Source organism: Rhipicephalus sanguineus, unplaced genomic scaffold (genome assembly GCF_013339695.2).
Source record: "Rhipicephalus sanguineus isolate Rsan-2018 unplaced genomic scaffold, BIME_Rsan_1.4 Seq753, whole genome shotgun sequence".
Taxonomy (NCBI): Eukaryota; Metazoa; Arthropoda; class Arachnida; order Ixodida; family Ixodidae; genus Rhipicephalus; species Rhipicephalus sanguineus.
Genome location: NW_023615911.1, coordinates 1,926 through 74,014, shown reverse-complemented (window position 1 = coordinate 74,014; position 72,089 = coordinate 1,926). Strand labels below are relative to the sequence as shown.

Below are 72,089 nucleotides of genomic sequence, written 5' to 3'. Positions count from 1 at the left end.
CGCACTCTAACGTGGCCGTGCCGTGCACTCATTCGCTGGAAGGTGGAGAAACCGAGATGGTCAAAATGATTCGTAGCCTCCCGCAATAGGTTCTCTTATAGTGATCGAAATTGCACGTAAATTTGGTTTTCTGATTTATTACGTGGAAGCCGTTTTCATTGCGCAGCCCAGTACGCAAATTGAGAGGTGAACGATCAGGAGAAATATGAAGCTTATGCCTTTTGTGTTCGCGGTTCAATTAAAATACTTTTTACAATGGAGCTATCTTCAAGCTATGGAGCTATCTTCAAGCTGTGCGCAGCACTGAGTTGACATATCGTGTGTGCTTATTTCAGGACTTAAATGAAGTGTTGGGAGCTGGCCAGAACAACACAGAGCAAGAAAGCGCTACCACCGACACTGCTGAGGATGGGGGAGCCTCCATCAAACCAGACGTCGAAGTGTTGTCCCCTGCTGGTCTCGAACCTTCGGCAGGCACTGCACCATACGCAGGGATAAAGTTTGCCGACAAGGCTATTGAAGTGCTGGTGCCGACAAGCAACAAATCTGTGCAAGCAAGCTTGAAAACAAGTGCCACATCGCGCTCTGTGCAAACTCGACCACGTTGCACTGCTGTTGGTATGTTCCGTATACAGTGTACTGGTATAGCTCTCAACATTTTACATATGCATGCACACATCTACGTCACACGTAGGCATGCAAATGCATGTGTAAGTGTGCAATATTCTCATGCAAGATGTATGGGCACAAAACGAATGATCTATTGCGCTGTTGTAATTCGTATGTTTGAAATCATGGCAAAATTTTACGTGTCTTATTACTTTAAGTTACACTCCATTCCTTGAGTGTCTTATCAATTTATCACATGTACGGACAACTTCTTTCAGGGGTACAAGTATGTACCATCACAAAAGATGTGGCCACACAAGTGAATATGGCATCGCCAGTGCAGTGTAAGTGTGTCACCGACAGGGTGTCGGATCGGAACGAAAACCGAAAACGAAAAACGAAAAACGAAAAAAACGATATTTTCGACCGGAACGAAAACGTAACCGAAACTTTATATAATATTTCGTTCCGGAGTGAAACCGAAATTTTTTCAATCGTTTTTCGGTTCACGAGAAAACTTCCCAATCCGGAGCAACTGAGCTCATGCATTCTGAGCATATCTCAGGGTACAGTATTAGCGCGTACCTCAGGCAGGAATTCCAAAGCAAAGATATGTTGAAATTGTGCAAAAAACAAAAACAGTGGCAACCAGAGATGTTTATATTAACGCAAGTGGACTTCTGCGTGCCTGTCACGCAGGCCATCATAGAGAGGGCATTGTCGGCGCTGAAGTTTGTTACAGCAAAAGCTGTTATGAGATCACAACAGCTGATTTTGGCGCCATAGTTGTCCGCCGCCGCCGGTGTCCGTGACCGCTATCGCTGATATAAGAAAAAATTACAGATTTTTTGTATAAGAAGAATTGCAGGATTGCAATTGAACTGCCCGGCCGTTCCCAGAGTGCGAATGGGCTATGTTTTTTCATTCCGAGGAATTGAAAGGAATGGAATTGCGGCAAGTTCTAATTCCCCGCAATAGAATTGAAATGGAATGTAGGCGCCCATTCCGCAACGCTGCTTCCCACCCACTGCAAAGTGCTCAGCCATAATTCTTCATCGTCGTCAGCCACAGCACAAAGTTCACATAATGCCTTACATATGTGTAGCGTGTACCACGAGACTTCGAAGAATGACGGAAAATGGCATAGTGGGAACTTCTCCACTTCAGAAAAATTGGGATGATTTATGGCATAGTAGGTACTTTGCATGTGTACTTGTATTATTACCCCAAGAGACCAGGGCCGTAGCCAGAAATTTTTTTCGGGGGGTTCAACCATACTTTATGTTTGTTCGTGCGTGCGTTTGTATGCGTGCGTGTATATATACGCAAGCAAAATTGAAAAATTTCGGGGGGGGGGTTTGAACCCCCCACCCCCACCCCCCCCCTGGCTACGCCCCTGCAAGAGACTCTCCTACGAGCTCTACAAAGTCCGCTCTTCCAGCTTTTGTTGTGACTGTGCGGCGTGTTCCGCGCAGGCCTGGCGATCTTTTTATCAGAACACCGGTCTCGCACATCAGAGAGTACACTCAATGACGTGCTGCTTCTGAGATCGTGCTCACTCCCTTGACACAAAGCAATGAGCCTACTAAAAAATTCGTGTTTGTCTATTGAGAAAATAAATACTATGACTTTGAAATTAATACTGGTTTGTGCTAGTTGGTAGGAATTCGTGGTACAGTTACTTCCGTTCCTCCGAAGAGCGTGTTTTATACCCTTGTCCCACTTTTTTAAGAGGAGGGCAAGTAACTACATGACAAATCCAATGTTCTTTGTGATTACCTCAACTTCAAATTTTTGAATAAAAAGAACGTTACGAACCGTTACGGAACATTTTTTTTTTTCGTTCCGGAACAGAAACGGAACGGAACTTTTTGCGGTGGAACGAAACTAAAACCGAAACGAAAAATATTTCGTTCCGACACTCTGGTCACCGATGAATTGATTGACGAACCTCCACTGATACCAGACAGCGATGATGACTACAGCCTTACTGATGACCAGCATGATGAGTACGTTAACACGTTCACTCTGTTCTCCTGTAATGATTACAAGTGTTACGCATGGTTCTTCACATTTATTAACATTTACACTATCGTGGATTGTGAAAAGTGAGGGTATTTTTGCTTAGTCGGCTTCCACTTCAAGCTGCTTTCATTGTTCTGTGGTTTTTGCAGGAGCACGGATGCTCGAGAACAAACGGCTAGCACTGACCAGCATCAAGGCAATCGAGTGTTTTTCGTGCAAGAGGAAAACTTAAGAAGGCTTCTGACAGTCTGCCACACATGCCTGGCCCCTTGCAAGCAAGTGGATATTGAGTGCAGCGGAACAGTTGTGCACGCTCATACAGAATGTTTTGCTGGGCACCATTTCCTTTGGCAGAACCAGGATATACGTCGGCAGCAACCGGTGTTGAACTTAAAGCTGCGCGCTGCAGTGTTGTTTTCAGGCAATAACCCGACTTCCTGTCTGAGAATGCTGGCCTCCATCGGTGTGCAGGTGGTCAGTGAAAGAACTTTTTTCGCCCTTCAGAGAAGCTATTTATGGCCAGCCATTGACACCGTAAGTAGTCTGTGCAACAACAATCGAGCGATTTTCTTGAACGATAAATACACAGTATTTTGTGCTCAATAGGTTTGGACGGCTCAGCAGCAACACCTGCTCCAGGAAGCTCGTGGACGGCCACTTACTCTGGCTGGAGATGGTCGAGCGGACTCCCCAGGGTACAGTGCCAAGTTTGGCACGTACACACTGCTGGACGTGGAAACAAAAAAGATAACTCATTTTGAACTTGTGCAGGTTTGTTGACATGACAAAGAAAATAGCGGAGAGAGAAATCTTTGTTGTTTTATTGTCGAACTCAGCTTTTAGGAGCTGCTGCATAAAGCTTGAAGGCGTAAAACAGGCTCTTGTTTTTCTGGGAAGTCAGAAAGTCATATTGGCATTAGTGCTGAAGTATTGGATTATTATTATTACTTGACATTAATACAATTGCAAAGTAAGTATACAAAACGAGGTCCCAAATCGACAAATATCGGGGAGACCCTCTACTGTACATGTATGTAAATGCAGAAGAAATGAGTAACGAAGGTAAAAAACGGTGAGAGCATAACAGTCAATACATTAGAAGTAATTATGCAAAATTTGCTTTGCTTTTCATTGCATAAAGAAATTAAGTGCACGTATCATGTACAAATAAATAACTTTATATGTTAAGCACTGAGCCCAGTAAACTGTACATGCTAAGTATTTGTTGCCACAGGCAACAGCTACATGGCATGTTATGTGCTAAACAATATGGTATTTATTGGAAGCATTAAGACATACACGCAGGTGATAACGCTTTTGTCAACGGAAGTTGTTTTTGAGTGTCAGAAACAAATCGTGTCTTAATTGATAGATACAACAGTTGCATTCAAGTTTGTTGGCATGCACGATTTGGTTTCCAGTCAAATTAAGTTGGAGGAAGCTGCCGAATGGAGCTGGAAGGTTTAAAAAAAGCCATAGCTTTCCTTGAAAGCCAGGACGTGACCATTGCCACTGTCGTGACGGATCGGCACACCCAAATCAAGTGCTACTTCAAAAAAGAGAGGCCTGGCATCTCACATGAATATGATTGCTGGCACATGGTGAAAGGTACTTTTAACTGAGCTTTGATGATATCTTCGATGCACATAAAATGTGGAATGTTATGTGACCAGCATTTTCTGAAATATATTTCAGGCGTATCCAAGAAACTCGTGGCTGCGTCAAAGCAGTCTGGCTGCAGCGATCTTGGTCCGTGGGCTAAATCCATCGAAAATCATGTGTACTGCCTGCGGCATCAAGTGCGGGCCATAAACATCTCATTGTGCCAAAGTGGCTCTCCATGCTGAATCATATCAGAAACATTCACGTCCATGAAAGCGACCTGTTTCCTGCGTGCCTTCATGGAGACATTGAACCAAAAGCATGGCTGGATGGAGGCAAGTCTTAGTCTTAACAGGAAGCATCTTCTGTTTTGAATACTGCAACATCTTGCGCATACATTCCTAGCAAAACTTTGAGTGTTGTATCAACCATCACCTACATATCCAGGAAGCATATGAGCATTTTATGCTATTTTTCTGTTTGACTAAATGTAGCCGCAAAATTATTGCACATCACTTCTGCAGAAGCCAGCAACGTTCATGGAAGGGGTGGATTTTCATCCACCCATTTGCAGCATAAGTTCCAAAAAGTCTACATGAATTTCTGTGAAAGCTTTCGAACGCAGAAAGCATGTTTTGCTGACTGGAAGCGTTCATCGGGACATAGTAGGCATTTTGTTATGTCATGAGCCTCTGGATAGGTGCAAAGTGAATAGCAAGCTCACAAGGGTTAATCCTGCATGTCAGTGTTATCACATAAGCACTTTCTTTGCAAGCTAGTGACCACGGTTATCACAGTGTGCACAAAAAAAGTACACAATAGAGAAGGGTGCAGACTATCAGCTGTATTATTGTTGCAAGCAGAAATAAAAGAGTTGGTAGACTGCGCTCTTTCCTTCTGTTTCCTTTTTGTGCACTTCATGGTGATTTTGTCACGCTGTGCATTTAGAAATGTCGGTACAGATAACTTAATTTATAAAGAATTATTTTGTTTACAGACTCGAAGTCCTTCACGAAACTCTGTGATATAGCTAGGGCAAAGCCACTGCTTGCTGACATGCCCCAGCTTTCGACATCATTTCAAACATATGGTGTCGAGGTTTTCCACAGCCTTCTGATACACTTTGCTCCAAAGTTCTGCCAGTATTCCTATGAAGGAATGAAGGCGAGGTAAATGTTTTACTAATGCCCTTTATTCTGTGAGTACTAGTAAGGAGCCCAAAGGTGGCCCTTACATTACAGTTTTTCATTTCAGCAAAAACTAAACTTTGCAACAAAGATGCACTATTGATTTTGATTCACCCTGCATAAAATGTCTTACTTTTTTTTGCATGTACCAACAGAAACTGTGTACTGGACAGCAAGACGGGCAGTACATGTAAAATATTTCGGCTGAAGCTTATCAGAAGCTAAAAGCACACACATACACAATCAAGGCAGGTGTGCAGACTGCACCATGCGTGACACATTCCTTTGTCATTATGGAAAGCATACAATAGAAAGAAAGCTAATCATGGCATTGTTTTTAAAAGGATTTGTTCGCCATGTGATGATACCTCATTTTTTTCTAATGTGAAAAGCTTCTAATTGCTCATGTGCGAGCACATCTCCACTGTTAAACCAAGTTTGAATGCTAGAAAGTGAAGTCTCATAGACAGAGGTCTGACAGCGCACTTATAAATGCAACATGGCATAATGCTTGATACACAGCTCATGTTACAACACTCGATCACTGATGCAAAAGCATCTCTGTTTGATGTAGGCCTTACCACATATAAGTATAATTTTGTGTGTGTGCACTCTGTTTGCACTTGTTCAACTTGATCAACCTTAATTTCTAGTTAGAATGTGTCCTGTCTGTACTTATTAACCCTTAATTTTGATTGTTTGTCTGCTTTGATCATCTACTGAAAATAACTGTGAGGCATTGCTTTTCAGGACTCAGCTTGCTGCACTTCATTATAATGAAAATAGTGAACGCCGGCAGGCTTGCACGAAGGAAGGTGCTTTCCGGTGGAATGTGAGGTACCCGAAAGCTAGGCGAGGTGAACCAGTTGTGTGCCGTGTGAAAGAAGAGGCCACGCATGGTAGGTTAACCAAGTTTATGTGCAAGAAAGTCGTTTAATCTTCCTACATTTTCACGTAGGGTATGTGCAAGCCCTACTGGAGTGTGTTATGGCAGCAGTCATGAAGCCAGGGTGCAAGAGGATGGGTGAAAACGTTACTCCACCACCTTTGAGCAGCTGTTTTCCCCAGGCTTCGAAAGATGACCTTGTCCAGAGAAGAATGACTAGATTTAATATGTAGGCCTAGTGTGTAGCACGTGCAGGACACTACTTGCTTATTAAAAGGGCCCTGCGACACTTTTGCAACTAACTTTTTTTAGGAATGAAATACGGGTAGTAATGAAAGCCGAGACGAAAGCAAAAAGAATGATGCAGATGGGTGCACTAAGAGAGCAGTTATTAGTCTTCAAAGTTGAAAACTCGAGCAGACAACGACGAGAAACGTTCCCTCTCGCATTTCACTCTCCCGCTGATGTCGGTGTTTGTTTCCAATCACCGCGCGCCTCTTACAGAGGCACACCGGAAGATGCCTCGCGTTGGCTGTCGTGCAGCGCTTAATTTTTGTCGCAGGGCCCCTTTAAGTGTTAATACCCATTTCTTGAGCACAAGGAATTGTCGCTGCATAGACAGACTGGCCTGTGCCAGCAGCTGCTGCATGATTTTAAGGAAATGTGGCATAGGGGCTGAGTTTAGATCTGCCTTAAAGGGACACTAAAGAGCAAAACGATTTTTCTCGCATTAATAAAGCAGTCTTCCAAGATACCAAAAACGCCACGCTTGCTGTAAAAAGCGAGAAAACGCTCAAAAAGAAAATGAGTTTGGCGACACCACATTGAAATTCCCGTACCATTTGCCATGACGTCACCTATTTTTGAAGGCGCCTACTAGGGCCTACGTAGTTCCTAATCGGTTAAAATGAAGTACATTATCCTCTGAGGAAGCCAGAGACTTGACATAACGTGTTTGAGGAAATTTTGTCAAACCAGTGGCGCCAAAATACGATAGATGCTCTTGGAAATCTTTTACGTCACATATTACAAAGTACGGCGCGAAATTTAAAAATGAAACTTTGAACTTGATTTTCTCCTCTAATAATAAACCTATGGTGGTGAATTAAACGATACAAGAGTTCTCCGAGCACTCTTTATCAATCTAAACCAATTCATTGTTTCTCTTTGGTGTCCCTTTAAAATATGTGAATGAGGGACTGAGTTTATGTGTGCCCTATGATGTGTGGGTCAGCTATCAAAAGACTTGGGGACCGTTCAGGCCAATGGCAGGGGAGAGCAATCTTTTATGTTTGTATTTTTATTCTTGCTGCATGAGACATACGCTAACAAGTGCCCAATACATAGAAGTAAACTGAGGGAGATGATAGCTGCGTAACGATAGGTTTATGTGTTTTCTATCCCTCTTTTATTCTGGTTTCTCAATGTGTAAAGTTCAGTGTGTATGCCTGTACACACCTGTATGTATTCTAGTCAGAACAGTGTTTTCATTGCACTTTTCGGTACGATTAATCATTCTAGTCTAAAATTTGAAGCCAGTTACACCAATTGCTCCATGTTTCGACTTTGCTTAGTTTGTGCTTGTGGGTGAATGAAATTCAAATGCATGGTAGAGGAGTCTCTTGCACCTCGATATGTACAGTAGGGCGCGATTGGAAGGTGATCGCGCGAGCGTCAACTGACCAAGCGTTTCAGGGTCCTAGCGGCACGTTTAGGAAGGATAAAAATTAAGATTTCGCATTCCTCACTCCCTCGTTGGCTGGTGCATGCTGCGACAATAACCCCCACGACGAACTCACCACCCTTTCTCTCTGTTTTAAGCTTATTGTTTGCCTCGGCAGCAGCGACGCATTGCAGCTGCCAGACGCAGCTTCAGGACGTCTAATTCCTGACAATACCGAAGGATACGATGAGCGAAAAACCATCTCCACCTTCTCTAGAAGCCAGTCAAAAAAATGAAAAATAAATAAAAAGGCACTTTTCTCGGACTGCAGTGACCACGGCTTAAAGAACAGCAAAAAGAGTGAGGGAGGCTTGCCTCCTACCTTCCTCGCCTCAAGAATGAATTCTGGGCCGTGGCGCTGTTCTCGCTCTTGGTCGACACTCGCGCGATTACCTTCATATCGCGCCCGACTATCTTGCCCGTCTGTGTGAGTGTTAGAATGTAAAAAGCTTGTGTATTTCAAGAAAACAAATTTTATCACTTTGGAACAATGAAGCACATTATGCTGTTTTTATTCTTGTAATAAAACATTCAATCAAAGGAACTTTATTTTTCATGAACAGAATAATAAAAATACAATGATTATTTGGACCGATAGCCTGACGTGGTGGCCGGTCCAATACAATGTAACAAGGAATTTACAGGACAGCTTTGAGGGAAGAAACAAAGCGACCATGTAATACAGCGAATACACGTATACATTTTCTCTGGTAAACATGCATACGTATTAACTTGTAGCTAGCTTGCTATACATTGGCACCTATTTAAAGGGGCCCTGCAACACCTTTCTTTGTTATATTGGAATAGTCCCATTATTGATGTATGACTCTTCACGAGCCATATGCCGCAAAAATTTTTCGAATCCGTCAAGTCTAAGTGGTGTTACCAAATTATAGAGATCACGTTCCGCAGCTTTCTCTCTCAACTCAACGCAGCGAGCGCGCGGAAAGCTGCGCGCGGCGTGAGGGGAGGGAAGGAGGGCGGAGGTGCGAGGAGGCGACGTCAGCGCCGGCGGCATTTTTTCATTTTTTTCTCTCTGGCGTCTCGGCACAACCACGTGGTCTGTGCCGCCACTTCCGGTCGGCTTGCGTCGTTCTCGTCGAGCGGAGTCGATCGCGCTGTGTATCGCGCGTGCTTGAAAACTGCGCGTCGGTTTGGTAATGTTGGGTGTGCACCTCGAACGCCGTAGTGTTTTCATCGCTCTGCCAACCATGGAAGCAAACGTGCGCGCACGTTTGGAACGAATGACAGCTGAGATCGGTTTCGGCCCATACTCCGATACACCGCCTCGTAAGACGGCACTGGCAGACGACCCCGAAGCGCCGCCAATACCGGACGCCAGCATTGTTATCGGAGACACGCTGCGCCCGTGCCTCGGTCGGTCGTGAGAACGTGCCGACGATGCAGTTCTCAGCTGACGAGGCAACACTCGAACGGCTGCCACTCTCAACGGCAACCAGCGATGGTCAAATGCACAGAAATATTAACGTTTCGGCACTGCGCATGGCGAAGAAAACGGAACCATGCAACTACGAGCAGACGAGCTGTCGGTGAGACCGGAAGTGCTAATATTAATGTTTGTTCGGTGTTTTTAAAGCGATAACATAATATAAACATACATATTATCTACTTATTGAACTCAAAATTAACAACGAAAATAATAATGAGGGTGTTATCGTGATTATAACATCAGCCAATGGTGGAACTGCCGACAATCGCGTCATATTTTGCGGACTAATACATCATTTGTCGAGAGAAGAGGGAGCGATTTTCAGCTGACTTTGAGAATTTATTGTAAATTCCAGGCCGTGCGCATCGCTATAATATTTGGCTCGCGTGTTCTCGGGAGCCTCGACTACCGATCGGCAGCGCTTTTTGAGCAAGCTCGAAAAGTGTTGCAGGGCCCCTTTAAAAGAAAATTAACACAGTAAAAATCAAATCAAGAAAACAGACACATGTGTGTTCAGGCGTATATATTTGTGTTTCTGTAATAAAGGCACATTTGAAAGTCGCACTTGTCTTCGTTGTCTCTCTGTCTGGTGTGCCTTTTTTGCACTTATGTGCAACTTGCACGAAAGCCGGGTGGGGAAGTGAGGGTTCTTTGGCACTTAGTGGAGCTCGGCAGGGTTCCCTGGGACCAACATGCTTGAGAACCCCTGCTCTACAGCATTACATTAAAAGGCATTTGTGGCTGAGCTGAGCATCACAGTAGGGTGCATGATGCCACTTTTGGCAACCGTAATGGAACACACGTTATGTACTTCATCTATGTAGGGGTGTAGGCAGAAATTTTTTTGGGGGGTGGTGGGTGGAACCACCTTGATCTGGGGGGTGCGAGGCAGGAAAATGTGGTCGAGTGTCATGTTGCGCTCTATATCTCATGGGAGAAAAAAATTTCGACGGTGGGGTGCATGGGCCTGGTGCACCACCCCCTGCATACGCCCCTGACTTCATCGTTTGGGCCATAAAGGTTCTGCTTTCTTCATTGCAGAGCAGCATTCATTTGTAAACCTTAAAAGAGAAATAGGTGACAGTCACTTTCACTTTTTCAAAAAAATATATGTATTGCCTAGATGTACCAAACACATTACCAACAGACACAAAAGTTGAATTTATCAATTACATAACAAAAGTGAGTTGCAGTACACCACAAGCATTTGTAACTGCAATGTTTACAGAATATTCACGGATACCAAAGAAAATATCTTCGGTATCGGTGAATGTCATGAATGTTTTACGTGCTGCTGACTTATTGCATTGTTAATTTTGTTTGTGCCATATTTTGTTGTTATTATTAACCTGCATTGTATACTTGTTCTTTATAAGTTTACTTCCGATTTCACTGTAACCGCCTTTACTCAAAGCCTTCGGGCATGTAAGGTATTTTTCAATAAATAAATAAATAAATACTTACTTTTACAATGGCTTACAGGTGCCGAAAACCTGTGTAAGTTCCATCTTCTGAGGGGTAGCTTTTTCGAATGGCACTCACAACACAGCTCGGTAGTATGCGCCGGTTGTTTTTACCAGCCGCTTCCATATCCAGTACGCAAACTGTCTGTACGCTGCGTACCTCTGACTCCTGAAATAATTACCTTGCATTAGTGACTCTGTGCATGCAGCTAATTGTCCCCTCACCTGTTCTTGGAGTACTGTTACCTGATTTAGGTGCATGACGTTGGGCAAGTGCCACCTGCAGTACCGTTCTGTTCAGGCACACCTGCTTGAATTTCTTCGTTGTGGCTATACACGTTGGCAGCTTCTGCTTGCGCACCACTTCATTTATTTCCTGACAGCAGCAGCAATCTTCTTCCACTGGCATGGTGATGCACTGCATGCATGAACACCTATGTTCCGAAAAAAAAAGCGTCATTTCCCAGTAACTCGCGAGTATCCGAACGAAGTGATGGAATGAAGATTGCATGCCATGTCACGAGGATATTGGCAACGTGTCGTTGCTGTGCTTACTCAGCCAGTTCTCGCGCGCCCGACGTTCTAATAGCACAAAAGTTAATTTTCGGCAAAGGCAGCATAAAAATGAGACAACGGTGCACTAGCCCCCATACTTTCCCTCAAACGTTCGATCTAGCGCAAATAGCATTCCAGTGCCTTAGCACGGCGCAGGGAACTAACAGAACGATACTACACGTACACGCTACTCTACACACGATGCCAAAATACAGCTAGGCTTGACGCATGATGCATTCGTCGCCAAGCGCGCGCACATGTCGTGACGGAACAGCTGACGCGGCGAGATTCAGTTGTGTAGCCAGCGGATGACACACCGGGCACGCGCCTCGACACCCAGAATTTCGGTTCTCTATAGTGTGCGTATCCCAACGAGGCAAGGCAATACATCCCTGCCTGCAGCCCTCACTGCATGCCGAGGTCGAAGGGTGCAATGCGGGTACATATTCTTGGCTACGCTAATGATGCGATCGATTTTCATGATCGAAAAGACCCCTCAATAATCAAGGCAGCATGCGCGCTTGTTCCTTATCGAAAATGTCGCAGCGTACGAATGCATACGTACCAGTTCAAGTTTCCAACACGTGTAAATGTCGACACCTCGCCGTTTGTGGAGCCCGAGTCCTGGCTTTCGCCACAGTGTGCGGTATCTTGTCTTGCTTCAGAGGCCGCCGGTTCAAATAAATACGGAGACGATCCAAATCCTTCAGCTGGATTAGAATTTGCCATAATGACGAAATTCGAGATGGGGCGAGCGCAGTGTGGACGGTCGTCTTGCGTGTTTGCAATGGAGCTGCCGTTGCAGACGACAGGGGATCACCGACAATGACGTCACAGAGAAACCGACGAATCGCGTTCGCTTGGCGCCTCGAGAAAGATGCCATCCGGCCGCGGCCGCTGTTTTTTGGCAAAAAACGATATTTACGTTCACTTTAGGGAACTATCACATCGATTTTCGGATTCGGCAGGTAGCAAAGTGTGATTATACACTCCAATGTCATTTTTTTCAAAAAGTGCTTCAGCTTCCCTTTAACACCGCTAAGAATTTGCAACACATGCTTCTTAGCGAAACAAACACGTAGCGCCTTTACAGCACGGGCGCGGGGTATAAGCGATTATTAGAAACAAGGGAAACTAACGTCTAGCGGCCATACCCAAAGCAGGTAAATGCTGCCGCAAGCACCTACGGCGCAGGTAGCGCCACCTGGTGTGACCGCCATCTTTCATTGGGAATTCGTAGAGCCCTCCGCTCTCGCCCGTCACACTTCCCCCTCTAGCCACCATAGCTTCACTGCGGCCCAGTGGTTAGTATAGGCGGCCTCCACTCCAGCAAGTTTTATTGAAACCTCCTTGGCTGTGACCACCCAGTGAATGACGAACAGAGGCTTGGCTTGCCCACTGTGTTATTTTAAGTTTATAGGCCTTTCACGAAGATTCTGGGACCTTGCATGGGCCTTGCATGCGTGCGGTGCTCAAGGCTCTTAAGATCAGGGGTCTCAAACACGCGGACCGGTCGCTGGAGGCACCAGGCTTCAGAAGGAACGAAGTTTCGTGACTTTGCTAAATGGTGCTATTATTTTTTCGCCTATTGCAATTAATAACGCTTTGTTCCGGCAAGCTGCAGAGATGGGACTGGTCTCGAGCACTTTTTTTTCGGGAGGCACCCCATGCGGTCACCATGAGTTCAAACCACGGTGTAAGAATAAGTTAGGTGCTGACACTCGCCGCTCCGCTTGAGGAGTGGGCGCAGATTGTGTTCGCCGATGACCTTGAGCCACGAGTAGTTTTCGCGACACGCGTTGAGATGGCGCTACAGAATGGGGTCTCAAGGGTCTCAAGGGCTCGCGCGGCGCTCATTCTGGAATTCGCGCGAAAAGAAAGATCTTCCTGAAAGCTTTGTGTGCATGGCATTCTGTGATTTATAAACGCGTTGCCTTGTGCCTAAGAGCCCCCTCAGTGCATTTGTTTTGCCGATTCGTGTATTGTGATTGAGTGCACGTATACCTCGACGCCGTGTATGATGCCGAGTGCTTTTTAGTGGTCTTGTCGTTGGCTGCGCCTCGAAATGGGCAAAAAATGTTTTATCCCGAATTGCAGGTCGGGGTATAGGACTTGTACGGAGCGCGTGTCGCTTTTAAAGGCACCGCGTGAACTAGAGCGCTTAGATAAGTGGCGACGGGAGATTCCGAGAGCAGACAGAGTTTTGGAGCCACTGACCATGTGTGCGCGAAGCATTTCCCGGAAGAACCGATCTCTGCGACATATCATGCAGAGTACAAGGGAAACGTTCTGTTGCACGCCCGAAAGAAACCGACGCTCTCTTCGGATACTGTGCCTATCATATTCCACGGCTTCCCAAGACACCTGACCGTGCAGCAAAGAACCAGGAAACCTCCGCGAAAACGGCAGGCTCTAGTGTCGACTTCTCGAAGCGACGGGGGCCAAAAGGTTCAGCTGCTTCGGAAGTGCCTTCGCGGACCGCTGAATGTACGCCAAATTTATTGCACGTAGACAGAGCGACTCATGGCATGGCGATGCTGAATCAGCGGGCACGCAACGCAAGAGGCCGCGCTTGACTTCTGCAGCGACGAGCCTCCTCCACGTGACGAACAGGAGGCTTCTGAACACAACACTGATAGTGTGAGTGGCCTGTGTGCCTCATGTCCTCATCAAGCCGGAAGGTAAGTTCTTGTTTTAAATTCGGATGCCACTTTTAGAGCGGCCTCATCTATGCCTATTAGGACCAAGAAACATGTTTTGTAGAATAATCAGTGAACAGAAATCATTGTATATCTACTACTTCTGTGATGCAGTCACGTCTTTTTTTACGTTCACAGTATTCACGTGATTATGTTAGTTTGCCAGACTTGATGTCGTCAGGCAAGATTTTCTCTTCCTTGGAGGCCTCTTGCGGTTCATCGTCACCGTCCGGAGACACTTTGCAACAATGCAGGCACACTTCCGACCACGGTGCTTCCGACACAACACTGTTTATTAAGGCGAAAGCCTTAATAAACGTGTTCTTTATTAACGCGGCACGCCTATTACGTTTGTAAACGCGGCACGCCTATTCAGGCGAAAGCCTTTATAGGCTTGCCGCGGAGGGCGGCTTTCTTCACACCATATCATGTAGCCGACATTGCCAGAGGCCGAAATGGAGCAAATGCGAGACGCTAACCGCAAAACTGGCAGGGGTCGCGTGCCGATTGAAGTTCTTATAGAACGCGTGTTTCGTGATACATTGGTTGAAACTGTGTGTGACGATGTTTTTTGATGTTTTGACGAAGCAACTAGGGCGCAACAGCGATATCCGCACGCAGACACTCACACACACACAAACACACACATGCACACATAAACAACACGCACACAAATGCACACACATATGTACACACATGCCCTCACAAGCACGCACACAGGCATGCACTCACACACCCGCTCACACACGCGTACGCACGCACACGAAATACACACGCACACAAATGAACGCGCACGCACACACGCACATGCACACAGACGCACACACATACGCACGCACGCATGCAAATGCGCACACACGCTGCGCGCACGCACACAAATGCACACACGCGCACGCACCATGCCCTCACACACAGCGCAAGCACATATGCACTCACACACACGCAGGCACACATACACGCAACACACAACACCATACACACGCTCACCACACGCGCGCGAGCACACACTCACAACACACACGAGCATGCGCGCACACTATCGCCTTCTTATCGCTAGCGTGCCTTCGCTCTACGGTGGAGACTGCCGCAAGGTAGGCCAAACCGCAAACGCCTTCGAGCTGCTATCCTTATTGCAACTACCTCGAATTTCCCTCACGGCCAATGCCTGATTTTTCGCTCAGAAACCAAAGACGCCGAAGCCGCCGACACCGGAATTCTGCGAACGAGCTCTTTAACGCGGTCACGTCAAAATGCGACCGCTTTCCAGACCACCTTTTGCTGCTGTCTGAACATTTACATGACAAGAACGCTGTTGGAAATAATCTCATACACATTTAGAAAATCGAGTTCGTTACTGCAGAATCCCAGTGTACTAATTTATTCACATCTATGTACATAAGTATATCGAGGCGTAATAAAAAAGCGAGGCTCCGCAGCAATAACCTACTACGCGCGGATCGGCCCCCGTCTGTGAGCGCCACCTGTCGCAGCCAAAAGGAAACAGCCAAGGCGCCGAACACAATCTGGACGCGGCGCTGGCGGCAGAGTAATCACCGAACTTAATTCTTACACCGTGGTTCAAACATAACCATGCAACGAAACTTGTAATTTCAGAATCGGTGTCCAAATTTCAGTCATTCCGGAGATCGGTATCGATATGTTTCTCGTAACTTGATGTCCAATCCCCTTGACACTTTCGTGCCTGGGTTCAGTAACAAGAGGTGCGGACCAGCACTACATATTTCAACTCTACAGCACGTGGAAAACAGCTGCTCACCGTCATATTTACACTGACGGCTCTGTAACGCCTACGTTATCTGCCATTGGGGTCTAGGATTCCGTCTGCCAATGTCACCATTTCTGCCACTCTCGGCCACCGTACTTCATCTACAGCCACCGAACTGGCTGCACTACGGGCTGCTTTTAATTATATCGTAGACCAGACAACCGAGTCTTGGGTTCATCTTCACCGACTCAAGATCGGCGCTGCAGTCTCTCAAGTCCCCAAGCACGCAGGAAACAGCTCGTAATGGACATCCAACGCCTATGCAAGAAAGCCTGCGAACTGAATCACCGCATTGTTCTACAGTGATACCTGCCCACTGCGGAATGCAAGGCAACGTCCAGGCTGCTGACTCTGCCAAGCTGGACATGACGCCTCGAGAGAAATGGTTTGAAATGCCTTTCTCGAGAAAAGACGTGGCGACACTCGTATCGGCACATGCTTGGCGCTTCCAGCAATCCCTCTAGACAGATGCCAATCACCAGTATAAAATTGATCCATCGCGCGCCTTCGATATGCCGCGAGACCTCAACAGACAAGAGGAAACTGCTTGCACCGCATCAGACTAACGTCGCCTACACTCATTACTTCAAGAACAAAATGAAGTTGTCGGACTCACCATTGTGCGTTCAATGTAACGTCCTTGAAGACCTGAAACACGTTCTCTGTGAATGCAGGCGATACGCAACAGACAGACGATCTCTGAAGGCGGCCTTGCACCTTCAACAGGACTCGTGTTTAAAAGTGCGGCACATTCTGGGCCCATAGCAAAACAGCACCTGTTTTGCTGACTTTCTTGAGGGCCACATGCCTGACCGAAACTTTGTATGTAGTCTATGTATGCGTGTGTGGTTATCAGTGTATATATCATAATCATCGCCCTGCAGCTGGAGTAGCATGTCAGGCGAATAGCCAGGCAAACATCTCCAGCTTTTCATTAAAACATTTCTCTCTCTCTCTCTCTCCTTCGGAAAGGAACCATATATCAGATATGGAAAAGGCGTCTTTCAAATGACAACGTTAGGTAACATTTGTTCAGACTTGCCCCTCCCTCCAACCTTCTTCACTGTCCCTGCCCTTGCGGGACTGAAGTCCATGACTACGGGCCACCAGCTGAGGTGAGTTTGAGACCCCGCTTTAGATGCACGGATACAGCCGTGCCTTTCCCTTAGCGTTGACTGAGGCCACACAGCCGTCACACCAAAAACTATGAACTCCTGTCCAAGTGTGCGTAAGCATTGCCGCACCGTCTAAGTGACGGCCACGGGGGTACGACGTATATGGAACGATGTGGCCTGACGTGTGTGTCACGTCTGGAGTGCCGTAACATGCAAACCTGCAGTGTTTAAATCCCGAATTCATGCAAACCTTTTCAAACCGAGGAATCCCCCTCTTTAAAGGAGCGCTGACACAAAATTTAGAAGGCGAGATAGCTCGTGAGATAAACTTGTGCGGGCACACACACATGCATATACAAAATATCAAGGCGCCTAGAACGTACTTTTAAAGTGGTGTATCTAGTAGCGTTTTTCAATTTTAAAGAGCGTGTCCGGCAACTGCGCGCGGAACCTCGCGACATTGACGTGGTGTAGACAACCAACAAGCGTTAAGAGCGTGTGCCATACTCCATGCGTGTGCTCTCTCCCGCAGTTGACATCACGCGCGCTCGTGAAAACGAGGTTTCCAGCAGTGATCGGTGGGTCATAAGCTACTTATTGCAACAGAGAAAACAAGATGCGAAATGTTTTGTCAGTGCTCCTTTAAATGTGATTGATTGATAAAAACTACACCCAACCCTTATCGAACCTAATAATGATCGAGCGCGATCGGACACTCATTTGATCCGTTCCAAGCCCGATCGAAGCTCGTCGAACGCAGACTCGCTGCAACCGTCCTCATATCATCCTAACCGAACTCGATCCGACCACACGCGTGCGCGTATGTCTCTTTTGCATCCGCTTCGATTAACTCGACCCTGATCGCACTACTTGTCACTTTATCACTATTTTATCACTACCTATCACTACAGGTCGGATTTTTTAGGCCTTAAAAAGCGTGTTTTAGGCACGAAAAATAAGGCAGGCAAAACACGCTTCAGGCGCCAAAAATAGGCAGGCAAAACACGTTTTAGGCCTATATATAACGCAGTAATTGTAGGCACAATAAATTTTACATAACTGCAAATAATTTCAAAACAAGACGTTCGCGACCTGTACAGGAAAGCAAAAAAAATGTTATTGTTATGATGGCACAAAGGCGCCACCAGTTGAACATGGCCGTGCAACTGTTCTTTTGCCCGAATTGTCCGCAGAATATGGTCTCTCCCTTTATTCTTCAGCGTGGTAAGTTAAGCGTCCACTCTCGAATCAACACACTGTTGGGTCTCTTTCTTTTGGGCATGGCTGAGAAGGGCAGCACATGAGCATGCGGCAAAAGGAAAAACGCTGAACTTTAATCAGTTCTATCAGCATTAACTAAGGAGGATATCCTCCTAAGAGAGTAAGTGTCCGTTCTAGATGGCCTAGGCAAAGCAAATAAGCATCCGCTTGAAAGGCAGTCCACAAAGCATTGTGGAACAGGCACTCCAAGTAAGTACTCCCCTACTGGGAACGTTTGTCTTAATATATCAGCACAAAGGAAGCCACTCCTAGACAGCGATGCTGTTCGACCAGTCCCAAAACACAGCTGCTGACCATGACTATATTATAGCTCCCGCTCCATTAGTGAATGTGGTGGTCGGATTGCAGCTTACATGGCAGGATATGTAGCGCATAAACTAGCCTTATTAAAACTGACTTCTGAGCACTGCACAAGTGCGCTGCTCACAAAGAACGAGGGAGCACATACTCACTCATGACCGAAAAGGCAGAGGTGGGCTGACATACCCATCAGGAAGTGTATTGAAGATATCTCAGAAATCGGAGTCTGTGGTCAGGACTGCAGAGCGCCTGAATAAGTTAACATCAAATTTAAGTCACTGCTCCTCGAAATTGTGCATGAGGTCCTTGATGCATTTCATGGTAAAGAGCTCTTCACTGACCTTCATGAGCACATGTTTGACAACCCTCCACTGGACAACCACTACATACATCTTGTGAGGAGTGTTGTCAGAAAATTACATTAGGGGACAGGGTAAACAAAAATATCGAAAAAAATTATTTTTTCTTTTGCGCAATTAGAAATCTGCAGCCTTTTCTGAACCAGAATCAGTCACTCTTTGTCTCAGTACGACTTCTTTTTGCCTAAAAATGACATAATTCCAAACTTGTGCGGTGGCCTGCCATGTCTCCATTCCTTACGTAGCAAGGGATTCTTGCAGTTCAAACATCAAAGCCGTATGGAGAGGTTACAGTTGGCAAGCTGGAGTGCATTGGGCACGTTCAGAAAAGAATGGGCACAGACTGCGAAACTAAAGAAAGCAGAGGCATCAAGCTTTCTGATGGGAAATCTATATCTGTCGGGTACGTCTTAGAGATGCCATCATTGACAAGCTCCAAACTATTATGGCTTCGTCATTATAGAAATATAGCCAGCTTGAGAGGACATGTGAAAAACTGTCTGGGCACACATTTTTTCACGGCACCAACGGATACCAATCCTCCCACGGCCTTTGCCCGAAAGACGCCGACACCTGTTCCAAATTTAACAAAGCCCACTTGAATGGTGAACCGTAAGTTCATAAGGAACAACCTTCCAGCATCTGTTCTTGAGGTTGTGAAGCTTATTTATCAGCAGCTAGCTAATCCAGAATCACTGCTAAATGACTCCATGGGAAACTCAAAACCCCAACGAGTCGTTCAATCATGTCGTGTGGGAGCGCGCTCAAAAAAACGTCCTGGAACACCAACATTGAAGATATGCACTCTTGATGCTGTGCTAACTTTATTGATGGCAGTATAGCGCGGGTCAATGTGCTGAACTCCTTGGAATTCACCAGGGCGCTACATAGTGCAGGGCCTACGCGTCATGACCTGCGTCGACAGTACCTCGCTAATAGGGCTGCACAGCTGGCGACAAAGGAGACTCGCCAAGCAAGATGTGTCGTCACCAAAAGAAAACGTGATATTGGTGACGAGTATATGGATGGTGCCTATTGAAAGGGTCCGTCAATTTGCCGCTATTTCGCTGTACTTTTATATTAAGCACATTTTCTACTTTAAACGCGATTATCTCAAAACACGTTCGTTTTTTGCACTTTTGTTCCTTTATCTCAGCAACTGCAGTATCTAGGAACATAGATTTCGGCCAGTAATTAGATAACATGCTAGGGAATACACTGAAGCAGAATTATTATTGTGTGCGGAAGTTCTTTTGTTCAAGGCGACATCGAATACCTATTACTAAGTGATAATTAGGTACGTAAAGTAAAAAATATACAAAAAATTAGGATTACAATTTTCAGCATAATCTGCTTCAGTAAGAAGAGGGAGAGGCTTCTGATCACAATGATAGTAAAGAATTGCTGTAACTCCTACGGTTATGGAGAAAAAGGTACATAAACATCGCCTAAAATACATGGCGGATATAGGGCCTACCCTGTTCCCTTAACATGCGCTTGTTTCATGTTGCAAGCAGGCAACTGACAGCCTGCACAGTGTCCAGTGAGGCAGATGTTCACAAAATTACCCCATTTTAAAGGCCAATAACTGATGCAGTTGTTGTTCGTCACCGTTTTTAGTGTTGTTTTACTGTGTGCAAGGTGTTGCTTTGAACTTTTCTAATAAACTTCCAACTTTGTACTTCATGTTGAATCAGCTGAATGCAAGAAAGCAACGGTGCAACTCGGGAGGGTGGTAGCCACGGTCAACATTTTTTAACGCGAAAGTGTTTTACGCCGGGGTACACCACGGCTCCACTGATGTATTTCCGTCACGGATATGACGTTGTAAAATATAAAGACTAACAGTGCTCAAACAAAAAAAAGCAGAAGAAAATGTTCCGTCACGGGAATCGAACTTAGGACCCCTCGCTCCGCAGCGCGCAGCGCGAAACGATTCAGCTACGGACGGGACGTTCTTCGCAATGCTAACGGCGAGCTATTTATATACACCATTTGCCGGTGGCTGTAGTCAGAGATCTGTGTTATAGCGTGTTTTCGTTATCACTAGCGAGATGGTGCGAAGGGCTCGAAGAGCGCGCTTGAAAGGTCGTCGCCGTTGCGACGAGCGCCCGCGTCTACAGGGCGTGCTCGCTTGTGCGTGCGCTTATCTCGTGATCGCAGTGGTTTGTACGTCTCGCGTTGAGAGCACGAAGGGTCACTTGACTCACTACAGCGGCCGCTTTTGCGAAGGAGCGCGGTGCTCACGCAGAAATAAGTTACAAATGTGACAGTTAGTTCGCTCTCATCCTGTGTATGTTGGTTCCGTGCGTCCTTTCTGTTTGAGCAGCGCGTTGCAAGTTTCGAGCAGCTTGCCGTTCTTCGCGTGACATTACAATTTGTTGCTGTAGCATTCATTCCTTCGCCCTTGGGGCGAAAGAATGCGCAATAAACGCTCAACTACATCTGTGAAGACACGTTCAACTTTCGCGTTATACCGATTCCTATGACAGAGGGATCAGCCATGTTTTAAATGCGAATGCATTTCTTAGTCGGGCTATGTCAGACGTCGGTGTCCGCGCGCCCCTCTGCTCTCACTCCCTCTCGCATAGCAACAGCTGCGGGCGCGCGCGCTTATACTCGCCCCTAGCAACCGAAGCAGGTGGTGCGGGCGGAGTAGCGGAGAGTGAGTGAGAGGAGGAGCACGCTCTGGCGTGTGAGGGCGCTCGCACCGCGGGAGCTCGGCGGAGCTCTCGCGTGTGTGGAGAGAGTGTAGGAGAGGGGAGGTGCAGTGCTTCGCCGCTCCTTCTCTCGCCGTTCGCTCTCTCTCTCCCTGCGCCACCGCCTCAATGCAGTGCGTTTGAAACGCGTTTGTGGCGTTTGTGCTGCCTTGGCACAGCCTGAAAACAGCGCGTTCTAAACGCGTTTGTGCTGCATTGAAGGCGGTGGCAACATCCCTGAGGTGATTACGAACGCACGTAGGAAGCGTTCGTTGAAAGAGGCGCCCAAAAGGGAGACACTTGAGCGCGTCGATGTGTCCAGCTTTACGCCATTAAAATTACTACGCCGTGTACTCTCGGCGCAAGAAATGCATTCGCATTTCCTCACGATTGCCTTCGGGGAGCTGGGGGCATTTTTTTTTCTTTTCCAGGAGAAACGGTAAGTTCGGGGTACGCGACATAATCTAACAGTGACATCTGAATGGGTCTTGCTACATATGTACATGCTGCTCCTCCAAATTATCCCTGTCGTGGAACGTCGTGGCACTCAAGCCGAGCTGCAGTGGCACGGGTCTGTCGACTACGACCGCACCGAAGAAAACATTGGCTCAGATAAGATTACTGCGCACCATAGGCGGAGAGTTTTCATTTTCCCGGAGGGGGCGGGGGCCTGACTTGCTCTACCACATTTCTCTCTCACTCTTTATATATATATGGAGAGAGACAGAGAGTGAGAGAGAAGTCCAACTTCCAAATTATAGAATTTGATGTAACTTTAGTCTCTTATAGGTGCCCACGATTTCATAATGAAGATCTGTAAGTGGAAGACCCTAGATTTATTTTTCAATTTACACAAAGACATCGATCCACCTCGTAACTCTTGGCTCGAAGCGAAAAAGGTCGCGTAGGCGATCTTTTTCGCTGACCGCGTCGCGTAAAGTCGATTCACGCAATGCGTGGGGTTAGGCTTTACTTTGTTAAAACATGCGCCACACAGGAGACAGTAGGATAACGCTATCACGGGAAGCTTTAATTATATGCCAGTGAGTTCAATTCAAGATAACCGAAAGTAAGTCTGAGATTGTAGCAAATACCATTTGCTACCACTACACCTTGTGCGAAGCTGCGGTTATGAATCTGGACGAGTAATGGAGTTGCTCATTGGTGGCCGAACTTTTTCTCAGCACTTTTATAAGCAGGCATGTCGAAGGGTACCAATATGTAGGCAACCAAGAAATTACCTTTTTTTTATTGGCGAGTAAGTTTGTGCGAAAGCGCTCACTGACTGACTGTGTCGGGATTGCTTTGTATTCTCAGTATCATTTTGTGATCTCAAAACCATTCACTACGGGGTTCAAGACAATTGGAGCGCAGCTCTTAGGCGTCCGTTCCTACGTTGAGTGGCATCGCCGTTGGCGTCGGCGTCGTAACCGATAGCGCGAACGAGGACGAAAGAGAGCGAAAGCGGAGCCTGTCGATATCACGAGATACTGGCCTCTAAACCTCGCTTTCTTCCTCTGTCGCTCGTTCGCATGCAGGGCTGGCACGTGCACTGCGGCTGGCTTCGCTTGTCGTAACGGGGCTGTGGGCGTTTCACGTTGTTCGCGACAGCTGCAATGCACAGAAAAAATCACAGCATATCCACGGGGTGAATGATGATGAGTGGGGCGAAGCTACGGAGGGAATCATCTGTAAACCGTGAAACTCTTCCGTGAAATGCGCCCAGTACATAATATAAAGAGTGTGAAACATCGTGTATATATTAAAACATCAAACTTTATTGTACTGTTGGTTTACCGTGTGGTCCCTTCATTATCACTTGTGATCGGTGAAATGCAAGGAAGAAGTCCGCTCCCGAGCGAAAGAGCGCCAAGAGCGACCGCATTCCCCGCTCGCCCTGTGCGAATTAAAGGCAAGGCTAGAGGGAAGACAGGACGCGCGGTTCCACGACGCGAGGTCGGATAGCATGCCCAACGAAAGCCAACGGAACGCGATCGTGCAAGTTGCTCCGGCTTCGCTCGCCTCATGGTTCCATTTAGCGTCCCAAAACCAATATATTGCTCAAGGTGTGCCTTGCGTTTTTCGTAGAAATAATTTCTTTATCATGTACATTAAGACGAAAAGTTGAAAGCTCACTAGAGTGTATCGCCCGCAAAGTATGTCTTTTAGTGTGATTTAACTCTCGTACGGCAGGGTCCTCGCGCCGTTGCCGGTCCACCTCGCCCGTTGACGATCGGGCGAGGTGGCTACATACAACTACTACTACTACACTTTAAGAAAAACATCTGGCGTTCTTTCGTTCTGCTTTTACAAACATCTGGCGTCTTTCGTTGGCTTATTTCATCAATCAACGGCGTTTTGAACAAAATTTTTATTGTTTAATCACGCACAGGAGAAATCTCACCAGGCACTACCTTGGAGGTAAACAATGGCTGCTAATGGGAATGAGAGACAGAAGAAGTTGGCTTTAGCTAACACTTACACTTCTACTTCTACTAACGTTTCCTACTGGAACATGCCAATGGCTGCTAATGGGAATGAGAGACAGAAGAATTCGGCTTTTAGTTAACGCGCACGCTGCGAATTTTTTATTGTTCAACAACGCACAGGAGAAATCTCCCACCGGCACCACCTTGGATGTCAAAGCGTAAGACTTGTTAGGGACTACTACGATGACGACGACTACGAGGGACGAACGGGTGCCGCCTTAAGGAGCTTCGCCCCTAATACATACTGTGCGTAGCACTCGAGCGCTGGCAGTTTCTGTGGCAATATGTAACGAATGTTACATTGCTACAAACTGCGGATAGTCAAAACTTCAAACACAGCTGGCGTTGCTCGAACACGAGGCTGCGCTCAGCGAATTAGGCAGTATCATAATCGCCGGTGAATTTTTTAATTTGTCATAGCTTAAGTCGTCGCTTCAGTTGTTCATCAGCACAACATGGTCTGCACGTAAAAATCCGTTTGAGGGGCATTTTTCCACTGAATGTTTGACTTGTCACTGGCCCATGTGCCGAACTTTAAATGGCTGAAATGAAAAAGAAGCGGGCATAAACAGCCTCCTGTGAAATATCTGCCAGACAGGACGACCCTGGGCTCTTGAAAAATACCCTGGGCCGGCGCCAGGGGGCTCTGCCCCCCCATGAGGCAGTCCGGGGTGGGCCCAAGCCCCCCAGCCCCCCCCCCCCCTCCCGTACTCTCCGCCTATGCTGCGCACAAAACGTAAAGAAATGGCAACACTTCAAGCTGCTTCGCAAATTGCTTTACTGTGTCGAACACCATTGGGTCAGGCACGACTTTTCTACTTTTGAGGTTGGAAGCTTCAGTGAGCGTACCGGGCATATCGGGCCAATGCTGTCCAATGGTTAATTCTCACCATCGTGCACGGGAATGTGTCACCGCCGTCTCCCTCTTTAAGAGCCGTCGGAGGTGTCGTTCTCTTCTTGGAAATGTAGCCTTTCACTGCTGGGGGACGCAATAGCACGGTGCCAAAGGAGAACAGCGAAGTTGCGGCGCGAAGCCTTTACTGGGGCTCTTCGATTTTCGGACTTCTGGCAGTTCTCTGGCAGCCAGAGCTAGCCAGAGGGTAAGCTAGCTAGTTCCGGTTGGGACAGAAAACAGCGTCCTGGTCACGTGTGTGGGAAGCCCGAGACAACCCGAAGCTGCCCGAAGATTGCAAAATCGAACGCTGGGAGAGCCAGCGTAAACGTAAACAAACGCTACCGTCGTGGTAGCAAACGAAACTTTGCGCCGCGTGCGCGTTATTTTCTGCATTGAACGCTTGAAAATATGTGGCTAGGTTTGCTTAAGAGCTGAAGTGGTATTCTCGAGCATACGCATTTGCGATACGGTCACGTAAGTTCGCAAAATCGCGCGCAACTCGCCCCGTCCGCGAACAAAACAGCCAGCTGGCGCACGGCGCCACAAAAGCGATGCAATGTGAGCTGCCGCGCTGCTAACGGCTTAACCAGCTCACGTCTGCTTAGTACGTGTAACAGTCGCTGCACAACACGGCGCGAAAATCTCGCGAAAGTGATCGTGTCCCCAAAAGGGCTCGAGGATCTATCGCGCACTACGTCGCACGTACACGCGTTGACCAGCTTGCGTTTTGTCATAACTTGAGACATGCGGCGGTATCGGTACCACGAGGGCACGTTATATCTAAAATAAACTTCTGTTTGACGCGTCTTCAACTCGTTTTGGCAGATTTTGCCTGAGCCTCTTTTCCAGTCCTAAGTGGCACTCCAAAAATCTCATGTAGCTCAGCTTTTATTTGAGCTACTAGGTGATAACCGCGAACATACTACATGGCATTATTACTACGAGGTGGAAAAAGACAAAGCCCACGTTGAAATAAGCAACAAAGGATGTATACATTTCTGAATTCATCTCCGTTTTTTCACATCGACGCGTCGTAGCATAACATAATACCATACCTCATATACTGGCCCGTAGATCGAAGTACGCTCGCACGCCGTTCGCGACCAACGAGCATCACACAAAAAACAATGTCGCGATCGCTTTTAGCTAATCAGTGCATTTTATCAACATTGAAGACCTAGTTGAAATAGTTAAGTTCTGACGGAGTTCACGCACGCAAACATACGACGGAGCGAAATAACTAGTTCGATCACAATCGTCTTCGCTAAGTGCACAGAAAGCACACACGACCCCATAATCGAATACTACTACGAAAAAATAAACTCGAAAGGTGTCTCCATGCGTGCGTACGAACGTGTACATAACTTTTGGGACATGTACGTGCACGACGCACTTAGAACGCCACAGTTCGCCGCGTTGTTCACGGAAGGAAACTTCACGGGGCACATAAGAAAAGCAATAAACATTAGCTCCAAATGCTCGCCGCAACTCGTAAACGCGCCATCTCGCACGGCGGAACGGCGCGGAGCGTAAGCACATGCGAAGGTTTGTAGTCCCCAAGCGCCCGCATTGCAATCCGTCCAGTCCTCACAAACATGGCGGCGAGCGCGTGTCACCGCTTTTCGGCGTCTGCTAGCCCGAAACCTTCCAGAGAGCTTCCACGACCAAATTGTCCTGGAATCCTGGAGGGCTCCCCGCGGGTCGCCAGAACCGTCCAACCCGAGAAAAACGAACGCCAACCGGAAGTGCGCCGCGGGGGGGCCGGAGCAACCCGAGAAAAACGAGCGCGCTCTGGCTGGCTCTGGCAGCCCGCGGGTAGCCAGAAGTGGAAAATCGAAGAGCCCCACTGAGAAGCTGTCGCGGGGCCTCGAAGGCAACCACTTACGACCAACGTTTATAGAACCAGGTAAGTTGCAAAACTCCCCGCGTCAGCCAATCCGTCGCGCGGCGCCGGGACAGCTTCCGGTTTGGTGGCGCTGGCGGCGCAACAAGCTTCCGCTAGCAGACGAAAACGTGTAGTCTGCGTGTCTGCGTGGCAAACGCCGGGGCAGCCGTTCAGAAAGGGCTCGGTTGTTTACTCGCGCTGCCGCTGCAATGTAAAACTGAGTAATATTTAGCAGCGGTAAGGCAAAGTCAGTAAAGCTATGGCTTTCAAGACTGTCCAAGATAACTGACGCTTGATAGCATAGCATACGAATCTGTCCATTACCCTATAAGAAATTAACTATATGGCGCATTCTCGTGGCGTAAAGCGGATGCTTGGGCGTGTTAGTACTTATATCTTTTCGTTTTGGACTGTGCAAGTATTCCCAATGGGCACTGAAAGTCCGATGGACATCCACTGGTATGCCAGTTTTGGACATACGGATGTCCGATGGAGATCCTCAGAAGTCCGCGGCTTAACTATGGACGTCCATAGGACCCTTAGGCGCAAGAGAATTGGCAATCCGTCGAACGTCCGACGGGTGCGGCACTGTACATTCGGACATGCAATTAGCGTGCGTCGGACGTCCGTGGGACTATAACTGTTGAAATTAAGGGACGTTCATTGGACATGCATTGTTTAAGGGGGACACTGCTCTTAAAATTTTTTCTCATTTCTTGATCATACTTGGTGAGTTTATGTATATTTGTGCGCTGATTTCAAATATGCAGTTACTTTTCTAGTTAACCACTAGTTCCTAAAATACAAAATATTTCATGTGCCTTTTGGGGAGGCAGATTTTTTTCAACAAAGAGAGTTACAAAATAAATCAGTGTATCACAATAACCTGTAATCAGAACTGAGTGCAACGAAACAAAATAGATGCTCTAAGCCCATTAGAACAAAAGTTACAATATGTTGAACATTCACGAGTGCGTCAATTTCAAGCTGCGATTTCCTTCGCGAATGTTCAACATACCATAACTTTTGTTCTAATGGGCTTAGAACATCAGTTTTTGTTTCGTTGCACTCAGTTCTGATTACAGGTTATTGTGATATGCTGATTTACTTTGTAACAAAAATCTTCTCCCCAAAAGGCACAATGTATTTTAAATACTACCGGTTATACTAGAAAAATAATTGCATATTTTAAATCAGCACACAAATATACATAAACTCACCAAGTATCATCAAAATCGATCAAGAAATCGATCAAGAAATGAGAAAAAAATTTTAAGAGCAGTGTCCCCCCTTAAGTGCCTGAAAGACTTAATAATATAACGTTCGTCCTCGCCGCACGCCAGCCTCAAACTATTGCGCGTGACAAGAGCGAACGTTCTATATAGCACGCAAACAAGATCGCGCCCATAATGAACCCCTTAAATGGTACCTGCCAGGTTTAATGCGTCTGTAGCCTTAACTTGTCTGGCTTTTCTTACAACGTAGTATGCTGCAATTAGGATATCAAGCAAAAAAGGAAGTGACAGATAGTACGGAGTACAGCAATGTGCATTTATTTTAACCACTGCATATGACTTTCAAAAACGAACAGGTTTTCTTCACATGAAATTTTACACACAATGACGATCACAGCAATCTTAAAAATAACTTAATTATCGCGATGAACTGATGTCACAGCTTTTACTTTGAATCTGGGGAGCTACATCAAGCTAAATGTAAACATTTCGACAGAAATCTGTATGGCTGGGTAGAAGATTTAGAAAGTTGAAACGGCTCCAGCCACAGTTTGAAGAGAGCCCGACGTTTCGGGACCGGTTCGGTCCCTTCCTCAGGGGGTGACTGCGTTGGTCATGGAAGCATCACTGAGTCTTGTTCTCTTACCATGGCTCCGGCTTTCCCTTTCTCTGACGTTTCGAAGGCCGTGAACGCATACTGGGGACATTGTTCCTAGCGAGTGGTTCACGTTTGCAGGTGTGTGCTGAATGTGCCAAGACTCGAGCAAGAGCCTCCTGCCCGGATTCATTTCTGTTTTTATTGCGATAGCAATTATATGGACAGTCTCGACTGGCTTTTGCCGTCGCCGTCGCCGCCGTCATGCACCGTATATGTATAAGTATGTATATATATATAAAAGCCCCAAAGAAAAATAATTCAGAAAAATGCTTCCGAAGCGCGGAATCGAACCAGGGACCTCTTGCTCCGCAGCGAGTGGCGTTATCCACTACGCCACGAAACGCCGATCCTCCACGTAGCTAACGGCGAGCGTTATATACACACCCGTTACCGCTGGACGGACTCAGAGACGGCAGGCGATAATAAGCGTTTCTTCATTACCAGCGAGATGGCGCTAGGAGCCCCACGGGCGCATTTAAACGTCGTCGGCGAGCTCGCTCGCTTCTTCTTATATTTGCGCGTGGGAGAACCTTGCCCTTCCGCTGTCTGCTCGCGCGGTTTTCTCGTGGTGAGGGCAAGAGGGATGTTTCAAGCTTTCACCGTGATGTCTGCGCTCATGTTACGGCGCGTACGAATGTCACTCGATCTCAGGGAGGCCGCTAAACGAACAAACAGAAGATGAGCGCGAACTATCAAGTGTCACAGCTCGACACTTGAAGCACGCTAGTTTCCTTCGCTGCTTCGGCCGCCTTTGCAACAGGAGCGCTGTTCAAACTGAGAGTATCCATTGGCGAGCCTCACTTCGTATAGCATTCATTTCTTGCTATCGCATTCATTGCTTCGCCCTTGCGGCGAAACTGTGACTTTTTTTCTAGAACAGAAACGCCGTCAAAGTCAATTTGATGGACCATAAAATCGACTTTGGCTGCGCTTCTGTTCTAGAAACAGAAAGGAATCCGGGAAGGAGGCTCTTGCTCGAGTCTTAGCACATTCAGCACACACCTGCAAACGTGAACTGCTCGCTAGGAACAATGTCCCCAGTATGCGTTCACGGCCTTCGAAATGTCAGAGAAAGGGAAAGCCGGAGCCATGGTGAGAGAAGATGCGGCGATGCTTCCATGACCAACGCAGTCACCCCCTGAGGAAGGGACCGAACCGGTCCCGAAACATCAAGCTCTTTTCAAACTGTAGCTGGAGCCATTTCAACTTCCCACATCAACCTTGTACACCTTTTGTAACATCTACATTTACTGTGAGAGAAACAACCCCTGGAATGTTTTTCACAAGCCTCAAGGAATGCTCCAGTGCGGCCGCAAGGCCAAAGTAACAATATTCACCTAGGATCAGAGCTGTCATGGCATACTTATTTTCTCATTGAGTTTTCAGGAGTGAATATGCGTCATCTGGGATATCAAGTACACATAAGCCGCTGTGACGTCTGAGAAGCTTTTGCAAGTGTATGAGCGCATTTCTTCTTATGATGTTCTCAAGGGCCTACTCAGGCCCTCCAGAAAGTTGCCTTCTTGAGCTACTTCAACTTCTGAAACTGAGCCCCAAGTATTCTGACAGTGGGCATTTGACTGGCAGCTACGTGGCAAACTACTCACACACTGTACGGAATCTTTCATGTAAAAAAATGAGCATCTTCAGAAAGGCTTTGTGCTTCAAGCACAGTTTCCCCGTGCATCCAGCACTTTGCGAAAAGTGGCAGAGACAGAGACAGCATTTGCATTGTTTGCATGAGCACACCTGCACAATGCAGAGGGTCAATTAGCTTAAGTACTCGTCTTGTGGACAATAAGTCTGGTTCAAGCATTCTCCATCCACAGTAAATTGATGTCACAGTTTTTTCATCTTCTATCTCGGAACCTACATCGAACTTGTACACTTTTTAACATGAACAAAACTTTGCAATATAAGTGAGGAATCGGTAACATGATTTCAGTTGGGTTAACTTTATCCCAGAAAGCTTGAACATCGTAAGTATTGTTCCCTTACAATGTACACTTGCACTAAACTGGTGCAGTTTAACACATAATGCAATATCATATACACAGTGACAATCAGATAGGTCTTAAACATTACAGCTAGCTTGCGTTGCTATCACAGGAATCTTATCTGCATACCTTTCTTATATACAAAAAAAGGAACTTGCACCGAAATGGTACTGTGCAGTCATGACAGTACTATAGCGAAACCGGCGAAGACATTACATGAAAAACATAAAAATGCACTATAATCACAAACATTATCAAAGTGGTAAAGTGGGCATGTTGGTATTCCATGCTTAAGAAGGGTAGAATCGCACTGAAGACGAGCACACAATGAAGACACACACACGCACACACATAGCGCTATGTGTGTGCGCTATGCGCTATGTGTGTGCGTGTGTGTGTCTTCATTGTGTGCTCGTCTTCAGTGCGATTCTACCCTTCTTAAACAAACATTATGAAAAGAGGGCGACATTCTAAATAGTTTTCACTTACAAGATAGGAACTTGCATTAAACTGATGCAGTTTATCACATAACACGTCATATAGAAAGAGATAACCATATCAGTCTTAAATAATCCAGCTAGCTTGCTCTGCTATTACAGGATAGCTGATATGCCTAATATTAAAGGTAGGAACTTGCATCGAAATGGTACTCTACAGCCCTGAGAGCACTAAAACAAAACCAGGAAAGACACTACGTCACCAACATTACTAAAAGTTCATGAGCATTAAAAAAACGTGGAAAGAGGCTGACATCGTGAACATTTTTCACTTGCAAGATGTGTACTATATGCATTAAACTGGTGCAGTTTAACATAACACCATATCATATACACAGTGACACTCAGATACGTCCTAAACATTACAGCTAGCTAGTATTGCTATCACAGAGAGCTGATACGCCGATCTTATATTGAAAGTAGGAACTTGCATTGAAATGGTACTGAACAGCCATGACAGCACTAAAGCAAAACCAGCAAAGACACAACACGAAAATCATCATTAAAAACAGCTTGTTAAATGTCAAGCACACCTGACAAGACTAACACTTCAAAGATAAAGTCCATATAGTAATTTTCCTACCACAGGCTGCATACTTATACACTGCATATGCAGTTGAATATTATTATACAAAGATGAGGGTAATGCCATCATATGATACTATATCAGTGCCAAGTTAAAAAAATCACAGCATATCCACGGAGTGAATGATGATGAGTGGGCGAAGCTGCGGAGGTTCATCGGTAAACCGTGAATCTTCCGTGAATTCTGCCCAGTACATCATCACCGACGTGAGATCGGGCGCGTTTATACTAAAGGTTCGATGAGTTATGACGACTTGCAGCGCACTTTAATTTTACATGTACGCTGTGAATTTTCATTGTTTAGAAAACCATTGCTTAGAAAACATCTGGTGTCTTTCGTTAAGCAGCTGGAGTCTTTTCGTTTTGCTTTAGAAACATCTGGCGTTCTTTCGTTTTGCTTTACAAAACATCTGGCGTCTTTGTTGGTTTATTTCATCAATCAACGGCGTTTTGAACAAATTTTTATTGTTAATCACGCACAGGAGAAATCTCACCAGGCACTACCTTGGAGGTAAAGAATGGCTGCTAATGGGAATGAGAGACAGAAGAAGTCGGCTTTTAGCTAACGCTGCGAATTTTTTATTGTTCAACAACGCACAGGAAAAATCTCCCACCGGCACCACCTTGCAGGTCAAAGCGTAAGGCTGGTTACATACTACGCTACGAGGGACGAACGGGTGCCGCTATAAGGAGCTTCGCCCCTAAAATGTTTCGACAAGACGATTACAAATAAACAGGTACCGGGTGAAGAAGCGGTGTGCTCGACCAGACATGCGAAGAGGTTTGTGGAATGCACGAAAAACGTCGTGTACAGGATCCCACTGTCCTGCGGTGGTCATTACGTTGGACAGACGGAAAGGTGTGTCAACGAGAGGCTGCGGGAGCACCGGTACAACTGCGGCCTCCTACAAGCTCCAGGGCATCTGGCGACACACTGCAGCAGGTGCCCGTGTTGTCCTGTGTTTGAAGAAGCAAATTGTGCACAGGTCGAATAAGCAGGCGAAAAAACAGGGCGTCGAAGCCTTCACTATAAAAATGGCAGCAGAGGGCGCATGTGTAAGCGTGCCGTCAATAGCACTCAGCCAAATTGAGCTGATAAACGAGGACAGGGGGCGTCGGTATTTTGAGCAGTTCTGCGCACGAGTGTGGTCACTGTATATATTTCATATCCATCTACGTATTAATCAGTTGCTAGTTTGTGCTGATGTGTTTTGTGCGTCCTTCGCTGTCTTCAGTTCTTTTTTGTAAAGTTTGCGCAAGAAACGATCACTTAATAATGTTGGAAACATTAAGTGTACATTATGACTAAGCCGCATGAAAACATCCTATGACACCATATGGTTAGTGTAGCATAGCAAAGCAGGCAATAAAGGTTATACTCTGCACGTAAATGCAGAATGCAACGGAGCCTGAATACTTTCACGAAGTGGGAGATGGAGCTGGTTGGGCAGGCACCCTGACTCTGTTGGAATCTGTAGGGCCAAACAATGATATCAGATTTATGACCACTGCAAGTACGGCAAAATTCTACAGATTAAATTGCATAATTATGCAATTCGTGCTGCATGCTTGGTGGATGAAAGTGATTACTATGAAAATCAATGATAATATCAGGTTTTTTACATTTTCATCCCAATACTTCCCTTACAGCAACATAGAGGTACGCTTACAACAAGACAAGCACTAAAAACTGACTTTAACTGTGGACGACATTTTTGAATTAATTACCTCCTGTCTGCTGCAGTTCGCATTGCTCAGTAGTCTTTGGTGTCCTTGAAAGTAGGCGCTCCGGTGCATGGCGAAGCCACGACTTCACAGCATCTTTAATGTCAGCAGCGGAACCCTTTGGCGCTTTGCTTGCAGCACCTGAAATTTTCCTTCCTAATTAATCAACAAAATGCAGACCAAAAACTAATCAGCAGACCCTTGCAAAATTTAATTGTATAGTACAGTAAAACACAATTTGAATTCTTTGTGTGCATGCATACAAAAGCAAATTACAATTGCAATGCATCTCACTGAGCAGCTTGATTCGGTATCATCACAGTAATGAGCACCATCTGGCTTTGAAGTTCCCGTTTTCAGGGTTACTCAGCACATTCACCAGATCAATATGGCGGCATAATAAAGGTTTTGCAGGTAGTTGATAAAAAAAGTTCTCAACTAAACAATTCTACATCTTCGCTCTAAAATGGCAGAAACGAGGGTACAGCATCTTTTCTACTGTACTTGTAATAAATTTACTTTCATTTTCTCATGCTTCCACCTCAGGCGAAAATTTTGGTGTCAATTCTAGAGTAATGTTAGTAATCAATTACTGGTTATCATACTGTGAAATCCGACACAAGCTTCAGTAAAAAGCTGTTGTTGAATCACTTCAGACCAAGGTATGGTACTTCACTGGCATTTGATTCCTACCAAAAATTTAAAATTTCAGAATTGATTTTTCCTTAAAGAGACCAACAAACAAAATTTTCTTTATCGCAACAGAAAGCTTACTGGTCAGAGGGTGTAATCACGGAATGGTAACGTGGAAAATGCCGTGAAACATTTGTAATCAGACTCTTTCTGTCTGCAGTGAATATGAAGTCGTATGCACACGTGACAACACATGCTGTGAACAGTGATAGGGAGAGCAGTTCATGTTCGAGCGCGGTGGTTTACTGCGCATGCGTGCACTCCACACGCATGCGCCGCGGCTCGACATGTTCCACAGGCTGCCACGAAGGCAGCGCCGCTTCTCCCCGTGCAACTCCTTTTACCTCATAAGCAGCACGGAATAGAGCAGGGACAGATAATAATATACATACTCTAATTTTCAGGGTTAATTATGGCGCGCATGACAACATCAGACTACGTGACTACATACAGCAAAATGATCGACTCCATAATCCAGCTTCAAGACTCTTCCGCTAGGCTGTGCGGCATGCCGGTTTCTTGTTACTATTTTAAACACGATTTAAAAATAGAAATCCCATTCACAATGCGAAAAGTATGCTGAAATCTGTCACAATATTTCAGTGTTTTCATTTCTACCAGGATCTACTCACACGTTCTGGCCAGTTGTCGGTCCCTATAACTTTCGCTTATGGCGAAGCGTATGAAAACCATTGTTACGCAGCTATGTTCTTACTTTCAATGCTGCCAGGTCCAACAATTTGTCAAGGAGGTATTTTGCACAGTAACGAAAAAAGTAGTGCAGACTTTGCAGTGTAACACTATGCAGAGGTTATGTGTAGTGCCCATGTTACATTGTTCGCTGTCTTTTGTGTGCTATTTCCAGACTTTCAAACATGTAAAAACTTATCTAACTCTGAATCCTTGTATGATAATTTTAGATACCATACTGCTTTGTTCAAGATCACAAAAATGACCAAAGTATTTTAGTGATAATTTTTTAAATCATGGCTAACAATCTTCATGCGGAATGAGCATGTTGGCTTTGGCTGCACGACACTTTTGACTAACATGAACGAATAAAGGAGACTGTGCAGTGCTACATGTTAGCCATGCAACCTCTTCTAACAGCTCTCTCAACGCAACTATTTATCATGATACACAGATGGAATAAGTTTTTTTGAAGTACTCTCTCCCGTTACTTTTAAGGACCCTTTACAAAGGTGATTTTGGCCTCCGACACAAATGTTATTTATTAGCCAGTGCAGTAGAAAAAATGCTAGCACTGCTTAGGCAAAATGTGTTTTTGGCAAGTTTAAAAAAAAATCATAAATTAAACTGAACGCTTGTCTGCAGCATTTTAATGCAAATAAGCGTGAAGTGCCAGCAGTGATACTTATTCTTTACAAAACATATGCTTACGTCGTTAAATGGAGACGCTACTCGAGAAGTACAAGTTTTAAAAAAATTACTCATTTTTTGTTTATCTTATTTGTGATGTAAAAACTATTTTGAAAAGCCTATATTTGCAACATAAACAGGCCTCCAATGTCTTTAAAATGCTATTTTCTCGGAAAGCAATTTTTGGCGACCTCTAGAGGCACCGTTTTAGGTACTTCTGATGCTCAGACCCGGATAAAGTTTTGTGGAGTTAGCTACACTGGCCTAGCCGAGCCAGTTTCGCGTGGATCCTCAAGAGCCGTGCTGTTTCCCACATTTTCCTTAGCATGTTCAGAGTGTCATTATGTTGTTTAAACTTTGATGTCACATAAGTATTACGAGTTTCATGTAACTTATCATTAGAGTCTGCATTTAAAGACTTCTGAGGTTCCAATTTTTCAAGTTCATTAACATATAATGTACGCTCTTCCTAACAAGTTTATGACATTCTACACTTGATGTGGAAAAATATGAGCCATTAATAGCTCGTAAACATGATGGTTTAGTGGCACAAAAAGTGTGAACAAAAACACCTACATTTTACACATTGCCACAATATAGAACAAGAGCTATGCAATTCACTATAAAACTGATAATTGAAGTCAGCATAAAAAATTACAAGAAAAATTTCACCGGTGTAAGTTATAAATTTTTAGTAGCATCTCCCTTTAAAAAAATAACTATAAACCACACCAAACAACCAAAATTGTCATACCTGCCACTGCTTTGGGAATATTTAGGGCTGAAAAGCTTTGCTTATTCTTTCGACCAAGCCAAGAATATTCTGCAGCAAGATTGTCACTCGAACAGTACCCAAGAATTCTCTTTGCCGCACATTTCGTATCCCTGCCACCAAGTTGCGTAAATTCCCGAACCTGCAATGAGATCACAAAACACATGTGTCGGACCTTTGTAGAGTGCAAGGTGTACAAATAAAGAACTTATGAGTAAATTCAGCCTCATAAATAATCGAAACACACTTGGACTGCAAGCAACGTTTCCGACATCTAGTTCGGGACAAGGCTTAAAAACATGTATTGTTTTGAACATGGCAATGTAAAACCATAAAAAAACAATCCATAGCATACCAAAGTAGCAGTGGTTTGCCGTGTCAGCCTTGCATCAAAATCAAGCAGCTCTTGCAGGGAGTTGAACGGTTGTTCGACTAGTGGTGTGCATGTTGGCTCTGCTGTGGATGGTAGCATTTCACAAAGTCTATTGATACTGTCTGCTTGCTGCTGAAGCATAAACCGTATAGTGTTGAGGAGACGCAGCATATGCTGGATAATGTCTGAAAATGAAAAGAAGTATCCAAATGAGTAGCCTTATAAGTCCAATTTCATCTTGGCCAAAAGGCCGAAAAGTGCCAAATTAGTCAACAATAAAAGTATATATACATATATTTGTGCCATTCTAAATGAGGTCATAGGTAACTGATCCTAACATTGATGAACAGTCACATTTGCAAAGCATTTACAAAAGTGACAATTGAATCTGCTTACACTGGTCACTCCCATGTTCAGCATGTGCACTTTGTGGCCTCTCCACTTCCACTGGTTGATCTGAAAAGCATAAATGTATAATAGATTAGCATTACAGGATAGTCTCAGGGGTCAGAATTTTATGGTGATCAAAAATGTAACTGTGAAAGCACTTGGTTTTCTGAATGGTTCAGATTCTCTGTAGTTTTAGTGCCATATATGTGTCATGCATGTGGGTGCAACTGCAAGCATTGTTTACAGTTAATTTAAGCAGTGCAGGCTACATTCCAGAAACCAAGTTATTTGTATAATTGACCTAAGATAAAAGTGCATTGTGGTACACACCTGCATCAACAAAGTGGCTATCACGATCACTGCATGACGAACTTGAACGAGACAGTAAGCCTGAAATAACAGAAAGCGTTCAATGAGTAAAAAAGCAGCATTCTTTATAGTTTTGAATTTTAAACAACCTTACATAGACCATGACTCAAAAATTCTTTTGCACAGAGGATAGTTTGCACACAAATAGCGGCTGCATAGTTATGCAGAAACATAAAACATACCTGTCCTTGGTAAATATCTCGCACTGCTTGTCGCTCCACACGACGTTTGACTTGAGGCCACGACGCCTAAGAAGTAAAATGCATATCACACATTCCATCAAATGCCAGTGAGCAATGAACAATCAGATCCTGTGCATTTATATGTTTGCACCTTTATCACAGCTCTCTGGTGACTGAAATAATTTGTGAGATAAAACTTACTGATTTTTTCTAGGCCATTCAGCTATGATTGCGTTGCTCCAGCAAGGACATAAGTATTTCTACTTCCATTATATTTGCTAGTAACACATTCTACATGGAATGTTTTAGGGAAGGTAAGTGCCTATCATAAAAACCTCATATCAGTGCATTTCACCACAAAGAAATTGCAAATAGCTATGACCAATGCACAAGAAGCCATGAAAGAGATCTGGCATAGGTGTATCTGGTAAGCAATGATGATAAATTCAAATTACATTGAGGAAAATCTTTTGGAATGGCAGGGAGTGTTGCTGGATCTTTCCTAGAAGTCGCAGCTTTTTCTCTCCCGCTGGCATCTGAATCAGAGTCTGTCCATTTCTGCGGTGGCCTTCGGCATCGCTTCCTTGGAAGCACTTCAGGGTCACTACCCAGGTCCGAGTGGAACTGGCTACGATTCAGGTTTTTTCGTGCATGATCATAGGTACCTGTACACGAAGGAATGACAAATATTCACATGCTTTACATGAGAAACCAGCTTGCTGAAACATGTACGTACCAAACAGTCCTTTCAGGGAAATTTCGAAGCATTTCCAAGACTCCTGGGGGGGAGTTTGTTTCTTTACCATTCTGCTGGCTTTTTCGGCCTTTACGTGGTCAGGCCAACGGCACTGTGTATTCGACACCCATGACCCCGGCACCATTTCAACTTCTTTTGTTGCCAAAAATTCAACAATGGCATAGCTCATCTAGAGTAGAAGAAATAAAACGCACTATCAACAACAGGTTCACTTTCATACGTCAAATAGTATACATGGGCCAAAATATTTTTGCCTAATAATCTGGCAGTAATTTGTATGCAAGAATTTTAAATACAAGTGGACTTTTCAATGAACAAGCAAACTAAGGTTTATCCTAATTTAGAGGAACTGAGACAAACCTTGTATTACTATCTATACAGAAGAGTGTAGACCGCCCACATTATAAATTTAGGATACATAACAAACTAGAGGTGGAGATATTGTAAATGCCCTAAAAGCTCACCCGGAAAATATTTAGCTCAGTTTCAGACTTCACAATCAAGCATTTGAAAAACAATGTAAACATTAGAATCTTTATAAAACACACCAACCTAAGGCACTTATTCACTCTAAAAAAAATATCGGCAACAGATGGCTCATTTAAGAGGTATCAATTTTGCATCAACACATTTTTCATTTTTTCGCATCAAACGTACGGCAACGTCTCAAGAGCCTAGAAACATGGTGGTATGTGCGAGTGTGCCCTGAAAAAGTAATGACATGTTTTTAAAAGCGAATTTCAGTTCCTACTGTATTCGGATACCACGACGAAGTATGATCTTCTCGTCACGTGAAGGAAAGAAGCGTTAATTTTAAGGGCTCGCTTTTCTTTGTTATACACAATATTAATGAGAACTCACAGACAATAATGCCAAGGAACCCTGGGGGATGTTATTAGTAGTAAATGTAAGGTAACTGTGAAGAAAGAAAAGGGGACGAAAAGATAACTTGCCGCGGGCAGGGACCGAACCTGCAACCTTCTAATAGCACGTTCGATGCTCTACCTACTGAGCTACCGCGGTGGCCATCCCCCCGTCCACTTTATAGGGTATATATGTACATTAAACGTGGGAGCGTCAGTCAGCGCCGCCAGTAGCCATGACGGCGAGTGTGGAACACTGTTTTTCTGCCTGTTGGCGTCACGTAGCACGTGAACTTATTACGAGCTGGCAGCTGACAGCTGGCATGTGCTCACACGAGATATAGTGACATTTCTACGGCAGCTTTGCTACGCGGCTTCGTTCGTGACGCACAAGTGGCCATTTTGAACGTTTGGTACCTGATGTAATCACAATCAGCCATCCTGGTGCATGAAGTCACAAGAATTAATACTGTAGCCTGATACCATGACATTGTCGACACTGGTAGGCATGCCATGCAAAAACAGACTTTAACGTGAAAGTAAAAGATCTTATGAACAATTTCTGAACTTCACACTTGTCCAGAGCCGTCTCTATAGAAAAGATTTGTATGGCAGGGTAAACTCAGCTGCAAAAATTGGTGTCAGTGCCCCTCTAACATTCGCCGTCAGAAGTTTTATCTGCAATATGTAAAATATCCTCCCAACAATGCTGGTCATGAACACACAGTGAACAAACTATTGCAAATACATATGTGAGCAAAGGATAATGCTCATGTTAAACAGGAGACAACCTTGGCATGAAATCTAAAACTCAAGTGCATAGCTTACACTGGGCTATCAAAACACGACACCACAGTTGCACTTTCCATGCTTTGTATACACAGGTCTTTTTTCGCAGCTTCAAATTATTGATGCTCACTATTCGCATGGGCCCGCTGTTACAAAAAACTACTAATGATTAATTTGGCATAGAGAAAATCTCACAACAGCAAGGCCTAATATACTTAACACAACATGTTGACGTGCTAATTACTTGAACAAAACAACACAAGAAATACGACAGGACACAGCGCTTTTTCACTGACCATCAGTTCACCGTAGCGCTCTCAAATGAACATCCGTTGAGAGTAGCACTGTGTCCTGTGGTTTTAAACAGCGATGCTGTTTAGCAAATCGTTCCTTGTTCAGCCCAGACCAAAAATATGATCATCATAAACGCGTATGCACCACAGAAATTGGGTAAATGCCACTACTCACCACTGCTCCACTAAAAATGAAGAAAACTATCATCATCAAATGGGTATGTGCCACTGTGCGCCCTATCAGAAAACTATCATCACAAACGGGTATGTGCCACAGAACTGGGTAAATCCCACTACACATAACTTCCACTAAAAAGGAAGAACGCAACAGTAAGACCAACAAATGGCTTCGAAGCAACGGCGGGAAGCTGAAGACCTAGAGTGCGTACAAAGAGAGAATACTACGAAACGGGAAAGGCAATGACAGCTGCGAGAAGACCCTGAAGCGATGGAAGGCCTACGCCAATGACAACGTGCCTGTAGATCTATGAGAGGCGCGAACGCTTGGTTTCAGCAGAAGTTTCTGTCTCTGGAGTTTGTACATCCCTGTCATGTCTGTGACTGTCTGTGCTGTAACTCGAACCTCTCTGCACTGAGAATCAACGTAGAAACAGTCTAGCATCACCTAGCTACGACCTAGAAGCAACCTAGAAACAACCTGCATCTCCTAGCTAAGGCCTAGAAGGCTAGAAGCAACCAGATTAGTCTTCAGAATCACCCAGTTTCGCTGTTTCAGGCTTACATGGCTTAATGAAAGCTTTGCCTGATTTTTTCTTGTGGTGTCATGAGGCACTAGAAGGTACTATGCCTGATATATTTTATAGTTTACAGTTTTCCAATAAGGCTGAAGGTATCCTGCAGGTATATGAGCTTGCATACCAAGTATGCACACATTGTGATTGGACCAGCACTGTGCCATTATCAACTATTTTAGAGAACTTGCAACAATGTGTCGTGGCTGCCAACAGCAAGATCACTCACCTCATTAAAAAGGCATCATCCCTCCCAATGTTTCCTCACATTGCCTGTGTGCCTATAACTTTGACTAGATAAGGGCACTTCTCTTCACTGTCGAATGTCACTCCATGGCATGAAGAAGCTGAAGCAGCCATAAAGAAGCTGAAGCAGCCACAAGGATTCTAATTTAGGTAGATCCACAGGCATCATGATGCTCCCATTATTTGTGCGCCAAAGCACTTGAACACAACTTCACAAACTGACAGAATGACAAGTTTGGAGAAACCCTAACAAACAGTATGCCCTTCTGGCATAGCAACATGCTGCCCTTTCCATGGCAGTATGACCATTTTCTGGATTTTATTTATGGGCCATACTTTGAGTGCTGAAAGGTCTGACACAACAAAAATTCTAAGTCTTGAGGACTCGAAAGGCTGTTTATACAAGTCTTCCTTGTGAAGAAATTCTTGGCCAATAATGCACAATTGATCTGTAGATCTCACAGTGGCAATATTCTTAACAAGAATTATGTGCTCGCCTTGCATGAAGCAACTGTCCTTCTCGTCCAAGCTCAGCACAAAATTGTCAAATCTCAGAGTTTTATAGCATGGAAGGCAGCATGAAGGCAGAAGGGGGTCACTGTCATGGGAGTAACAAGCTGACCTGGTATCTTCTGTGGGGCACTCTTTGGAAGTACTTGATTGCACCTCTGCTATTCTGTTTCCAAGTTGTTGGAGTGGCTTTCCATGCCTATGAAGGTGCTTCTTAATTTGTCTCATATTATTTTCGAAGGGGAAAGCACTGAAACAATCAAGAAGCACCGTGATGTTTTACATCACCTGGCAAGTGTAACAAACAATGAACATTGAAAGACATAATCTCTTCTCCATACAAACTTGCAAAATCTGCCACAAAATGCTTCAGTAATTCCCCTGCATAGTCAGCATGATGAATGCATAGCTGCTTATTAACCAAAATTGAGAGTGCAGCATGAAGAAGCAAGAAATTTTGGTAGAGGTCATCTGCAAGAACGAGGTTGAGGAGAAGTGGTCCCGTGTAGAACAACAAGAGTCTGAATTCCACAGCCTTCCAACGATCCAATTCGTCGAGGCCCCTGGGCTTACGTGCAAATTCACGAGGAATGTGAGGCCGCATGGCATTGCTTTGTTCATGGAAATTACGGCGCTGAAGTGGCCCAAGACGAACATGTAAAGGACCTGTAACCCAGAGGGAGAGCAACTTCCTGACAACACCTAGAAGGACCACATGCATGTAGTCCAATGGCACATCACGCACTGAATCAAGAGGTAACTCGAGAAGAATGGATGCTCCTCTGTGATGGTCAAGATCGTGCTGCTGCCTGAAGCTGATATCTGTACGAAGGGGGCAGTTTGGATCAAGAAATACAACTTTGCCTCCTATGTATGCACTCTCAACCGTGCATTTCGGACAGCCACTGTACCCAGTGTGACCTTTTGTCATCATTATGAATGACAGTGCTGGCGCGTCACAAACAACCGCCTTCAATTTGACCTCAATTTGTTGATCGCCGACTGTGAGACCATGAGACATCAAATGCTGGAGCTCATCAACAAAAGGTCGCAAGAAGTCATTCGAAGAATGTGGCTTTGATAGCCCTGCAAATGCTCCAATAACAAATGACGCAGTGCGACCATCCCCACAAAAGCTAGCCTGGCATTGTATGGGCCACAGCTGCATCTTGGAACTTTTCGAAAGTGGCAAACCATCTACATTTACTGTGAGAAAAACAACACGTAATCTTGAATGTTTTTCACAAACTTCAATGAATGTGCTAGACCGGCAGCAAGACCGAAATGACAATATTCACCAGGGCTCAGAGCCATTGCGGCGTACGTATTTTTTTCTCGTCGTGGAGTTTTCAGGAGTGTACGCGCGTCATCTGGGATATCGAGTGCATGAAGGCCGCCTTGACGTTTGAGCAGCTTAAGCAAGTCTGTTAGCGCATTTCTCCTTATATTATTCTCCAGTGCCCACCTTCTAAGGCTCTCTTGAAAAGTCTCTTTTGAAGCAACTTCAACTTCTGAAATTGAGCGCTGAATGTCCTGACAGTGGGGATTTGACTGGCGGGTAGTACGTGACGAACTACTCGCTGACCGCACCGAATTATCTAGGTCAGAAAAACTTGTGCCTTCAGAAATACTTTGTGCTTCAAGTGCAGCTTCCTCGAGTTCAGTGGTGCGCACAGTGTCCGGCACTTCGCGAACAGCACCGCAGACAGAAACAGCGTTTGCATTGTTTCGCGAGCACTCCGGCACAACACGCAGTGGGTAAATTAGCTGAAGCACTCTTCTCGTCTCCCGCGACGCCTTCTCTACAATACTTTCTTCGCGAGCGCTCTTCATAGTGCTCATACAAAACGAAATTGTCTATGAAGGCTTGCACATCCTCCAGTAAATTACAAGCTTTCCTCACCTTTGCAGTCCAGTTCGTGCAGGAGAGCGCACGTCCGTTAATCTGAAAAATCGCGGCGCGGTGCTTTCGCCCTTTTGCTGCTTTTGCGTCGTTGATAACAAAAAACATGGCGGCAATGACGTAACTTTTTTCACCATGGCTACGCTGCAGCCTGTGAGCTGTTTAAGATATATAAAATATATAACTAAAACAGTAACTTTTACAGAATATGATGATATATGTTTTCCCAAGTTTGTTGCGAAACTGTGTTCCGAAACCCGAACATACCCATGGCCAATTTTGCTGGGTGGTGATGATGATGATGCTGTGGCCATACTTTTTGCAACGGGCTGTTGTCGACAGACTCCAGGCAAAGATAATGAAAAAAAAGTAATAGAGAAAAAGGAAAACAACAACAGGAAAGCAGAAAACAAGGGCTTGTAGGTTGTCGCGTCATCTGGGAGCAGTAATACAAAACACTGAATTGCGCGCCGCGCCTACGGTCACTTCTTGCAAGCCGCACGTAGCGCTCGTGGCGTCCTCGCGTGCGTTTATTATTTTATTTTATTTTACTTTTGGTCAACAGACGACGCGACCATCAGCAGACCCTTCCCCCCCCCCCGCCCCCCGCGATTTCGGCCAATGACGTGTCCGGATTTTGATACATGGGGCCTTTGGAGCAGCTTGAAATTTACAATTTTCTATTTTTCTTTAGCGATGAGGCGCTTAAATTGTGGGCGTTGTCTTGTTTTTCTTGCCGAAACGGGTAATCTTGCAACAAAAAATTTTGCGAATTCACAATCCACAATCGAGGCATTATTGATATGTTCCCAGCAGATTCCCACCAATGTTCCCAGCAGTCTTCTCTTGCACCAAACACGCAGTTTAGCTTGCACCAAACACGCAGTGCACAAAATGTTAATAATAACAAAGGCGATATGTCCCTTGAATGTTCCGCTGTTGTCCAAATCATGACGTCCACATGAAATGCACTGTAGAGATCCTTAGGATGTTCGAGAAAGAAAATAAAAGCGGACGTCAAAAACAACCGAAATGCAACGGCCCTAGGTTATCCTGGGGATAACCGGCTCTGGACGTGGACGTCCGGCTATAATTCGGATGTCCATCGGATTTTCGTGGCCCATTGGGAACAGCTAAATAAGCCGAACGGGATAAAACTTCACATGCTTTAAACACGCGTGACGTACATGCTGCGGAAGTTACGGGAAAAAGTGAGCTTTGATATTAGCGAAGCTGTGGAACCCTATGCGGCTTATACATAGAGGCAAACAAACGTTCGGCCTCGGCGTACGTCTCGCTGCAACGCGCAAGTCTACTACTCGTCGTTACGCGATGCGTGCGCAGCTGCCGTCTATCTACGCAGTCAGCCCGACATTGTTTACTAACGGCTTCAGTAGTTTGGAAACAACCCAAACGCAAACTGATCACCGTCGTATTCACAAAACACCACACAACAGCGGCTCTCAGTCTCGTCAACCACCAACATGACCACCAACGTCGGCAATCATGCCCGCCGCCTCGGTGGCCTCGGCTGCTGGCAAAGCGGAAATGGCGTTCGTTGCACCGGCAGCCAATAAACGCCAGAGCAGACGACATGGGCGTCTCCCTCGGTCTCCCCTCTCTGTCCTGCGTTGCGTAGCGTACGGTTGTGAAATACGCGACCGGCGTATAACCGATAGCGTAGTGCCTAGAATATACCTACTAGTGTGCCGACTGCGGGCGTCGCGGTGGCACGGCGAATGATGCCTTCCGCCGGCGGCCACCAGACGGCGATAGCCGTAGGGACTAGGTAGAGTGCCTCGATGTCCTCCTCCCCCACCGCTCCGTAGGGAGTGGAGACAACCGCGTCGTCTGCTACGGCGTCCGCCATTTTCACGCCGGCTCCGATCTATGGGCGCATTGACGGCGCGCGTGTGAGCTGTTTGCAGGCTGTGCGGAGGCTTTGCGTAGACTATAATACTCCGGAAATGCATTAATATGTTATCATGGTTTATTAAATCTTTTTTTGATAGTTTACTGTCTAACAGCACTATGAAATTCGCCGCTTCACGCGATGATATGCTGCTGCCTGAAACCACCTTTAAACGCCCTGTGACTGCTTGTTGGCGTGATAGTTTATTTATTTTAAAACACAAACGGCGTCGTTTAACACCGGTTGGTCTTGCTCTGCGGGTGTAAGATAACGCGTCGCTTAGGCTTTAGTGCAAAGCAATGAGTAATTGCGGTTCGAATCACCATATTACTTGGCATTTCCGCTCTTCAGGAAGATTTGCTCGGCGAAGCTGTGCTGGTTCAAAACAGTCATTATGCAGCAATGATGATAAAGTTACTTGAGGAAATGTCTACAGTAAAGGTAACCAATTAATAAATGACTAATGAATACGTGATTGCTGTCAGTATTTTGATCCAATTGCATATCTGTGTTATCTATTATCATTTAATTGTCACACGTATTTGGTAGAACTCCTGAGGCAAAAGATAACAAGCTAGCAAAATGACAATAATAAATTTCAACACGTAAAATAGCCATATCCCTCTCCGGCTCTACTTGACAAGCGAAGAAAAAAAAACAGAATATACATCACAAAGAGAAACGAAAATGTCTCAGTTGTGCCTAATACACCAACACACGATTTCAATGTTCACTGCAGGCTCACTCCTACACATGTCTTGCTTGCATGCCTATTAGCTCCCTTCGCCGCGACTTGACGCAGGTGCACGCGCAGCCTCAGCCTCGCGGAGTTTGAAATTAGCAGCTTTTCCACAGCTTCTTCGTGTCGCTGACAGCATCCTGCCAACTTCGGCCGCGGAACATGCAGTCACAGCCTTCAGGGGTGATTTCATCGAAAATACGCTCTCGGTCCAACCGGTAACGCATTAATATAACTAGAGAAGACAGCCCGCAGCATGCCGTCCCAGCCTCTTGGCGTACGAAAAGAAACAGCTTCGGTAGTCTTCCACGTCACGTGCAAGGTTGCGTGCGCTGAGTGCGAATTAGGATTCCAAACTCTACTTCTAAAACTGGTACAGACACGCGCAGAACTTTAATGGGATTTGTTTTCTGAATGCTTTACACTCACAGCTAAGAGTTAGCGTAACTTGTAAATTACTTCGTACGCTGTCTCTCATCAAGAAACATCCTCCCGAACGCGATGTATAAGGGAAGATCTTTTAGTCACCACCCTCGTGCTACAAAAATATTCCAGAACAAACAAATATTTTGAGGGAATTGCGTAATACTCACAATTCACAGGGACGAGGTGTTTGTAGGCTGCCGATTGTCGCGCTTGATTTTAGCCACCGAGACAGTTCTCCTTTTTGGGTGCCTCGGAAAGTAGTGGTTTGAGCACAGTGGCACTCAGCCAGTGACGTAGGCAGGCAGAAATGTTTTTCGGGGGGGGGGGGGGGGGGGACTTTTTTGATGCGATATTGGGTCTGTGCAGATAAGTGGGGTAGAGTTTCATATTGTGTTCTGTATCGCAAGGGAAAAATATTCTTGGGGGGGGGGGCACGAGCCCGGTGTGCCCCCTCCCCTCTGGCTACGCCACTGCACAAGGGAGCCAGGCATTTCGCGTGAAAGCGCTCAAAGAACACCGTAGTTAAATCCGCATCAAATTCCTGCCGACTGCCGCCACGTTGTAGCCGCGTCTCGACACGCACGCTCGGCGGGAAAATGGCGGACAGCACTACGAAAACTGGTTTTGACGACAGGAGCTCAGTCAAAGGATGTCTCCACTCTCTACGGAGGGGTGGGCGAGGAGGACATCGAGGCACTCTAGGACTAGGTGGTCTGCTACGGTTCTGCTAGAGGACGGACGTGTTTTTCGTGGGCTCCGGAATGACAGCGTCAGATAAGTTTTTTTTTTTGCATGATTCGAGCTTGTTCTTTTAGTTATATGAGTACATAAGCCACCAGATTGAAGCTTAATAGGGCTTACAATTTTGTACTGTTTCCTGTGTGACAGTCGCCTGGGTCTTTTTTTTTTGTTGTTGTTCGTTCACCACGTGGCTGAAAGGCACACATGTGCTTTGAAGTATAGCATACTTGCGGAGTTTTGTGATACCATTTGACTTTAAGTGTATCTAATCCGCCGTGTGAACGATCTAGCCATGGTCAAAAAGACCGTAAAGTGCACAGGGTGCGGAATGGGATGGAAAATAGAGGTTTGTACGGATGAGAAGACAGAGGGAGCTGACGCCAAGTGTAAGCAATGCGAGTTAGAGGCGAGAATGGAAATAATGATGGCTGCCCAGAATGAGCTCATGGTAAGAATCGCCGAGCTGGAGATTGCGTTGGCGACAGAGCGGGAAAAAACGATGGCTATGGGGGAAAGGCTTAAGTCAGCCGAGGAGGGGTTAGCAAAGGTAGTCAAGGTGAACCAGGAAGCAAGCGACAGCGGGAACAGCGGAGCATCGACCCCAAAAGTGGTAGACGCGAAGGGGGAAACAGGTTTGGAAAAGACAGGTGCAAGGGTCACAGGACCCAGCTTCCGCGAAGTAGTTTTGGGAAGGGGAGGGGACAAAGCAGCAGTGGCACGCGCTAATAACCGAGGCAGTGGCCAGGTGCGGGACGGTACAGCAGAAGAGTCGGAGCACGTGATAATCGCCGGGGACTCGAATTTAGTTAGATGCGAAGAAGCACTCAAGGAAAGGGTGAGAGGCGACAAACGAGTTTTAATAGGGAAGTTCCCGGGACATAGGCTGGGATCAGTGATGAGACAAGCTAGCGCAAAACTCGCAACTAAGGCTAATGGACGTAACCTCGTGATAATCGCGGGAGGTCTAAACGACGTCTTGAATGAAGAATCAGCCGAACTAGCGACCACATTGGCGAAAGGGGTCGATGACATGCGCGCCATTTCCCCTCAGGTGCAGATAGTGGTATGCACAATACCGGAAGTACCAGTGAGGAATATCAACTTGCAAAGAGCGGTTGTCGACGCAAACAAAGAGATATGGCGAATTAGTCGAGAGAAGGGCTTCGAGGTAGTGGATATAAACAGGGAGGTGCACAGGTGGGGCGGTTTCCAAAGAGATAGAATTCACTTCGATAAGAGGCTTGGTCATGAGGTGGGCTGGCGACTGGCAGGACGCACAGTAGCTTTTTTGGGGGGCACGCGGGCCCTTCGGTGCCCAGGGTAGCTTGTAATGAGGAAAACAACCAGGGGGACTCTTTGACAGGCAGTATAGCGAAAAACCAGAGAAAAGGTAAAAGAAGGGAGAAGGCGCGTGTTGCAATGAGTTACATAAACATGCAGGGTGGCAGAAAAAAGGCAAAATGGTTAGAGATTGAGGAGCAGTTAAGCAAGGAACAGATAGGTGTTTATGCGGTTACAGAAACGCATCTTAGAGACTTGGAAGAGCCACCACATATTGATAATTATATTTGGGAAGGATGTAACAGGATCACATCAGAAAGGAGAGGTGGGGGTGTTGGAATGCTAATCCATAGCAGAACAAAATTGGATAGAGTGAAACAAACGTGTTCGGAGCACATGTGGGTTTCGGGCACAGTAGGTGGAAAGAAAACGTGGCTAGGTGTAGCTTACTTGTGGACGGGGAATAACTGCAGAGAAAAGAATCTGGAGATGGTGAAATGCATAAGCACCGATATTAAAGAATTTGGTCATAATGCCGAGATAATCCTTCTAGGGGACATGAACGCTCACATTCATGACCTTGACGGATATTCAGACACCAATGGCAAGTTATTGCTAGATCTCTGCGAGCAACATAGTCTTGAGATAATTAACGTGGGGCCTAAGTGTGAAGGGCAGATCACGTGGGAAGTCGGAAACCGGCAATCGAGCATTGATTATTGTCTCATGACAGAAGGAATATATGACAAACTTAGAGAGATGAGAATAGACGAGGAAGGCATTAACAGCTTGGGTAGTGATCATAAACGCATAATATTACAAATGGGATATAAAACTGATAATAAGAACATAGAATCAAAGTTTGGCAGCTTGTATCTAAATGACAAACAAATAACAAATATAGCCGCAAGAGTCGAGGAAAAAGTAGACGAACTACCAGGTAAAGACTGGAAGTATAGTGAGCTGCTACATATAATCACAAAAGAAATGAAAAAAGAGAAGAAAACGATTTGTTGGAAAGGAAAGAGAAAGCCAAAAAGTTGGTAGAACAAAGAAATCCGGGAGGCGATCGAGAAGCGACGTGAGGCATCACGGGAGCACAGACAAGCAAAAAAGGAGAAGCGGCCACAGGACGAAGTCAACCAAATATGGGAAATATATTTAGAGCAAAAATCCATTGTGCAGAAATTAGTCGAGGCAAAAATTAAAGGTGAAAGTGAACGCTGGATGACAGAGATTCGCGAAAAGAAGAAGGCCGCGCCTAGGATATTTTGGAGCCACCTAAAAGCGCTGGGTAGGAAGTCTGTCACAATGCAACAACATATGGTAGATGAAGGAGGAAATCAATTGGAAGGGTATGAAGCGCTAGGTTACATCCGAAAGATAACAGCCGATTCGTTTAAAAAGGTCGCCCAGGGGATTCCCCCGGTGAGTAAAAGTACGCAAAGGAGTGCAACCGACGAAGATGTAGTACTAGAGAATTTCAATTGGAAGAAAGCCGAAGGAAAAATTCCTAAGCGCACTACACCGGGCTTAGATGGGGTTCCAGTCAGCCTCATTAACGAACTCGGACATAACACTAAAGAAACACTGCTGAAAGCTGTAGAAAAGTGCTTACAGGAGAGGGAAATACCAGACAGTTGGCGAAAAATAGAATGAACTTAATATATAAAGGCAGGGGAGAAAAGGATAACATTCGATCGTATAGACCGCTAACCATTACATCGGTGCTATACAGGTTGGCGATGCAGGCAGTAAAATTAAAAATAGAAGCGTGGGTGGAACAAAATGATATTTTGGGAGAACTTCAGAATGGATTTCGATCGACAGGCGGTTAGACGATAATCTGTTTGTTCTTACTCAGTGTATAGAAATATCGAAAATAGAAAACAGGCCCTTATACGTAGCTTATCTAGATATTACCGGGGCGTATGACAACGTTAATCAGGAAATTTTGTGGGATATACTGGAAGAAGTGGGCATAGGTGACGACTGTATACAGCTTTTGAGGGAAATATACCGAGAAAATACAGTTTGTATAGAATGGGAAGGAATAAGTAACAAGGACAGCGTTGAAATTAGCAAGGGGCTGAGACAGGGATGTCCTTTGTCCCCGCTGTTATTCATGCTGTACATGGTGAGGATGGAAAAAGCGCTAGAAGGTAGCAACATTGGATTTAATTTGTCACACAAACAGGTCGGCACGATGGTTGAGCAGAAGCTTCCAGGTCTATTTTATGCTGATGATATTGTCTTATTTGCGGACAGTCAAGATGATATACAGCGACTGGCAGATATATGCGGAAGGGAATGTGAGGCTTTAGGACTAGAATTTAGTGCAACAAAATGTGGATTGATGGTATTCAATGATCAGGAAGACCATGCGGTCTTTATACAGGGCCAAAAAATACCGAGGGTAAGCGAGTACAAGTACCTCGGAGTATGGTTAAATGAGGGGGATAGATATATGGAGGCACAAGAGAAAGCATCAGTAGCAAAGGGAAAGAGGAATGCTGCAATTATGAAGCACAGAGCTTTATGGGGGTACAATAGGTACGAGGTGCTTCGAGGGCTGTGGAAGGGTGTGATGGTCCCGGGGCTTACATTTGGGAACTCAGTGGTGTGCATGAAGTCAGAGGTGCAATCAGGAATGGATGTAAATCAAAGGACGGTGGGCCGCCTCGCGTTGGGCGCTCACGGGAAGACGACAAATGAGGCTGTAAAGGGTGATATGGGATGGACAGGCTTTGAAGTGCGGGAAGCTCAGAGCAAAATGAGATTCGAAGAGAGGCTGAGGAAAATGAAGAAGAGTAGATGGGCAGAGAAGGTTTTCAGGTATTTGTATAGAAAAAGTGTTGACACGCAGTGGAGAAAAAGAACTAGGAGGCTCACCAGTAAATATACGGCTAGCAGTGCGGGCGATATGGCAACAAGGAGCATTAAGCGGAAGGTCAGAGAGGCGGAGAGGACTTATTGGATGGCAGCGATGGAAAAGAAGCCGGCTCTGAGTAACTACCGAAAGGGAAAAAAGGAAATAAGGAGGGAAAGGTTTTATGATAATTCAAGGGGAAGCGCTTTACTGTTTGATGCAAGGTCGGGCTGCCTTAGAACGCGTAGTTATAAAGCGAGATTCAGTAACGAAGAAGAACAATGTACATGCTGCGGGGGAACTAAGGAAACGATGGAACATGTACTGACTAAATGTGGCGATATTCACCCAGGTATACGTGTGGGCACGAGTCTACATGAAGCCTTAGGTTTTAGGGACAACAATGGAAAGCTGAACATGTCCGCGATAGAAATAAGTAAGAGACGGTTAGAGTATTGGTGGCAGAAAAGTAGAGATAAAGAACAAAAATAAATAATGGGGGAATAATAAGGTCATTCTGCCTTAAGAGGCAGAGAGATAGACCGTGAATTTGTATTTTTTGGTATAATAACATAGATTTAATCAATGTAGATAAGGTATTAGGCCAACATGAAACAAGGAAGCTTTTTTTTTCGAGCCTGGTGGCAGACATGTCACCGCCCCGTTACAAAGGGGACGCTCATAGCATCCATCCATCCATCCATGCTACATAGAGTTTCCTACAATACTTACTAGAGGGAACTCTGGCGCTAGTGTATATGGGAGCTGCGATGCATCGCGCTTCAGCCAGCATGGGAATCATGGGTATTACACAGATTTGTCTAAACTTCGTTCTTTCGGCTCCGTTTGGCTCCACGTCGCCTGCATCCGCTTTGTCGCAAAACGAAGTTCAGCAAAAATCAGCAGTTTCACTTCACCACTTTAACTTCTTTAGGCTCACCGATTCAAATCTGGTCACGAAGTTCACAACGATCCATTCTTTTATCCGAAAGAAAACCAAAACATAGCAATAAACAAAGCCACAAGTGCGTTCGAAGCCCACAAGCACGAAGACTAGGCAAATCCGTGTACTACCCATCATTCCCATGGTGGCTGAACGATCGCAGCGCCAGAGTTCCCTCTAGGTCAGTTTAGGAAGCTCTATGCCATGCTGTACCGACGGCGTCTCAACGCGCGCGCTTGCGAGAAACGCCGATGGGCTGTTCCAGCCCGTTTCGCGCTGCGGAACGTTCGTTAAGGGGCAAAGCGTCATCGAAATAAATCATTTCGTTGCACTTACAAACGTTCTTACGCGCAGTTACCATTAATAAGGCAGGCAATATCTGGTGTTTCTCCGAAAAATACCAATAAATAAATGCATCGTTTTCGAGGAAGAAGTGTAACTTCTTTTCAAACTATCATATGCGACACATGTCCACAAATGCTGAATTCATACAATTTGTAGCTAATTACCGTCAATTTACTAATGATCTGTTTGATCACCTAACGACACTTATTGCGACTAACGGTAATTAAACGGCAAATTTTCATGGGTGACACAAGGTGGAGTGCCAATTTGCATTACGGTTGCACTTCAATTTGCATTGAAGTTGTACTTTCTTTTTGCGAAGCAATGTACAAATATCAAGGCCCGTGTACTTAGATTTGGGTGCACGTTAAAGAACCCCAGGTGGTCGAAATTTCCGGAGCCCTCCACTGCGGCATCTCTCATAATCATATCGTGGTTTTGGGACGTTAAACCCCAGATATTATTATTATTTAATTTGTTGTGAAGGTCCATGACTGGGCCATTGCACTCTTACGGCAAATTGTATTTCTCACGGCACGCATATCAAATGTCGCGTAACCCTCTGATCTTATTCCAATTGGCGAATAGGACAGGCATGCGCTCGGTGGCAGTGTAGGGCCTGTAATATTTACTTATAAGTATATTACAGGCGCTGTAGCTATATTTGGTCATTTTCGATATACTTGTTATTTAAAATGTAATAAAAATTTCACGTAAGATTAATCTATAGGGTGATTAACATTCATTACAACTGACTATGTACTAATGTTACACAGTGACTGACAGAGATGAGACCATTGAGAAAGAAATGGGGAACGACCCGCGCCACCCTCTGGCCCCGCCTGTTATTCTCATTTTCTCGGTTTTCTTTTTTATCTTCATCCATAGGCGTGCGCAGGGTTCCCCTTCAAGGGGCCGAAGGTTCATCGCGGCGCCCCCCCCCCACCTATTAAGTCAATGCATGGGGCAGACTCTGCGCCCCCCCCCCCTTCTGCGTACGCCTATGGCTTCATCCCTTTATTTACTCATGCTAGGATACCCATTAGTCACCTTACACACTAACCACTCTAACTGTGATAACGCCCTCCTCCCCCCCCCCTTATTTTTAAATAGAGTACACAGAACCGCTGCTCAGGAATGCGGTAGGTGCCCCGAAGAAGACTAGTCCACTTGTCGAAACGCCGGCTCCACCAACGTCTACCTGTTCTAACTACTTTCCTTATTTCCCACTTTCGTAGCGTTTTAGTGTGTATATATTGTGCACGCGATGAATTTCTACCTGCACGGCAAAAGGCTTCAAGTGTAATGTAAGCGCAATATGTACAACTGATGGCCACCCTAGAACTGAGTTCTGCTAAGCGTATGCTCTCGCATTTCTCGGAAGATGGTTTGAAAAGTGCTTCCATGACGATCAACCCCTGCCATGCTTTTGGAGTTGCGCCCACGGTTAAACGTGCTGCACATTCGCGCTCCAAATGCGGGCACAAAGCACCATGGCTACCTATAACGGCCGATGTTATACACATGCAGGCATTGTGAAGTAGGGCAACATAAATAATTCATTTGCCACATTTACACGGGCATCTTAATTCTAATGCAACAAAGTAATGCGCACTCAGGTCGATGCTCTGAGTACGTAGTGCTTAAGTATTGTAACACCGAGACTCTGCTTTATATAATTTATTTTTGAGTTGACGACACACCTGTGCGCTAAAAAAGATCATAATTGTTTATGTACTTGCACAATAATTGTTGTGCAGTGGCAGTAAACACTTTATCAATGTAATTCTAGGAATGCACGTGAAGCAAATATTGAATGTACGTACTCAAACCATTGGAATAGCAGCAAGTGCACAAACAACACAGAGTACACATCGATTATGCACAAATAAACGTGTTTTTCTGCCCTAAACACACTCAATAAAGCTACCTGCAGCGGCGTTGTTTCAGCAGTTTCGCTCGCTCTCTGTGCCCATCTCTCTCTTTGTTGAGTCCTTTGACCAGAAACCTGAATCGCAACAGTACATAAAATTTCACTAAGGCTACGACAGTTTCCTTTTCGTGTAAAAGGCACCCAAGTTTCGGAAAGGTCGCTGAATGTAGGACACTCACAACGTCAGGTAGGCTACGCGCGTGCAATTCATTTTTGCTGAAATACGATGTGAATGTTCCTTCCATGAGCTCAACCGCCTCTGACAAAGCAGGGCTAGGGTACAGAAGTCCACCGTTATCAAATTTAGCAGTGAAGTAGACATTCGCGTTCGAGCAAGCCTTCTCCCGATTAACACAAAGAAGACTCGCGCAATCAGGACACGCAGTCTTTGCTATTATTTTGCGGGCGACATAGCCTGAAACATAGTAAAGTAGCGCGCTGTTGCTTCTCTTTTCATTGTAGCCCTCATGGTCGCCCTCAGAGACTGCCTGGATAGCTTCGTCTACATCGTCCACCTTTCCCTGCTCAAACAGGCCGTCAAGTGCATCCAACAGGGAAGTGCTTGACGCGTCGGAGGCGTCTGTCGGGCTCAAAAGCGCCTTCACAACGTCCTGACTGTACTTTCCTTCTTTCGGGGACTTGGCGAGATTAAAGAACGCCATCAAATTGACTGTAATTAGAAATTGCGAAACTGTCGGGTGGTCATTACAGCCTGAAGATTGTCTGATGATTCCGAAAAGATTTTCCAATTTATCCTGACTTAATCTAGAAGTTAAAAGGTACTTGAAACCACACTCCGAGTGAAGGTAAGAGAGGAGATCAATAGTGCTTTGAATGGTTACCCTTAAGCCGGTAGCCGTGCTCTCTGTCAAGAAACCACCTCCAGACGGTTTAGCACTTTCTTCCCACCTGTCAATGTATTCGAGAAAGCTCTCAAGGAAATGCGCGTCAGGGCTATTGGCATTAGTGCTTTGCAGCTTATTCTAGATGTCATAACTCGGATCAGACGATTGATTAATTTTATGAAGTCCTCTGTTGGTTGCACTGTTTTGTACGTGGACTCCACGTGCTGTCGATGCAGAAAGATCCCTTTTATAACCTCATCACTGAACAACTGAAACGCTATGTCAACCTTCATTTTTTCAAACTGATTTGGCTTGATGTGGGCATCAGTAAATCGTGGCAACACTTTGAGCGTTATATTCTCGCGGTCTGCATCAAAAGCAGCTTGAATTATCCCGGAGTGAACATAACCTGATGGCGTGAGGTATCCTTTAGAGACGAAAGCATTCCTTAGATTTTTGACTAGATGCGGAAAGTCTGAGAAAAAGTAGAGTTTTCGCTTGTCGTCCACAGGGTGGGTTGCGCTGTTTTTCACATGGCCTGCAGACCCTAAACAAAAGAGATGTTACGAGTGAGTTCAGTAGTGTAATTTGTCATGCAATACCGCGGAACTGACTATAACTGAACACAGACGAAAATCTTATAACATGCTTACTCATTCGCGCATGAAATGCTGAGAATTTCGATGTTTCCAACAAAAATATATGTATGCTTCCCAATGATTTCCGTGGCTACCATGGCCGAGGTAAAAAAATACGATTTAAAAATATATATATACTGTTAGCGCAATCTGCAAAGGTTATACAGCTATGCTTCCGTCCGACCATCATTCGAATCTATACGTACGGGCAGCGTGCAGATAAATTTAAGCGCTGACGTTAAAGGATTCTCGGCAGCCGAAATTAATCCGTAGTTTTGGACGTAATGCGTACAATTGCGTACATGCGTAATGCGTACATGCGTACAATTATATTGCTCAAGCTGTCACGTCATGGTTGCTAATTTCAAACGAAACTTGAGTTGAAGCAAACGTCAGTACCTTGAATTCCAAACATTCGCCACATGCTCATGTTCCAACTTGCAGCGTCACAAGTTACGGAGTCAGCGTACAGACCGGCTTGCTCAGAAAGCACTATGTTTTCCACAATGATTTTGGCTAATGTAGCCGCCTTGACGTTTGCCCATGGATGCAAAGACACCCAATATTTGACTCCAGCTGCCTAGTAAAAAAAAAAAGAAAAAAGGCGGGGGGGGGGTTGAGAGTCGCTAATATGTTCCATTTTAATTTGAGATTTGACGGTATATTTTCTCCTTATAAGAAGCTAACTTACCTGTGAACGGCTGAAGCATAACGACCATTCCCTGGTCAGCAAACACGCCTTTTTGGTCTGTGGTGTGGTCGCCGAGGTCAACGAAGCCTTCAATGTCGCCTAATGCACACAGAAAAGAGACACAACTGCCCTTTAGCGCTACACAAGCACCGCCTAATTGATAGTTGCTTTTTAATTTAGGATGGAGACTCACCAGACGACTTCACGTTGAGGTCTTCTGATAACTTGATCTCGTCAAGGACGAGCCCTCCATGGCAGCTGAATGTATCCATGTCTTTTGTTTTTTCACTTAATGCCGAAAAGATGTTGGGGTTCATGCCAAAGCCGCCTTTAAATCGCCGGAAGTATCTTTGTAGGCAAGTGCGTCCTGGTAGAACCATTATGCCTTCTCGTCGAAGATGCTCATAGAGCCTGGGGCTTCGCATCCTCATTAACAGGCACTCAACAATCCACTCATCTTCGTATGTCATTCCTTTCGTTGATTTCCTTCTTGCAGCCGCAAAGCAGTTCCTCACAGCAAGCTGTTGCTTTTTGGGAAGACACTTTATTCTTGACCAAAATTCCTCTTCGCTTTTTGCTTGGTTTTGCTGTATCAGTTGATCAATTTGCACCTGTGCATTGTACAGACGTTTCCTGGTTCTGGCCAAAGTGCGCGAAATGTTCGGTTTTCTTTTCTCGTTGCACGAAGCCTTTTTTTTTTCATCGACCTGCGTACACTGTTTTGCGTAAGCCTGCGCTGGTACTTGCACTGCGCACATGATTCTCCATTTGACGGCGACGTGATCTTGCATTTCTCAGCGAAATACATGTCTCTATATGGGTCATTCCACGCCAACTGTCCCAGCCGGGGCGCTCGACAAAAATCAATTTCTCTGAAAAAATCTGAGAAAATTACACACATATAGACATTAGTTCTACAGTATTTTCCCAAAATATTTTTGCGGCAAAAATTTTTCGGGCACGTGAGCGCCATTTGAACTTCTCGATATGGTGGAAAACCAGGTACGAAAGAAAAATTCGCTATAACTGGACCGTTTCACGCATTCATTCGAAACTTGCTTTTTTGTGTTTTTAGAGCATCGCGCTTTTATTATAGGACAGTTGCTTAGAGTAGCTTTATATTTTTCACTCCTTGGCGCGTAGGTAAAATTGAGTAAATTGCTGCGTTTACGAGAATTTTTTTACAAAAGACGATTGTAGATCAAGTACATCAATTATTTTTATAGAAGTGTCCATAACACGTACTATCTCCTAAAATTTTTGTTTTGCCTATATGTGGCGCACAAGCTCTAAAATAAAACCCTAAACTTGGAAAAAATGCTATATTGGCCTGTGTTCAGACGTCTGTAGCACCCTGAGGTGGTCCAAGAAAAAATAAGCGGAAAAGCGCATACGATTGAGAATTACAACACCTTCGTCCACAGAAAGTTTAATCGAAGTAGTTTTTGTTTTAGTGAAGAAAAAATTTTTTGAAGTTTAGTCCCACCATTGCAATATTTTGCTATGGGGGCAATACAAACCGACTGAATTTACTGCATAAAAAAAAGAGGTAGTGTATTCGTAGCACATCGTTTTCGGCTCCTTTTGTTAGGGCTTTATAATGTATATTACATATCAAGGAGATGATAAACAGAGGTAAAAATATAACAATACCATTGGCTTAGATGCCGAAATTCCCCAATAATGAATCGCGTTACTTATTGCATGCGGCTCTGAGAATCAATTGGCGTCAAAATAAGTTAAGTCTCAGAGTTCATGTAAACCGTATAAAGGAGGCATGAGTGAGGTCATTTATATCGGATCCAAACGGAGTTCATCAAAGTATTCCGCAACGAACCGCACATGATGTGACAACGCGCCGCGTATTCACGCATTCCGTCCGTCGTCCGTGACACTACGGACGGGATATGCCAAGCTATTTTTCACATCGTTATTTGGATGGTTGCAGACAGCAGGTTTTGGTTAAAGTAGAATTTGTCTGTCTGGTGGCATGCATTGCTTTACAGCTGTTATGAGATCACAACAGCCTATTTTTGTGGCGTAGTTGTCCGGCGCCACCGCCTCCGCCTCCGGTGTGCGTAAACAATGCAATAAGTAACGCGATTCATTATTGGGGAATTTCGGCATCTAAGCCAATGGTATTGTTATATTTTACCTCTGTTTATCATCTCCTTGATATGTAATATATATTATAAAGTACTAACAAAAGGAACTGAAAACCACGTGTTACGAATACACTTCCTCTTTTTTTTACGCAGTAAATTCAGTCGGTTTGTACTGCCCCCATAGCAAAATAATGCAATGGTGGGACTAAACTTCAAAAATTGTTTTGTTCACTAAAACAAAAACTACTTCGATTAAACTTTCTATGGACGAAGGTGTTGTAATTCTCAATCGTATGCGCTTTTCCGCTTATTTTTTTCTTCGACCACCTCAGGGTGCTACATACGTCTGAACACAGGCCAATGTAGCGTTTTTTTTCCAAGTTTAGGATTTTCTTTTAGAGCTTGTGCGCCACATATAGGCAAAACAAAAATTTTAGGAGATAGTACGTGTTATGGACACTTCTATAAAACTAATTGATGTACTTGGTCTACAATCGTCTTTTGTAAAGAAATTCCCGAAAACGCAGCAACTTACTCAATTTTACCTACGCGCCAAGGAGTGAAAAATATAAAGCTACTCTAAGCAACTGTCCTATAATAAAAGCGCGATGCTCTAAAAACACAAAAAAGCAAGTTTCGAATGAATGCGTGAAACTGTCCAGTTATAGCGAAGTTTTCTTTCGTACCTGGTTTTCCACCATATCGAGAAGTTCAAATGGCGCTCACGTGCCCGAAAAATTTTTGCCGCTCAAAATATTTTGGGAAAATACTGTAGAACTAATGTCTATATGTGTGTAATTTTCTCAGATTTTTTCAGAGAAATCGATTTTTGTCGAGCGCCCAGACTGGGACAGTTGGCATGGAATGACCCTATACGCAGTGTACTTCTTTGATGTAGGCTTCATGCCACAACCGGCACACAAGAAAGTTGCGTCCACCTCCTTGAGTAGAGCTTCTGCCTCATATCGGTTTACGACAGTTCTCTGATATAGCTCTCTGCTTCTTAAGTAAATAATTGCTGCGACAGACCCTTCTCCAGCCGAAGCGTTCCCAAAGACTACCATTTTTTCAGTAAAAATGCTAAAAAGTTATTTTCTTCTGCTTTGCACAGAGCATACGCTAGGCTTTCACTTCGTGCAGAGGGTACCTTCATCCATGTCACAGGCAGAAGAACGTCCTCAAACGGGTGGCAGTTTTTGTTGTAGCTAGATGTCTGGAGCACATTCTGGTAGCTGCAGCTTTCCTCACAGTTTCTACTTGCTTCTGTATATGAAGAGTCGCCGTAGTCGTCGCATGGTGGGCCATCCTGAAGAGGGGTGTCCTCAGCGCACGTTTCGTCAGGTTCCTGGTCATACTTTCGCCGTTTATCCGCAGCTTCTTCTTCACTTTGGGCTCGCACTTTCCTTTTTGATGCTCTCTGGGGCGTTTCATGTGGAGGATGATGGTCAAAAATAGTCGGAATGGCATCAGATGTAAGGCATGGTTTTTCGCGGGGGATTTCATTGATGACACCGTCGACTGTAATCTTGAACGAGCGCTCAATGTAGCAATTATTAAAGTGTTTTTCACAAACGACAGATGCCGGAGTTAGTTTTCGATCCTTTCTCTTTATATTTTTTTCCCACTCAGCTAAACGTTCTGGGTCAGCAGGCGCGCTGAATAATGAGACCCGCTCATTGTTCGAGCGGTATCCACTGGAACAATATCGGACAAAACAGGTTGTGGCTTTACGCCTCCTTTTCTGCAACGACATCACGGTTTCGTGAAGAGACACTAGTGCGAAGCACGCGCACAGAAAAGAAGCACCGCAAAGACATGCGGAGGCACCGTACGCTACTTGCTCGAAAGCAGAAATGCCCCGCAACTCTACCGCAATCGACTGCGTTTACGAACGAACATCCGAAGTGCATCGGACGCGCGAGCGACGCTCGTGCGACGCGCGGTTGGTGCGCCGATCGGTTAGCATGGATGCTATGAGCGTCCCCTCTGCTATGAGCGTCCCCTATGAGCATGGTCCCTAGGAGTGTCGCCGTCTGGTGGCCTCCGGCGGCAGGCATCACCGGCGGTGCCAGCGTCTCCCATTGGAAACGGGCGCCGGTCGGCACACTAGTAAGTATATTCTAGGCACTATACCGATAGTAAACCGATGATGATGATGAAGAACTTTATTATACATATTGCTGAATGGGTGGAGTCCCTAGTCCGGGATCCCATTGGCTTGCGCCCCGGTCCTTGCGCGGGCCACCAGGGCCTCTTGGACCCCCCGGTCCGGGCTGGACAGTGCCGCCTCCCATCCATCTCTACTGAAATCCTTAAAGAAATCTGTTTTGGATGTGTTGCACTGGCACTCCCATGCCATGTGATGAAGTGTAGCTAGATTAGTGTTGCATAGCTTGCATGTTGGTGAGGGGTACTTGTCAGGGTCGATTTTGGAAAGTATGTGTGGGTTGGGATACGATAACGTTTGTAAGCGGCGCCAGGCTACCTGTGCGGCTTTACTGAGTTGAGGATGTGGTGGAGGATATTTCCTCCGCGCAAGCCTTTGGTTTTGTAATATTTCAGCGTATGTGGTCAGGTGGGCCGTCTGATCTGGAAGGGCTGGAGTCCCTACACTGAAGTTAGAGTCCCGGGGTAAGAGAGCTCGGGCGGAGGCATGAGCTAGCTCGTTGCCTCTGACTCCACAGTGGCCAGGTATCCATATGACTTGTTTCCAGTCTCCCTCAGTACGGCCTTCTGCTGCTTGTGAAAGTATTCTGCGTGCTAGAGGACTGATTTTGCCTTTAAGGTAGTTGCGATAAGCCGTCATTGAGTCCGTAAGGACGAAGGTTGACGCTGGGTTTCTGAGCGCGAGGGCGATAGCGACCTCCTCCATGCTTGTAACATCATCCTGTATGGTAGATACGCAGTCGACACATTGCCCCTGGTTGACTACTGCCACCGTGCACTGTCCTGTGTGTGACCGGGCGGCGTCCACGAAAAAGGCGCTCTCGTCATCTGAGTATTTATCATGGGCTTTGGCTCTGGCTTTGCGCCTATCTGCATGGAATGTGGGGTTCATATTCCGAGGAAGAGGCTTGATGATGATGCCTGTCCGCCATGCCTCCGGCATCCTATGTTTGTTTCTAACATGCGTTGGTGGTGTGATGTTCAGTTTAGAAAGCACCGCCATGCCAGTTCTGGAGAGGGCTAGTCTGATTATTTGATTGTCGAGATGGGCTTTGAATAGCTCTGCTGCGGTGTTGTGAATTCCCAGTTGTTGGAGTCGTTCTGTAGACGTCCATCTAGGGAGGTTCAGTGCCTTTTTGAGGGTATCGCGCAATATGGTGTCGATCTTTTGTTCATATGTCCTGGATATTTGTAGGTAGGGATAGCTGTATGTTACAAGGCTGACTACAAAAGCTTGAAAGAGGCGTAGGAGGTCGTGTTCCTTCAGCCCTCTGTGCTTATTGGCAATCCGGCTAATCATGCGGGAAATTTGGAGGCACCTGTTCCTAAGTTTCTGTATTGGGATCCCGTTGTTTCCCTTGTTGCTAAAGTACGCTCCTAGGATTCTGATGTTTCTGACTTCCTGAACGTAGGTGTCCTCTATCTTGATTTTGAGATGTGTGGTTTTCGAATATCTGTGCCGGAAGACAAGCAGTTCTGACTTAGACGGGGAGCATTCAAGGCCCGCTGCGTTACCGATTAACTGGACTGTCGAGGCTGCTTTTTGGAGGTTGGTCTCTATGAGTTGTATAGTGGGCCCTTAGACCATATGGTGACATCATCTGCGTACAGTGCGTGGTGGATTCCCGGAATTTGTTGTAAGGCATGCGGTAGTTTAAGAAGGGCAATATTAAATAAGAGTGGGGATATCACTGCGCCTTGGGGGGTGCCGCGGTTACCCATGGTGATAGGTTGTGAAGATAGATCACCTATATGTATTGTGGCCGTTCGTCCTTCTAAGAAAGCTTTGACGTATGCATACATTCTTGGTCCACAGCCGAGTTCTATCAAGTTAGTCATGATGGTGTAGTGCCTTACGTTATCGAAGGCCTTCGTAAAATCTATTGCTAGAATGGCTCTTTCTTGTCGTCGGGCACCTGGGGTAGGTAGGTCGATTATCTCATGTTTGAGCTGTAAAAGAACGTCTTGAGCTGAAAGATGCGGGCGAAAGCCAAACATGGTGTCAGGAAGGATGTGATTTTCCTCTAAGTATTCCGTTAAGCGAAGCTGTATGGCTTTCTTCATGACTTTGCCTGCGCATGACGTAAGGGATATCGGACGTAGATTATCTATGTTAACGGGTTTGCCTGGCTTGGGTAGGAAGATCAGGTCTGCGGTTTTCCATTCTGCTGGTAGAGTGCCAGTTTCCCAGTGCCTATTAATTTGATCTGTGAGGAGCTGTGTCATGTCATCACTCAGATTGGCTAGCAGATTTGTTGACACTTGGTCAGCACCTGGCGCCGTGCCTTTCCGCATACAGTGAATGGCTGTTTTGATTTCTTCAAGTGAGAACTGTTTAGACAGGCTTGGGTTATCGGGTCCGTTGTAAGCTGGTATTGGGGTGGGGTCTACTGCTGTGTTAACGTATTTAGATGCAAGGGCCTGAAGAAGGTCGTCATTTGTGCCTTGGAAGCTATGTACGACTTTGTTCAGAGTTCGGCGAGTGGCACCCCTTGTAGATGCCGGGTCTATGAGGTGGCGCAAAATGTGCCATGTGGCCTTCGTGTGAAGTGTGCCCGTGAGAGAGTCACACTTAACCAATTTTCCTTGGCCAAGTGCGCAGCATACTGCTCTGCTGTGTTTGTTATGGTGGCGATGCGATTCCTAAGTTTGCGGTTGTGTTTTTGCCGCTTCCAACGCCTAGTGAGTTGCCGTCGTGCTTCCCACAAATGGAGCAAGTGTGGGTCGACTGCCGGAGTTTCTGGTGTCGTCTGGATCGTTCGGGTCAGTTCTGCCTTCAGCCGTAGTATCACGGTCGCCCATTCGGAGTACGATACGGGAGTGTTTTGGAATGGAAAATTTTCCGCTTTTCTGAAGGAGGTCCAGTCCACTAGTTTCGCGGCTTTGAGGTGTCTTTTATGTTTCCTGTATTCTATGGAAATGTGAAGGATGTAGTGGTCGCTGCCGAGGTTTTCTTGTGAGTTCCACCATTGTGTTCTCGGGAGGTTATGGCCTAAGGTCAAGTCCGGGCAGGTGTCCCGAGTGACGCTGTTGCCAGTGCGAGTCGGGTAGGCCGGTTCCGTAAGGAGTGTGAGGTGCTCCTGGGTAATGTCGTTATATAGCTTCCTGCCCTTCTTATCCTCTTTGTGATATCCCCACGCGGAATGGTGGGCGTTGAAGTCCCCTATGATTAATAGCGGGGTCTGTTGGGCTACTGTTTTGGCTTTCCTTATAATGTCTCGGAAAGATTGTTGCGTGGTTTGGGGTCTGCTGTATATGTTGAGCACATATACGGACGGTTGTGATCTCTTAATAGGAAGAAGCTGGATGAAGATATAGTGTAGGTTGGTGTCCTGAGGCTTAAGGTCTACGGTGATCGCAGTGCATGTGTTATGTACTAATGTGCAGACTGATGTCTTATGTTCGTTGATGTGCGTGGTATATCTAGGTATTCTTGCATCTTCGACTGCTGTATCTTGCAGTGCTATGATATCCGGTGGTCTGGGCAGTGTATTGATGTATTGTTGAAGTGATGCTGCTTTCTTGCGAAGGCTTCTGCAGTTCCACTGTATTAATTCGAGAGTCGGAGTTGTTGCCATTATTTAGTCAGGGTGGAGGAAGATGTCAACGACGCAGACGAGGATGAGGAGGAGTCGTCGGTATCGCCTACGTTATAAGCAATGCTTGGTGTATCTTTGCGGCCTGTGAGTTGCTTGATCGGTAGCCGGGCCTTGCTCATATCCAATTGGGACGAGTTGCGCTGATATTTGATTATTAATGCATCGAGTTCAAGTAGTTTGGGTTGTACTGCTTCTTTGACCACGATTAGGCCTTGTTCTTTGATTTGCTGAAGAGAAGTCAGTTGGAGCTCTTTTATCGCCTGTATTTCGTCATTTTGTTTCTGTATGAGCGGCATGAGTGTTTTGATGACAATGTCGGCAATCTGTTCGACCTGAGAAGGATTCGCTGTAGCGCTAGGCAGTGGGTCGTGCGTTGTAGGATGCTCTAGTGTATCGGTTTCCATGGAGTTAGGTTCCGTAGTGCGAATTTCTTTGGCGCTCTTAGGTGTGGGGCTAGGTGTTCTAGATTTCAATGCTCTCTCGAGCTGTTCGATCTTTCGTTGCTGTTTTTCTAGGAGTAGTTGCTGCGAGGAAATGGTTTTGTGTAGTTGAGTTATGGTTTGTTCGTATTCCTGGTTAGTGGGTGGAGTGAGAGCTACGGGCTCTGCCCAGCCTACCTGGGGGTTTTTGCTGGCTTGCTTTGGGCCACGGCTGCGGCTGCGGCTGCGGTGTTTCCCGGTAGTAGCTGCCGGAGACGCAGCTCTGGATTCCGGGTTCGGCCCCGGGGATTGTCCTTCACTTTTCTGGTGTTCGGCGTTCTTCGTGGCTCCGCGTTGTCGGGATGGAGACCGTGATCGGGAAGCTCGCTGATTTAGGTTCTCTTGCGTGGGTGTGGTTGAGAGGTTGCCTTCGTTGTCGTGGCGGGGGCCTTTGCTGGCTGGCCGGAAGCGTTTAGGGCACTCCCGTGCTCCTGTCGTGTGTGGTCCGTTGCACAGAAGGCACCCCGACGGGCACTCGTGGTCCGCAAGGTTTACGTCGCCTTTCCCGCAGCTGGGACAGCTGTTTGGTGGGGCTGATGGGTTAGGGCAGACGTCGTTCCGATGTCCGATGGTACCACAGCGAGAGCATGTGGGAACTGTTTTACGATATTTCTGAACAGGGTTGTTTTCTCCGAAGATGAGCACGTTTCTTGGGATGTTCGCGTGTTCGAAGGTAAGTACCACTACGTTGGTTGTGCCGAGGCGCCTTGCCCCAATGACTTTGTTGGCAGGAGATACGGTGCGTTCCACTATGTAGTCCGTTGAGATGTGGTTGGCGATTCTGATGACGCCCCTGCCCATTTTGTCGGTAGGCTTCAGGTAACTGTGAACTGGCACTGACTTGTCTGGAAAGACCAGAGTTGTAATCTTCAGTATCCTGTGTATGAGGTCCTCGCGTGGAGTGTTGATCACAATGATGTTTTGATCCCAGATAGGGTAGAGGCCGTATTGGGTGAAGTCAATGTGCGGGTCTGTTGCTTCTGTCGCTTGAAGGAGCGCTTTGTGTATGGCTTCGGCGAAGACGCACTGGCCTTTGTACTTTGCTAGGTGACAAGTGACTTTGGGTTTGATTACGGCGATGAATCCGTCCGGGTTCAGTCGGGGCGCATAGCGTGGGTGCCAGGTCTCCTCTTGGTTTGTGTTGGTCGGTCGCTTATTGTGGCGGTTGGTGACCGTAGTCCAGTCTTGATCTTGGGCGCTACTTTCGTTTGGTGCTGTTTCTTCTGTGGTCGCGCTCCTGCGCTTGTTGATGTCTTGGATAACCCAATTTGTGTATGGCGTGAAGGTTGGAGTGCTTGGAGTGCTGTTTTGAATGAACTGCATGGTTTCCGGGTCATAGCCTTCTGTTACAGAGCCGGTCGCTGATGTGGATGCCATGCCGGCTGCTAGGTGGCTGCTGCGCCACCCACCTAGGCCTTAGGCCTAGTGAGCGTCTGCCGTGACAGTCACAATTTCACTAGATATCTGGTGAACGGAAGGTCCCACCTGGTTGGTATGAGGATCCGATAAAAGACCTGATCTTGAAGAATCCGATGGCGGGTTTGGCAGGGGTCTAGGCCTGGTAGTTGCGGCGAAATAATTTCCTGAAGACGGAGCGAGCGAGCGAAACATGCGTCCGCTCTCGACGCTGTCCGCGTTTTTTCCCCTACGTGACGCCAAAAGGCAGAAAAAGAGTGTTCCACACTCGCCGCCATGGCTGTGATCGGCGCTGACTAACACTCCTAGGTTTAAATGCACATGTGTACCCTATGAAGTGGACGAGGGGATGACCGTCGCCGTAGCTCAGTGGTAGAGCATCGGACGCGTTATTCGAACGTCGCAAGTTCGGTCCCTGCAGGCGGCAAGTTATCTTTTCGTCCACTTTACTTTCTTCACATTGATATCCCAATTATTACAAATAACATCCTCTATACTTCCCTTGGCGTTATTGTCTGTTAGTTCTAATTAATATTGCGGGAAATAGAGTGATATGAGTTTCTGTCTCCCAGCTAGAAAAAACAGCAGCTGCGCCAGTATACTCCGCACCGCAGGTTTCACCTGATCTTTGCCGTAACACGGCGCCACTCACACCTTTTCAATCGTGCGTACATCCTGAACTGTGAGCGCTATCTAGTGTACCAGACATTACAACATAAAGTGCGCGACTGTCCTTTCTCGTCACAGCAGAAGACGGGAGCCTCGAGCTGAAAGCTGCATTTCTCCCTAAATACGCGACCATGCAGTATTATGAAGTGCTTCAAGGTCACTTCTTCAATAGTAACGCACTGGATGCTAGACGTTCGGTAAACCGACGCGTAATGTTGCGGATTACATAAAGAGTCTATAAGACCCATTTCACAATTCGCGAGTGCGCATTCCTGCGCTACATTTTCTTTCAACTAATGGCAGCAACTTTCTTGCTTCAAGTGGAGACGAGGTCGTAGTTGCGCGTGCTGTCTATTATGCGTGTTCGTGTCAAGAGAGCCGAGTCTACACTTTCCGCGTCCCAGCGCAAGCAAACCGCGCTTGAACACTCTGTTTGAAGAAGTGACTAGCTGCCATTAATTGGGCTAACTGCATCGTAGGAAAGTTAGCTCAACAATTATGAAAATGGTATATATACCCTATAAGACGGACAGTTGGGCTAGTTGGTATACAGCATAATAAAAGATGGTTACTAGCGTCCTTCTCCTCTTTACGCTAGAAAACGTGTCTTATTATGTATATACGGATTACCTAATCATCTCCCCATCATCGTACTTCATCACTCTTTTTCCCCCGTTGCGTTTTCCCCGGTGCAGAGTAGCAGGCAGGGGCGTACTAGCTCAGGCCACCCTCTCTGCCTTGTAATATATTTTCTCTCTCTCTCTTTCATTGCTAAACAATATTTTATTTGCTAAAGAGTAAAACAGAACGGCACTAAGAACCAGTGAGGAAATAAGCAGCGCATATTACAATGCCGCACTTACACAAGAATCGAGTAAAATCTGAGGGTTGAATAACATACAAAGAAAGTTTCGATAGACACTACAGGTGACGAAAACTACTCGTTTATCAAATGTAAGCAGACATGCGTTTATGCGGCAACACGATGACACAGCGCGGCAAAAAACAAACACGAACAAAATAAGCTACGAGACGATGCACTGGCACGTATGAAATTTACAGAAAAGAATAAACTTCTCTTTTGAAAGTTGGCGAATCCACGTGCTGCTTACTTTCTCAACAGTCCCCTTTTTTGTTTTGTTTCATGGGGTTGCTGCTCCGAACCACATGCTTTTTTTTCTACTGAGCGAAGAAATGCCAGTTGCCCGAGATGCTCGGGCGACAACCGACACCTCCTTTGGGTCGCCACACATCCAGCATGCGAAAAAAGGCGCTCGGATGCTACTGACGTTGCAGAAATTGGCAAATACTCCATTGCAACGTCAAACACATGATCAAGGCCAGTTCGCATGCTGTGCCAAGTCTCAAGTGAATTCGGATTGGTGCGGCGATCGACTACAGGGTTACTATAGTACGTCTTGAACTGAGAAGGCATTTAGGTCATCGGATCGTACTCCAGTGCAACGCAATTGCGTAGAAGTGCGCAATCGACGGCATCCCAAATAGAACCAGAAAAAGTAGTAGTATTCGGCTTTGCAACTTCCTGCGTCAAGGATAGCGTTCAGGGTCTGCGTCTCAGGATAGCGCGCCTCGCAGTCATGCGCTCCGGCCAAGAGGCGAGGTTGGGGGCGGGAGTGGGGGATGCCGTAATCGATTAATCGAATAGTTTTAATAGATTAATTCGATTAATCGAAAGACACAAATAGATTATGATTAATCGATTAATTGTGGACCTTTAATCGATTAATCGATTAATCGTTCATCGATTTTACCATCCCTACTATAAAGGATTGAATTTCGGAAGCCATCAAGGCAATTTTTTTGCCGAACGCGTTTCGTAAGTGCAGAGGTAAAGTGAGTGAACCAAAAGAATGTTCTTCCCAGGTTTTAAATCACAGACCACGGAGCAAGTGGTATTCACAAAGCTGAGCTATTCTGGTGAATCTTCCAAGACTTTGCTAACTGAAGCTGCTGAGTGCTGCTGTCTGGCTGAATAGCCAACACCAAAGCAGATGAAAGTTAGTACAGCCTTGATGGTGGGATAAAACCTTGGTCTTCTAGAAGAGACCACTCCTTTAACCATTGGGCCACAAACACACAAATACTTTTCTTGGGCCAATCTCACGTGACAGTTTTGTGGCCTCTAATAGGTGTAGATGCTGCAGTTAGCGACAGTGGTATGAATCACCAGTGCCTTGGCCAACTTTCATGGTGTGCATTCGCTGCCGACGTTCATTATGCATCTCTTACACGCCGCCTTGCCCTTCCAGATTACCATAGGTCTGCTTGCACTGATTCCTACAGTACGCGGAACTTTTTTAATCTTTCTTGAACTGTGAAGCTTCTGTTCTGTGAAACCAGCACGGACTTTCTTTGCAACTTAGTGTTACTGTAAAAAGGTAAATCTTTCATAAATTGTCCACATGAAAAAATCCGAGCTTTGTTATTGCTGTTGAGGCTTTACATCCCAAAATTACGATATGATTATGAGAGACACCGTAGTGCACCGCTCTGGAAATTTTGACCACCTGGGGTTCTTTAACGTGCACCTATATCTAAGCACACGGGCCTCTAGCATTTTGACTCCATGGAAATAAAGTCACCGCAGCCAGGATTCGTTCCCACGACCTTCGGGTCAGCAGTCAAGCACCATAACCACTAGACCACCAGGTCGGGTGATATTAGCTTTGTGAAACAGCCCACAATTCTGACTTGTTCTTGTTTTTACAAGGTTGCACACATTGTACAGGTTGTTTACATTCAATTCAACAGTACCATGAGACAGTGCAGTTGCCTAATTTGTTTCATTCATGCTTGTTTTTTTCAGCGAAGCTGGTGGAGCATTTCAGAATTGAAAGAAAAGCTGGATCGGTTAGACATGCAGCAGTGCCAACAGATGGATCAGATGATCACACTGGTGAAGAAGCTCAGTACAGTCACGCATCAAAGTCCACCCAGCAGTATTGACATCTCATCGCTATCAAGACGCAGTTGTAGTTCCAAATCAAGCAGCGCATCAAAGGAACGCCATCCCTCATCCAAAAATGAGATGTCTGCTCATCTGAAATGACACAGGACATAGCCTTGGAATCACAGATAATATATATTTATCACTTTATGTTACAACTTGTACATCAACATGAAAATAATTATTCTTCTATAAAACCCTGCGTATATACACCCTGTACCGATATTAAAATGTATTATTTAACATCACCGTTGTGTTACCATGCTTGCAATGCCAGTAGTTTACAGGCACAGTCCTTTTCGCAAGTTTCCGAGTTATAAATACATATCTATATACTTTTTTTTTTGGTCATGCAGTGGAACATGCTTTTTATGCCCAACATTTCAATGCGTTAGCGTACGCGATTCACTTCTTCCAGCTTTGCAAGAGTGCGATGGAACCTCATAATGCGCTGTCTAAGGAGCTACCACAGTCAGGTACAGAAGGATCTGGAGGCCTTCTAGAAGCACTTTGCACCTCGTTATAGATCAAAGATGAAGTGCACTAGAGACGCGAGCTATCAACCACGCGACACCCGTTAACAGCCCCACCATAACGACCAGTACGGCGCCGCGCACTTTCCAATGCGCCCATGATCCCCTGAGCTGGCGAACGACGTCTTCGACCTGAGCGCGCAACGCATCCGGGTCCCCTGTGTTGTCGATGACGTAATCGGCTAGGCCGCACTTCTGCTCCAATGGGAGCTGAGACTCGATGCGCTTGCTCGCTTCTTCTTCTGTGAAGCCGTTCCTCAGCATGAGGCGCTCGACCTGCTGAGCGGGCGAGCACTTCACGACGATCACCTTGCGCACGAAGCGCAACATCGTCTTGGTCTCGTACAGCAGCGGCACGTCGACTACCACGAACTGGCGACCCTTGAGGAAGAGCTTGAGGCTCTGGAAGAACATTTCCTTGTGTATCTCCGGGTGGGTGATACGGTTTAGCCTGCGCCTCTTGTCGTGATCGTTGAACACGATTCGGCCCAACGCGGGACGGTTGAGTTGGCCATCGCTGAGTAGCACCTCGGAGCCAAACTCCCGGCGAATCTGGACCCAGGCGGGCTTTCCGGGCTCGACCACTTCGCGGGCGATCTTGTCCGCGTCTATTACATCGATTCCGAGCGAAACCAAGATGCTGGCGACCGTACTCTTACCGGACGCAATACCGCCCGTCAGTCCGATCAGAAACATCGCTCTCGGTGATCTGTGCGTTTACACCCGGGACAAAACCGAACGACACCGCACCGCTAACCGTCCGACTGCGCAGTAAATGCTCGTCTGAAACAGCCTTCGGGACCCGTAAGCTTTG

At 45.8% G+C, this 72,089-nt stretch overlaps 1 protein-coding gene across 1 annotated transcript in view; it reads right to left on the bottom strand.

Moving 5' to 3' along the window:
* Positions 1 to 70,609: 70,609 nt before the first annotated feature.
* LOC119378263 (dephospho-CoA kinase domain-containing protein) overlaps positions 70,610 to 72,089 on the bottom strand; it is a 1,646-nt gene continuing 166 nt past the window's right edge. The window contains exon 1 of the mRNA XM_037647451.2: positions 70,610 to 72,089. This exon is cut by the window's right edge and continues 166 nt beyond it. Within this exon, the coding sequence (XP_037503379.1) occupies positions 71,270 to 71,971 (702 nt within the window). The 5' untranslated portion in view covers positions 71,972 to 72,089 and the 3' untranslated portion in view covers positions 70,610 to 71,269.